The sequence below is a fragment of the Lactuca sativa genome, chromosome 5 (assembly GCF_002870075.4).
Source record: "Lactuca sativa cultivar Salinas chromosome 5, Lsat_Salinas_v11, whole genome shotgun sequence".
Lineage (NCBI taxonomy): Eukaryota > Viridiplantae > Streptophyta > Magnoliopsida > Asterales > Asteraceae > Lactuca > Lactuca sativa.
In genome coordinates, this window is record NC_056627.2 from 135,492,020 (window position 1) to 135,564,108 (window position 72,089).

A 72,089-nucleotide genomic window follows, 5' to 3' on the forward strand; every position below is an offset into this window, starting at 1 on the left:
TTGCATGTACACTTAGGAAGTGTTAGAATGCTCAAAACCCATCAGTGGTATCAGAGCCTAGGCTTGTTTGTTTGTTATTTGTGCTTAAAAGTTGAAGAAAGTCGAAAATCTTGCTGTCTGACTGATGGACTCGGCGAGTCCATGGGGAGGACTCGTCGAGTTCATGTGTATCTTCAACCTACTCGGCGAGTAGGGTCGACAGAGTGCAGAATTTCGACTTAAGTTGCTGGAAATGGATTAGAATCATTACCCTAAAATGTTTTGGTACTTGAAAACTTGTTTTAGAAGGTGTAATGTCTTTTCTAACTCATTTACAACAACTAGTTATCAAAATTACAAAGTTAAATGTGATTTTGATTCTTGAAAGTGTTCATATTCATATTCTTGTTCTTATGATGTTTAGATGATCATAGGAATTATTTGTAACCTATGTGGTAGATTAATTCATGATCATAATGTGTTTTAATGGAGTCCATAACTTGTCCTCAAGTTATGGAAAACCAAAAGTCTCTTGGGTTAAAAACCATTAAAAGAACACAAGAGTTAGGAAAAATGAAAAGACCTCATTTTATTACTCTATTAAACTCATAAGTTACAAGAAATGAAAAGTTTTGAAAGTTTACAAAACTTGCCCTCAAGTTTTGGAACAAGTAAAGTTAAGTTAAAATTTTAAAAGTTAAAACTTGCCCTCAAGTTTACAAAACTTGCCCTCATGTTTTTGAAAGTTCCAACCCCTAGAATTTTAAAAGTTAAAATTCAACCCTTATACTTATATTATTATGATTTAATAATTATATATATATATATATATATATATATATATATATATATATATATATATGTATAAGAACAAAGTCGTCTTACCGCTAGTACGCCTCATTCACGAAGCCGGTCTATAAGGTGGGTATAAGGTTGTTGCCTATAAAATGGTGACTTAATGGGTGTCCACTCTCACCCACCGCTTGCTTGATCGGTGGAGGGTCGTTAGCCGAACGGGTAAGACAAGGACTTATTAATTCTCATTCAAAGTATGATGAATATTATAAAGTAACTAAATGTTTTATTAAATTCCCAATCTTAGTTACTTTAGGAAAAATGTGAATAAGGTGCTATTCCATGAAATTACACTTTACACTTTGATTAACTCGTTGGTGGAGCGTGTGTGGTTAACCGGCACACTAACTTGGACTTAACAAGGTAGGTAAACGGTGACTTAGGGTTTATTATAGTATCGATGGAGCGTGTGTGGTTAACCGGCACATCGATTGAGTGATAAACTTTAAGGGTACCAAGTGATTTGCATGGTTACTTCACACCTCGTTTTGTGATCCTCGGTATCCCAGTCACAAAACTTGGAGGGCACACTCGAGATTGAAACATGCCTTTGAAAAGTTCATTGAATCTCAAAGAATCTAGGAATTTCTAAGAACCATTCAAAAACCTAATACTAAAATATTGCGGTTTTCGTGGTGGAAATTGGTGAATCGTCATTCACCTACCTTTCAAATATGATATAGCTTAGATTACGGCATACCTCTTCTAAGTTATATTATATTGTGATTGGATCCTAGCGTTAATACTACATTTGGGTGTTTTATTAAGGACTCTCTTATATCTAAACTAATCTTGTCCTCTTTCCTTCAGATGTCTTTCAACAATGCTTCTGGCTCTAATCCTAATGGCTCCTTTACCCTTATGAACTTGTGTGGGAAAGTCACCTTTGATGGATCCAACTTCAATGAGTGGATCAGAAACATCAGGATGATTACCCGCTACGAGGACAAAGAATATGTCCTTGACAAGGAGCTTAAGGAGATTAATGAGTCCACTGCAACTCCTCAGGAGATCGCTGAATTTCGGGCACATGAACGGGATGCTACGAAAGTGGCTTGCATCATGATGGCCACGATGACAGCGGAACTCCAAAAGTCTTATGAGGATTTCTACCCTTATGACATGCACCAAGATTTGATGGAAAGATACCATCAAAGTGCAAGACAAGAGAGGTATGAAATCATCTGCTCCATGATAACAACCATGATGAAGGACGGGGAATCCGTCACGAGCCACATGCAGAAAATGCAAAGGTATGTGGATCGTTTGCTGAAGCTTAATGTGAACTTCCTGGAGGATCTTGCAATAGATATTATTTTGCATTCCTTACCATCGTGCTATGATCAATTCCGCATGACATATCACATGAACAAGGAAGAAGTCACCCTCAGCAAACTTCAGGGACTTCTCAAGACCGCAGAATCAGGTCTTAAGGGGAAGTCGGTTGCTATCACTCCTACTCAAAACTCTACTCCGGTTTTGGCAATTGGGAAGAATCGATGGAGGAAGAGAAAGAGATCTTCGAAGGGTACCAAGGCTCGGACCCTTGATGGCTCTTCTTCAAGTGGAACCAAGAAAGGTTTCATTACTCCGTCTTCTGACCCAAAAGAGGCTGAATGCTTCTATTGCCATGAAAAAGCTCATTGGAAGTGGAACTGCCCAAAATACCAGCAAGATGTGAAGGATGGGAAAGTTAAACCCAACCATGCAGGTATTTACACTATCATTTCTAATAACTCACCCCATTCTAATTCTTGGGTCCTTGATACCGGGTGTGGTATTCACATTTGTTGTCACTTGCAGGGACTAAGAAGAAGTGAGGATGTGGAGCAAGGAAGGATAAACTTGATCATGTGGAATAGGAAAGCTATACCTGTTACCAAGATTGGAGTTTATACTTTATCGCTAAGTAGTGGGTTTAGTTTAGATTTGAATAAGTGTTGTTATTCGCCAGGAATGGCAAGAAATATTATTTCCTTTCATGCTTTGTACAAACAAGGGTTTACCTTTTCATTTAATAATGAAGTTGGTTCTATTGATGCTTTCTTTAATAATATTCTTTATTTTAAAGCATTACCTTGTGATGGTGTGTATGAAGCTGTATCTGTTGTTGATAACTTAGGAAATAATGTTTTGTGTATTGATTCTACTAATAATAACTTGGATAAAGCATCATTATGGCATTGTCGTCTTGGACATATAAGCAAGAAGCACATAGGCCAACTCCAAAAGGATGGAGTCTTGGAGTCGTTTGACCTAAAGTCAGATGATAATTGCGAATCATGCTTACTTGGAAAAATGACAAAGTCACCCTTCACAGGTTCGTGTGAGAGGGGTGAAGGTTTGTTGGACCTTATACACACGGATGTGTGTGGACCATTCAAACATGCCACAAGGGATGCTAATCGTTATTATTTGACTTTTACTGATGATTATAGTAGATATGGATATGTCTACTTGATCAAGCATAAGTCAGAGACTTTCGAGAGGTTTAAGGAATTTAAACAGGAAGTCGAGAATCAATTGGGCAGGAACATTAAGATGCTTCGATCCGATCGTGGTGGTGAGTATCTTAGTTCAGAGTTCCTCGACTATCTAAGGGAATGTGGGATAGTCTCACAATTGACACCTCCCAGGACACCACAGTTGAATGGTGTGGCTGAGAGGCGTAATCGAACCTTGCTAGATATGGTTCGTTCCATGATGAGTCGATCTACGCTACCAATTTCATTCTGGGGGTATGCCTTAGAGACTGCCGCCCATATTCTTAATCTAGTCCCTACAAAGAAAGTTGCCAAAACTCCTCACGAGATGTGGACTGGTAAAGTACCTAAACTAGACCACATCAAGATCTGGGGTTGCGAGGCTTTCATGAGACGCGAGACTCATGATAAGCTCGAACCTCAAAGCGAGAGGTGTATTTTTATTGGTTACCCACAGCGATCCTTTGGTTACCTCTTCTACAGACCTAGTGACAATGTGGTCTTTGTAGCAAGAAGAGGAGTCTTTCGAGAAAGAGAGTTTATAAGCCAAGGAGACAGTGGGAGGCAAATTGATCTTGAAGAAATTCAAGAATCAAGCGGTGAAGGAACTTCAAACTCTAGCCCTCAACTTGAGGAGGAAACTCCTGTTGAGCCAATTGACAAATCTGTACCTCTGAGACGTTCCACGAGAGTTAGGAGTGCACCTGAGCATTACTATGGATTCCATATTACTGCAGAAGGTGAGACACTTATTAGTGATGAAACACTAGTAAGTCAAGATGACCCTAACAGCTACGAGGAAGCCATGGCAGGCCCCGGGTCTGCTAAATGGAAGGAGGCTATGGATAGCGAGATACAATCCATGTATGACAATCAAGTTTGGAACTTGGTTGAAAATGTACCAGGTCGTAAGACAGTAGGGTGCAAATGGGTCTTCAAGAAGAAGACCGACATGGATGGTAAAGTACACACTTATAAGGCTAGACTGGTTGCAAAGGGCTTCTCTCAAATTCCTGGAGTGGATTATGATGAGACCTTTTCTCCGGTAGCCAAGATTAAGTCTATTCGGGTTCTGTTAGCCATAGCTGCATTTCATGACTATGAAATATGGCAGATGGATGTCAAAACCGCTTTCCTTAATGGAAAGTTGGCTGAAGATGTTTACATGAGTCAGCCAGAGGGTTTTGTCAGCAACGAGTACCCTAATAGAGTGTGTAAGCTTGAGAAATCCATTTATGGATTGAAGCAAGCACCTCGCAGATGGAATCTTTGCTTTGATGAAAAGGTCAAGGAATTTGGCTTTTCTAGGAGTGAAGATGAATCTTGTGTGTATGTCAAGGCTAGTGGGAGTATAGTTAGCTTTTTGGTATTGTATGTGGATGACATACTACTCATAGGAAACGACATTCCAACCCTGCAGGAAGTAAAGTCCTGGCTTGGGAAGTGTTTCGCTATGAAGGACCTTGGTGAAGCTGCCTATATTCTAGGGATAAGAATCTTGAGAGATCGGAGTAAAAGACTAATTGGACTTAGTCAGAGTACCTACTTGGATAAGGTGCTGAAGAGATTCAGCATGCAGGATTCCAAGAAAGGAGAGTTACCCATCCAGAGTAACACCAGATTGAGTAAGACACAAAGCCCTAGCACTGAGGCTGAGATAGCAGAAATGAGTCGAACACCTTACGCTTCGGCTGTAGGATCGATCATGTATGCTATGACGTGTACTCGACCCGATGTAGCTTTTGCCTTGAGCATGGTTAGCAGGTATCAGGCGAACCCTGGCAAGGCACACTGGACTACGGTAAAGAATATCCTCAAGTACCTACGAAGGAGTAAGGACTGGGTCCTTACCCTTGGTGGGAGTGATGACTTGAGAGTTGTTGGGTATAGTGATGCTAGCTTCCAGACTGATAGGGATAATTTCCGCTCTCAGTCGGGCTGGGTCTTTACCCTAAACGGAGGAGCAATTTCTTGGAAGAGTTCCAAGCAAGAGACAGTGGCAGATTCTACTTGTGAATCAGAGTATATTGCAGCTAGTGAAGCAGCAAAGGAGGCGATATGGCTGAAGAACTTCATTGGAGACCTTGGAGTTGTACCAGCTATTAAAGAGCCAATGGAAATTTTCTGTGATAGTGAAAGTGTTGTTGCCTTTGCCAAGGAACCAAGGGATCACGGGAGATCCAGACACATCGACAGAAAATACCATTTCATCAGACATCGGATCGAAGTAGGACTCCTCGTGGCAAAGAGGGTATCATCGGATGAGAACCCAGCAGATCCCCTCACGAAGGGACTGAGTAGGGTTAAGCATCTTCAGCATGCTCGGAGCATAGGGCTGAAGGATGATATAAGTTTTAGTAGTTAGATAACCCGGAAATTTGTAAAGTGTAATTGACATTTGATGATGAATAAAAGGTGTTTTATTTATGAGTAAAGTGTTGCTATCTCTTGTCAATCGTTTACTATATTTCCTTTGCATGTTTTGACTTCCAGAATAATTTTGTTTGGTATAACATATTATTCAAATCTCCACAGTCGGTCATATGTTGGAAGTAGATATGAATCAAGACTGTCATGTTTGGTTCTAGAGGTCTTGGACAAGGCTACAACAATCATGAGTGCTCATAAGTTCTGAGCATTGGACACAACCCACGCTCACTGGAATCACTTCATGGAATTTTATCTTGAGTGATCGTGAGACGGTAATATCATATAAGTCTTCAAACCTAGAGATATGATTTGTTACTTACAAGTTGGTTATGCATTGACTGTACGAAACCGCATTGGTAACTCGATGTTATAAAACGTACTTTTGTGTGTAATTCAATAAGTGGTAGAACAAACATATGAGTCGAAGTTTATCTGCTCCTTCTTGGATTAGAAGCTGGTATCTGGGCCCCTCGATGATTTTGTTTTGACCCATGTACCGGGCCCGGTCAGAACTAAGTTGATGTGTTCAATTATGTTCTATGTCAAACAAATCGGAAATCGGGAAACAAATGCTGGACAATAAGCAAGACATGTTACATGTATTTGTCCGGCTGATATCTAGAACATAGGATTATATGATCACTTATCTTAAATGGCGTATCATCATCTTCTCAATTCCGAGAGACCTTGAAAGAGCTACGATTGCCGCTCGGTTCCTGAAGTACTAGAGATATAGTTATTAGACTTATCCAAGTGGGAGACTGTTGGATAAGGTGTCTAAGTCCATAACTATTTCGGGCTTGTACTTGACCCGACCCGGCATGGTCCATTTGGGTTGCATGGCACCATGCAATTGGATAGACTAAATGAGAGAAATAACACTTGGAGATTATTAATATATTATAAGTTCTAATATATTAATAATATTATTTAATTAGTTGATCAAAGAATTAATTTGGAATTAATTAAGTGATCAAAGGATAACTAATTAAATATATGGGTTGGTTATGTAAATCATCCATATCTTGTATAGTGGGCTAAAAGTCTCCATGGATTATCAAGTTGGGTTCTACCCATAGGATGCTCCATGGATGCTCCATGGGAGTTACAAACCCATGGGTCATGGAAATGAAGAGTCATGACACATTAGGGTTTACATGGTGTAACCCTAGATGTGCCAACACTATATAAGAGTCCCATTCTCCACAAAATTGGCTACACAAGAGCAACACAAGTTGAACACTAAGAAACTAGAGGGCTTGGCCGATTTTTAGAAGTGTGTGTTATCTCAAGAGTCTTTCCAAGAGCATTTGGTGTTGTGTGAAGCATTTGAGGCATCACACTTGGGGTGCTAGGCTCACAAGGTTTCAAGGAACACAAGCAACAACAAGGTAAGTTATTCTATCTATGATTCAAGTTAAAATTGTTCCCCATGTATGCTAGATAGGAATATAACCTTGGAATTCAACTTTGCATGATAATTAGACAAACATAGATCCAAGGTTATTAGGGTTGCATGTACACTTAGGAAGTGTTAGAATGCTCAAAACCCATCAGAAAGATCTATACTTCTTTCTTTCAGATCTGAAACTTTTTCCTTAAGATCTGCACTTTCTCAGCTCACATCTAAAAATTTTCTTCAGATCTAAACTTTGTACTTTGAGATCTATGTTGGATGAAAGATCTGAACTTCTTTCCTTTAGATCTGAACTTTTTCTTCAGATCTAGACCGTATATGTATTTTATGCTTTGAAAGTCATGCTGGATAAAAGATGTAAACTTTGTTTTACAAATCTGGACCATGTATGTATTTTATATCTACAAATATGTTGGGTAGAACATGGGTAGATAAAATAGTTGGTGTGTGGTGAAATAAAATGATGAGAGGCCTCAATGTTGACGTTGTTCCATTCATCTAGCAGAGTATGGATGACGACCACAGAATTTTTTAGGAATTCTAGTGGAACTCTAGCAGGCTCGCAACCTGTACGTGTTTCTGAATGAAGTGTTCACCGGTGTACTCCATCCCACTGATGGTTCCCTTATGAGAGATGCTTTAGGGACGTAAGGTGAGGATAATAGGAACGGGTAATCGGGTTTAATGATTGTTGAGAATAACAAACTTATTTATTGTGGGTTGAAAACCCTATATGCTTACCAGACTCCCCAGCCTGACCCACTCAGTTTCTTTTATTACAAGTAGTGGTAAAAGCATAGTTGGGTGACTTGATGAGAAATTATGGATTTGAGGCCAATTTATGTTTTGTGGCCTAAGATGTTTATTTCTTTTTGGTTTATGCTTATGGTTTGTATCGATGATTAACATCCCGAGTTTTTGTAATGTAATGAAAATACATTTCTTTAAAAAATGCTTTGATAAATTTATATCATATTTTGTTTTGGGAACAAATTATGTAATACTTATGTTAATAAGTTACTCTTATCTTTATTAAAAAACATAAACGAAATCGGTCTTTTCTGGCCATAAAAATTGGGATGTCACAGTTGGTATAAGAGCATTAGTTTAAGCGAACTAGGAATTTGTAGAATTTCTAGACTTAAACTTAGAATCCTAAGAGATGATCGTGAGATGAGTGTCTTCCATATTTTAGACACGAGCACTAGTTTATTTTAGGAATGATGCCTAAAATGCTTTTATGTTCTAAATGCTTTATGCTTTCCTTATGTGCTATTATTGTTTGGATCTATGGTCTGTTGCCGACTGGATCTGGAAACCTTATGTGTTTAGGATTCTAAGCGTTTGATTATGATATTAGAACTAGCATGTAACATTTCAAAGTGATAAGGGGAATTTAAACGTCTATCATAAATAAAGACCTAAATTCACCTAATTTCTTGTATAAATCGATATGGAAAGAACTCGAAGTTGAGCTAGAAACGCAAATGGAAACAGTAATCAGCAGCCTCAACCCCAAGGGATTGAGCAAGTGCCAATCGTAGAAGCTACACCCGAGCAAGTCACAATGACTGGAGTTCAAGCCATGATTCGGGCTATGATGGCTGAACAGAGGGAAGAAATGAGACAACTCTTGAAGAATAACAGAAATGAACCTTCAATGCCTGTTGAACAACCAGAACTGAATGACGGAGACTTCGAAGAAGGGAATAATAGCCGCACTGTCAGTCAAATGGAACCCCCGGTGGTGAGAAGGAATGACCCGGAGAGGGAAATCGACTGAGATGGACGTATGTATAAGAACTTCTTAGGTGCCAAACCACCAAGTCTTTCCAAAAACCCAAATCTTGTGGAGATCATGGACTAGGTCCCAGAAATTGAGATAGTATTTGAAAGCTACAACTATAGTGATAAGGAGAAAACCGTCTTTGCGGTTCGACAACTGAAGACCGGAGTCTTGAGTTGGTGAAAATTGTTGGCGGATACGATGCCACGAGGAGAAGATTTGAAGATGTCTTGGGAAGCATTCCTGGAGTAGTTGAAGATGTAGTACTGCTCCGAGATAGATATGATCGATCTAAACAATGAGTTCCAAAACTTGAAGAAAGGTAAAATAAGCATTGACGACTATGCTACTGCGTTTATCGAGAAGATGAAGTTATTTCAATACCTGGTGCCGACTGAGCTCGCTAAGATAGAAAAATTTGCTAACGGATTGCCGTCAGACTTTGGCCCAACATTCAAAATGGCAAGCACGTTGAAGGCACCCGTTAGACCAGCCAAGAATGTTGAGACCCAGTTAAAGGAAAGGGGTATGGAAAGAAATGAGGTGTAGCACCTGGTTCCTGGTACGTAGGACCTATCTAAGTAATTTACATTCTTAGCCTTGGACTCGACGAGTTGTAGGCTTGGCTCGCCGAGTAGAGCCGGGATATTGAGCATGCTTAAGTTGGCGAATCGGTGAGTCCATATTCTGGACTCGACGAGTCCCCGCTATCTGGATGAATCTCTAATTTCAAGGGTTTGCACCCTATTTAAAGCAACATTATGCGCCCCAAGCCTGACTCCTTCACCCTCAGAGCTCCTTATATCGACCTAACCCCTCTTCTTGTGAGATTGAAGTGTTTTGGTGTGATTTCTTGAAGATTTTGAGAGAAGAAGGAGAGTAGATCAAGAGGAGAAGAAGGAGGCCCAATATCTTGGTGTCATTTCAGAGATTCATTGAGGTATAAGTCGGTTTCCTTCTGTTTTTTTATGCTTAAAGTCCCTTACGGCACCATTAAAGTCCTTCTTGAGCCATTTCCACGATTGATTAGGGATTGGGGTTTATAATGAGTTGATTAACCTCCAGAGCTAGGCATGTTTGAGCTCCAGAAGCTCAAATCCATGGCCTTTACGGAAGTAAATTGCTTGAATGACCTAGATCTACCATTTTAGCCTTTATTAAGCCTTAAATCCCTATCCTCTTCATGTGTACACTTAAAGTTGGAAACTTTACGTGTAAAACCTACCCTAAGAGCCCAGATCTATGTATGACATGAGATGGATTCAAGCAAAATCGGTATATAGTAATTACATGTGAAAGACTCGGCGAGTCGTTCATCGGACTCGGCGAGTCGAGTCGCGAGTCCCCGATTTTTCCCCTTTTTCATGTTTGCTGGGTGGAGTTGTGAGTCATGGGTGGACTCAGTGAGTCGGAAGTCCAAGGCAATCTTCCTACATCAAGAATAGACTCGGCGAGTTGTTCATACAACTCGGCGAGTCGAAGCATGGAGTGTTCGTCGGATGAAGATGAACTCGACGAGTTGTTCATACAACTCAACGAGTAGGATGAAGGACTTTTGACATCAGTTAGAAGGAGAACTCGTAGAGTCAATGCATAACTCGACAAGTAGAGACGGGATTAAGGACAATCGAATGGGTAGGGACTCGAAGAGTTGGCAAGCCAACTCGGCGAGTCGGGTCAATTGGAAGTTCACTTTGACTTGGACTTTGAACTGGTCAAGGGTAAAATGGTCATTTTACCCTATATACGGCTAGCATTGTTTGATTGAACGTTTTGTGGGAGCTATAGTGGGAGGACCCCCGGAACAGCAGCAGCAGCAGTAGACAGTCAGTTCCCGCTCAAATCAGCAGTTACTTCGAGGGGAGTTACCTTCCAGTAGCGGTGGGTCTATGGCCACAATGTTGGCTAACCAGTAGGAGTTGTATGTTAGATGATTGTCTCTGTGATATTCATCTAGGGTTGCTACTACCCGTGTTATGTTTATGTGGTAGTGACAGTAGGGGAGATAGTCCCCAGATTACCGGTCGATAGGGCCGAAGAGGCGGTCATGCCCAGCCATGCTAGATAGATTATGTGATATGTGTTATGTGCAAGTAGTAGGGGTGAAATAGTCCCAAGCATCCGGTCGAGAGGACCGAAGGGGGAGACCAACACCCAGATATGGTAGTCAGTATCCGGTAGAGAGGACCGAAGGGGTGACCAGCACCCAGATATGCTAGTCAGTATCCGGTCGAGAGGACCGAAGGGGAGACCAGCACCCATATATGCTAGTTGATATTTGGTCGAAGAGGACCGAAGGCGTAGGTCGGGCACCCATATATGCCTTACAATATAAGTATGTTATGTGGTTATATGGAATGTGGTATAGTGGGGGAACTCACTAAGCTTCGTGCTTATAGTTTACAGTTTTGGTTTCAGGTACCTCTTCGTCGAAGGGGGAGGAGCTGGCGCGGTAGCAGCACATCATACACACATACTGTTTTTCCGCATTCATGGGATTGTTCTGGGATTCATACTCTAACATTTTGATTGATCACATGTTTTGGTTTTCAAACATAGTATATGTTATGAAATGGTTTGATCAGACAATGTTTATTTGCAAATGATTTTACCGATTATTAATTGAAAAATGAAATTTTTGGACGTAAAAAATGGGTCGTTACAAGTTGGTATCAGAGCCCTGGTTTGAGGGATTCGGACACACCTTCAGGGGCGTCTGGACTCAAACCGATGGATTAAAAGATTTTATAAGAAAGCGGTTTTCTAAAGAGTAAAACAGAAGAGTTTTTGAGAAAGAACAAGTGTGTGATGTGCACGACCGGCCGAGCTCAAGTAAGTATTCCCCAAAGTACCCATACAATGTTATATTATGTTTATCAGATTCAGTAGAACATCATGCTGGAATAGGACTAAGGATCTAGAAATGATGCCTTATGTGCCTACTTTATGTGCTTCAGTTTATGAGAATTGCATGCTAGTATTGAGTAGACAGTAGTAGGATAGCCTATTTAGGTTATGTCTGGTAGTATGAGCTTAGAATTCTAAGCTAGTTTAGCTTCTCATTATGAGGACAGACTTGCTTGAGTAGTTTTCCTGCGTCCGAATGCTGCTTGCTCTGTGCTTTGTGGGACTCTGAGTGACGGGAGTTAACCATTAGGTGAATACGTCACATTACATGTGATCAGGGTTGAATAATCTCAGAGTGTTGGATTTGTTCCTATTGCGCAACTCTTGTTTGAGTCTAACCGTTGTGGGGACAAGTATGTTACTCGAAGGATTATCTGAGCCTCATCGCATGTGATGATATTCAGGTAATGGCTAACTGGCATTACAAGGAGGCCTTCAGCAGGTGAGGACTGGTTTGGGTGGAGTTAGAGATTTACCCTAAGCAAGCCTAGAATGCGAATAACAGAGGGTCAGCAGTAGTGAAAGGGATCTGGTGGAGTCGAGGCAGTCCTTGAAGAAGGTATGGATAGATGTGGAAGGTAGTATGGGATCGTACTACTTGAAGCAGAGGATCCATACCCGAACCGAGGAAGGCCAAGATAAGACTAGGGAACTTGTAGAAGATCTGATCCCTCAAGAAGTATCAGTATTGCTAACGGTTGTTATTTATGTATTTCGGAATGGTGGTACTGCGCTCGAGGCCAACAGTTGGTAGTTCAGGAGAGGGATCGGGTTCAGGATCAGGTTCCGAGCCAATAGATGAGGGGCTACGTGAGTTCATCGCGTCAGAGATCACCATGGGCATCCTTGAGTCGACCCCCATTATCTTCGGGTCGATCAAGGAAGGGATAGTCGAGTTGATGGAGGATCGCCTCAGGGCATTCAGGAGCGACATGGCATCTGCCCAGTTGGGATCCCACACATTGTCCTTTAAGGAATTCAGGGGAAGTGGTGCGCCGAATTTCCACGGGGCGAAGGACCCCATAGCTGCCAGGCTATGGATTGCAGACATTGAGTCTGCACAGTTGACTAGCTTCTGCCCTGAGGGGTCGAAGGTGAGGTTTGCAGCAGGGTGTTTACGAGATCGAGCTAGGGATTGGTGGGAGTCTGTTGATGACTCGTTGGGAGCCTCGGTTGTCGAGGCTATGACCTGGTCGGACTTCGTGACCAAGTTCAGGGCAGAGTTTGCGCCAGCTGTCGAGCTTCAGCAGCAGGCCAGAGAGTTCTTAGATATGAGGCAGACAACAGAGACTGTGGCAGAGATCACCGCCAAGTTCCGGGAGAGAGCATTGTTGGTGCCCCAGTATGCGGGTGATGAGGATATGAGGAGGACCCGTGACCATGACATGCTCCAAGCTGATATTCGGGAGCATGTCAGTTTTTCAGCTTGCCCCACCTTAGACTCTATGATTTCCAGGGCGAGGGAGAGGGAGTAAGATCTAGAGCACATCCAGAAGAGGAAGGCGGAAGAAGGGAATGTTATAGGGGCTTCGAGGAAGAAGCCCAAAGGACCAGATGCGAGGCCGAAAGGCCAATAGGGGCGGGGCCGCTGCAGGAAATGCGGCAAGACGCACGAGGGAGCGTGCATGCTGGGGTCATCAGGCTGCTATAAGTGCAGCAAGTCAGGGCACTTCAGCAGGGATTGTACCGCCCCTGCACCCGTGATGCAGATGTTTGAGTTGCTATGTTTCCAGTGCAACCAGAGGGACCACAAGAAGGCCAATTGCCCCCAGTTGACAGCAGCAACGCCAGTGAAGGTGCCAGCTCTAGCAACCCTGCGGATCACTAATGGTCGGCAGGGCAAGGAAGAGGTGTTGGATAAGGTGTCTAAGTCCATAACTATTTCGGGCTTGTACTTGACCCGACCCGGCATGGTCCATTTGGGTTGCATGGCACCATGCAAATTGGATAGACTAAATGAGAGAAATAACACTTGGAGATTATTAATATATTATAAGTTCTAATATATTAATAATATTATTTGATTAGTTTGATCAAGAATTAATTTGGAATTAATTAAGTGATCAAAGGATAACTAATTAAATATATGGGTTGATTATGTAAATCATCTATATCTTATATAGTAGGCTAAGAGGCTCCATGGATTATCAAGTTGGGTTCTACCCATAGGATGCTCCATGGATGCTCCATGGGAGTTACAAACCCATGGGTCATGGAAATGAAGAGTCATGACACATTAGGGTTTACATGGTGTAACCCTAGATGTGTCAACACTATATAAGAGTCCCATTCTCCACAAAATTGGCTACACAAGTGCAACACAAGTTGAACACTAAGAAACTAGAGGGCTTGGCCGATTTTGAGAAGTGTGTGTTATCTCAAGAGTCTTTCCAAGAGCATTTGGTGTTGTGTGAAGCATTTGAGACATCACACTTGGGGTGCTAGGCTCACAAGGTTTCAAGGAACACAAGCAACAACAAGGTAAGTTATTCTATCTATGATTCAAGTTAAAATTGTTCCCCATGTATGCTAGATTGGAATATAACCTTGGAATTCAACTTTGCATGATAATTAGACAAACATAGATCCAAGGTTATTAGGGTTGCATGTACACTTAGGAAGTGTTAGAATGCTCAAAACCCATCAGTGGTATCAGAGCCTAGGCTTGTTTGTTTGTTATTTGTGCTTAAAAGTTGAAGAAAGTCGAAAATCTTGTTGTCTGACTGATGGACTCGGCGAGTCCATGGGGAGGACTCGTCGAGTTCATGTGTATCTTCAACCTACTCGGCGAGTAGGTTTATGCACTCGGCGAGTAGGGTCGACAGAGTGCAGAATTTCAACTTAAGTTGCTGGAAATGGATTAGAATCATTACCCTAAAATGTTTTGGTACTTGAAAACTTGTTTTAGAAGGTGTAATGTCTTTTCTAACTCATTTACAACAACTAGTTATCAAAATTACAAAGATTAAATGTGATTTTGATTCTTGAAAGTGTTCATATTCATATTCTTGTTCTTATGATGTTTAGATGATCATAGGAATTATTTGTAACCTATGTGGTAGATTAATTCATGATCATAATGTGTTTTAATAGAGTCCATAACTTGTCCTCAAGTTATGGAAAACCAAAAGTCTCTTGGGTTAAAAACCATTAAAAGAACACAAGAGTTAGGAAAAATGAAAAGACCTCATTTTATTACTCTATTAAACTCATAAGTTACAAGAAATGAAAAGTTTTGAAAGTTTACAAAACTTGCCCTCAAGTTTTGGAATAAGTAAAGTTAAGTTAAAACTTTAGTTCCAACCCCTAGAATTTTAAAAGTTAAAATTCAACCCTTATACTTATATTATTATGATTTAATAATTATATATATATATATATATATATATATATATATATATATATATATATATATATATGTATAAGAACAAAGTCGTCTTACCGCTAGTACGCCTCATTCATGAAGCCGGTCTATAAGGTGGGTATAAGGTTGTTGCCTATAAAATGGTGACTTAATGGGTGTCCACTCTCACCCACCGCTTGCTTGATCGGTGGAGGGTCGTTAGCCGAACGGGTAAGACAAGGACTTATTAATTCTCATTCAATGTATGATGAATATTATAAAGTAACTAAATGTTTTATTAAATTCCCAATCTTAGTTACTTTAGGAAAAATGTGAATAAGGTGCTATTCCATGAAATTACACTTTACACTTTGATTAAGTCGTTGGTGGAGCGTGTGTGGTTAACCGGCACACTAACTTGGACTTAACAAGGTAGGTGAAGGGTGACTTAGGGTTTATTATAGTATCGATGGAGCGTGTGTGGTTAACCGGCACATCGATTGAGTGATAAACTTTAAGGGTACCAAGTGATTTGCATGGTTACTTCACACCTCGTTTTGTGATCCTCGGTATCCTAGTCACAAAACTTGGAGGGCACACTCGAGATTGAAACATGCCTTTGAAAAGTTCATTGAATCTCAAAGAATCTAGGAATTTCTAAGAACCATTCAAAAACCTAATACTAAAATATTGCGGTTTTCGTGGTGGAAATTGGTGAATCGTCATTCACCTACCTTTCAAATATGATATAGCTTAGATTACGGCATACCTCTTCTAATTTATATTATATTGTGATTGGATCCTAGCCTTAATACTACATTTGGGTGTTTTATTAAGGACTCTCTTATATCTAAACTAATCTTGTCCTCTTTCCTTCAGATGTCATTCAACAATGCTTCTGGCTCTAATCCTAATGGCTCCTTTACCCTTATGAACTTGTGTGGGAAAGTCACCTTTGATGGATCCAACTTCAATGAGTGGATCAGAAACATCAGAATGATTACCCGCTACGAGGACAAAGAATATGTCCTTGACAAGGAGCTTAAGGAGATTGATGAGACCACTGCAAATCCTCAGGAGATCGCTGACTTTCGGGCACATGAAAGGGATGCTACGAAAGTGGCTTGCATCATGATGGCCACGATGACAGCGGAACTCCAAAAGTCTTATGAGGATTTCTACCCTTATGAAATGCACCAAGATTTGATGGAAAGATACCATCAAAGTGCAAGACAAGAGAGGTATGAAATCATCTGCTCCATGATAACAACCATGATGAAGGACGGGGAATCCGTCACGAGCCACATGCAGAAAATGCAAAGGTATTTGGATCGTTTGCTGAAGCTTAATGTGAACTTCCCGGAGGATCTTGCAATAGATATTATTTTGCATTCCTTACCATCGTGCTATGATCAATTCCGCATGACATATCACATGAACAAGGAAGAAGTCACCCTCAACAAACTTCAGGGACTTCTCAAGACCGCAGAATCATGTCTTAAGGGGAAGTCGGTTGCTATCGCTCCTACTCAAAACTCTACTCCGGTTTTGGCAATTGGGAAGAATCGATGGAGGAAGAGAAAGAGATCTTCGAAGGGTACCAAGGCTCGGACCCTTGATGGCTCTTCTTCAAGTGGAACCAAGAAAGGTTTCATTACTCCTTCTTTGACCCAAAAGAGGCTGAATGCTTCTATTGCCATGAAAAAGCTCATTGGAAGCGGAACTGCCCAAAATACCAGCAAGATGTGAAGGATGGGAAAGTTAAACCCAACCATGCAGGTATTTACACTATCATTTCTAATAACTCACCCCATTCTAATTCTTGGGTCCTTGATACCGGGTGTGGTATTCACATTTGTTGTCACTTGCAGGGACAATGTGGTCTTTGTAGCAAGAAGAGGAGTCTTTCGAGAAAGAGAATTTATAAGCCAAGGAGACAGTGGGAGGCAAATTGATCTTGAAGAAATTCAAGAATCAAGCGGTGAAGGAACTTCAAACTCTAGCCCTCAACTTGAGAAGGAAACTCCTGTTGAGACAATTGACAAATCTGTACCTCTGAGACGTTCCACGAGAGTTAGGAGTGCACCTGAGCATTACTATGGATTCCATATTACTGCAGAAGGTGAGACACTTATTAGTGATGAAACACTAGTAAGTCAAGATGACCCTAACAGCTACGAGGAAGCCATGGCAGGCCCCGAGTCTGCTAAATGGAAAGAGGCTATGGATAGCGAGATACAATCCATGTATGACAATCAAGTTTGGAACTTGGTTGAAAATGTACCAGGTCGTAAGACAGTAGGGTGCAAATGGGTCTTCAAGAAGAAGACCGACATGGATGGTAAAGTACACACTTATAAGGCTAGACTGGTTGCAAAGGGCTTCTCTCAAATTCCTGGAGTGGATTATGATGAGACCTTTTCTCCGGTAGCCAAGATTAAGTCTATTCGGGTTCTGTTAGCCATAGCTGCATTTCATGACTATGAAATATGGCAGATGGATGTCAAAACCGCTTTCCTTAATGGAAAGTTGGCTGAAGATGATTACATGAGTCAGCCAGAGGGTTTTGTCAGCAACGAGTACCCTAATAGAGTGTGTAAGCTTGAGAAATCCATTTATGGATTGAAGCAAGCACCTCGCAGATGGAATCTTTGCTTTGATGAAAAGGTCAAGGAATTTGGCTTTTCTAGGAGTGAAGATGAATCTTGTGTGTATGTCAAGGCTAGTGGGAGTATAGTTAGCTTTTTGGTATTGTATGTGGATGACATACTACTCATAGGAAACGACATTCCAACCCTGCAGGAAGTAAAGTCCTGGCTTGGGAAGTGTTTCGCTATGAAGGACCTTGGTGAAGCTGCCTATATTCTAGGGATAAGAATCTTGAGAGATCGGAGTAAAAGACTAATTGGACTTAGTCAGAGTACCTACTTGGATAAGGTGCTGAAGAGATTCAGCATGCAGGATTCCAAGAAAGGAGAGTTACCCATCCAGAGTAACACCAGATTGAGTAAGACACAAAGCCCTAGCACTGAGGCTGAGATAGCAGAAATGAGTCGAACACCTTACGCTTCGGCTGTAGGATCGATCATGTATGCTATGACGTGTACTCGATCCGATGTAGCTTTTGCCTTGAGCATGGTTAGCAGGTATCAGGCGAACCCTGGCAAGGCACACTGGACTGCGGTGAAGAATATCCTCAAGTACCTACGGAGGACTAAGGACTGGGTCCTTACCCTCGGTGGGAGTGATGACTTGAGAGTTGTAGGGTATAGTGATGCTAGCTTCCAGACTGATAGGGATAATTTCCGCTCTCAGTCGGGCTGGGTCTTTACCCTAAACGGAGGAGCAATTTCTTGGAAGAGTTCCAAGCAAGAGACAGTGGCAGATTCTACTTGTGAATCAGAGTATATTGCAGCTAGTGAAGCAGCAAAGGAGGCGATATGGCTGAAGAACTTCATTGGAGACCTTGCGGTTGTACCAGCCATTAAAGAGCCAATGGAAATTTTCTGTGATAGTGAAAGTGCTGTTGCCTTAGCCAAGGAACCAAGGGATCACGGTAGATCCAGACACATCGACAGAAAATACCATTTCATCAGACATCGGATCGAAGAAGGACTCCTCGTGGCAAAGAGGGTATCATCGGATGAGAACCCAGCAGATCCCCTCACGAAGGGACTGAGTAGGGTTAAGCATCTTCAGCATGCTCAGAGCATAGGGCTGAAGGATGATATAAGTTTTAGTAGTTAGATAACCCGGAAATTTGTAAAGTGTAATTGACATTTGATGATGAATAAAAGGTGTTTTATTTATGAGTAAAGTGTTGCTATCTCTTGTCAATCGTTTACTATATTTCTTTTGCATGTTTTGACTTCCAGAATAATTTTATTTGGTATAACATATTATTCAAATCTCCACAGTCGGTCATATGTTGGAAGTAGATATGAATCAAGACTGTCATGTTTGGTTGTAGAGGTCTTGGACAAGGCTACAACAATCATGAGTGCTCATAAGTTCTGAGCATTGGACTCAACCCACGCTCACTGGAATCACTTCATGGAATTTTATCTCGAGTGATCGTGAGACGGTAATATCATATAAGTCTTCAAACCTAGAGATATGATTTGTTACTTACAAGTTGGTTATGCATTGACTGTACGAAACCGCATTGGTAACTCGATGTTATAAAACGTACTTTTGTGTGTAATTCAATGAGTGGTAGAACAAACATATGAGTCGAAGTTTATCTGTTCCTTCTTGGATTAGAAGCTGATATCTAAACCTCTCGATGATTTCGTTTTGACCCATGTACCGGGCCCGGTCAGAACTAAGTTGATGTGTTCAATTAAGTTTTATGTCAAACAAATCGGAAATCGGGAAACAAATGTTGGACAATAAGCAAGACATGTTCCATGTATTTGTCCGGCTGATATCTAGAACATAGGATTATATGATCACTTATCTTAAATGGCGTATCATCATCTTCTCAGTTCCGAGAGACCTTGAAAGAGCTACGATTTCCGGTCGGTTCCTGAAGTACTAGAGATATAGTTATTAGACTTATCCAAGTGGGAGATTGTTGGATAAGGTGTCTAAGTCCATAACTATTTCGGGCTTGTACTTGACCCGACCCGGCATGGTCCATTTGGGTTGCATGGCACCATGCAATTGGATAGACTAAATGAGAGAAATAACACTTGGAGATTATTAATATATTATAAGTTCTAATATATTAATAATATTATTTGATTAGTTTGATCAAGAATTAATTTGGATATAATTAAGTGATCAAAGGATAACTAATTAAATATATGGGTTGATTATGTAAATCATCTATATCTTATATAGTGGGCTAAGAGGCTCCATGGATTATCAAGTTGGGTTCTACCCATAGGATGCTCCATGGATGCTCCATGGGAGTTACAAACCCATGGGTCATGGAAATGAAGAGTCATGACACATTAGGGTTTACATGGTGTAACCCTAGATTTGTCAACACTATATAAGAGTCCCATTCTCCACAAAATTGGCTACACAAGTGCAACACAAGTTGAACACTAAGAAACTAGAGGGCTTGGCCGATTTTGAGAAGTGTGTGTTATCTCAAGAGTCTTTCCAAGAGCATTTGGTGTTGTGTGAAGCATTTGAGGCATCACACTTGGGGTGCTAGGCTCACAAGGTTTCAAGGAACACAAGCAACAACAAGGTAAGTTATTCTATCTATGATTCAAGTTAAAATTGTTCCCCATGTATGCTAGATAGGAATATAACCTTGGAATTCAACTTTGCATGATAATTAGACAAACATAGATCCAAGGTTATTAGGGTTGCATCTACACTTAGGAAGTGTTAGAATGCTCAAAACCCATCAAGAGGCTCCAGTGGTGAGGATTCGGGCATTTCAGCTGACTATTGAGGAGGCACACGCCGCACCCGATGTGGTGACGGGTATGATTCTTTCCCTCTATTTTATTTATAAGATGTTATGTTACAGATATGTGCTCTATGTATATGCGTTAGGATCGTTCCATGTGAGCGGTATCCCTGTTTAGGTGTTGTTTGAATCTGGTGCCACCCGTTCATTTGTTTCTCTTGCGCTTAGCAAGAAGTTCACTGAGTCTTTAGGCATGTTGGATTGCCCTTTAGAGGTAGATATTGCCGATGATCGATCGGTGCGGGCGTCAGCAGTGTTCAGAGATTGTGTTCTGAGGTTATTCGAGGAGCGCTACTTGGTGGATTTGGATTGGTTGAGTCCTAATGGGGCGGTGATAGATTGCGCACAACAACTAGTGTGGATCAGGACCCCAGGTGAGGGAGAGCTGGTGATCCACGGTGAGAGGCCACAACTACTACAAGAAAACAGCCCTTTAATGACGCACAAACAATGACACTCGCTGATAGACGACGCGCATTTGTAAGTGCCCTAAAAGATATTGTCAATTTTGCAAAATTTGAAGGATAGAGGGCACGCATTTGTGTGCGCCCTAAAATTAGTGTCAGAAACGAAAAAAAAAAGAAATGCGGAGGGTGCCTTTCATAATATGTGCGTCATGTAAGTGTGTCACTTTATAATTTTTAAGTGAAATACGCGTTTTAGGCGGGAAATGAAATCGACGAAAATTATCCCCGCCTATTGAATCCCAAAAATTTATCCCCCCGCCACTTCTACTTAGCAAGAAAAAGCCCTAGGTCCCTCATCTTCATCTTCGGTGTCATCAATCTCTACTCGATCTCCTTCTTATCAGTATCATCAAACATCTCATTCATCCTCTGCATTATTTCCATCGTTCTTCCCTCTCTTGACTGATCAATACCTAAAAAACCCTAATATCGTAACCACTCCTCTTTTCTCGCACAACAAAATCCCAAAACATCACCAAATACTAAATTCCACAAAATCATTGTGACCATTTTAGCTAGGGCTTTTTTCAAGAACGAAAACACTCTCACATCTCTCTTAGCTCTGAAACAATGGACGATTCACCTTGCTTCGCCTTTGGTCACGTCTCCTCCGGCGACGTGAGGCCTTCCTGATTACAAATCGACCAACGATAAGCTAATACTTATAACAGAATTGTTTCACTCTCAATTGGGTGTGCGACTCCTCCATCGCACTGATGACTACGAATGTGACTCTTCCACCACACCTGTGATTGCGTCCCGTCTCACCTCCCTGGCCGCTACCTTAATAGGTTTATCTATTCAATTAGATTTTTCTTTTCAGTTAGAAATCGATTTCTTCCCTTCCCCATCTTTTCATCTCTTCACTAAAATCGTTGTTCGTCTATCCACTAAAATCTTCACGGTTTCTTTAATTTCACTCCAAGGGTTTTTTGATAGCTCTTGTATGGTTTATTCCCTATACTGAATCGAGAGTGAAGGTTGCTGGTATGAATTCACAATTCCCCTTCAATCCTTCAACACGCATTTAACCCTAGATCTTCAGATTCTATAACAATTAGGGTTCAATTGATCGAGAAGCATCATTTAACTCTTCATTTTTCCTGATTTTGGGTTGATTTACGTTTGGAATTTTGTTAATTTTGGAACTAGGTGCAACTTTCCTATTGTCGAGACTTCTGCGTCCTTCCCTCCATCGTCGTCGCCACCCTCTAATTTGCACCGCCTCCATCGTCGGCTTCCCCTCTACCTCTGATAACTTCTCCATTCATGCTTCTGCGTCCTCCAGCTTCTGCATGTAAGGTTTCCATTTCCTTTTCATTTGAGAATCGCATTCTAGATGTGTAAATGTAGTTCTTGTAGAACTGTTTGAGGCTTAAATCGAGTTCCAGATGTATATATTTAGTTTTTTATGTCATTTCTTTTTCCTCTGAAAATCGAGTCCCTGGTCTATGGTAATTCATTGGTCTAAGTAAAATATTTCTTTAAGTTTGACCAAATAACATTCAAAATCCATATCAGATCACAAAGTTGTTTATTCCATTCATCATGTTTTTGTTTATTTTCTTTGAAGTCAAGATTCAAGATCTGGGGGTTATCAACCATCGGTGTTAGCTCTAGCTACAATGCTTCATATCATAGATAAAGTTGACTCTTTAAACTATGTGTGATTATCCGGATTAGATTCGTGATGTACTCAAAACCACCGGATATTAGGAAAGTTAGAAACAAGGCTTTCTTTAAGGGAAAAAAGGGAATTGTTGATGTTATGTTTGATCACGTAAGGATGAAGTAGCTTTTAATTAGATTAGTAGCAGGTGTAGTAAATATAAAACTGAGTGAAATGCTTGGTTAATTAGCTCTTCTGTGTAGAGCTCTAACTCCTTCATACGTAGTTTTGTGCCTAGCCAGCTTCTGGCTTGGTTATTTCAGTTTTCTAAAAAAAAAGGAATATCACATCATAATTGCAGGGCGTTCTAAACAATGGGATGGATGTGGTAGTAAACATACTATCAAAATCATATCGACAAGGTTCACAAGATAAAATGAATTAATATTATGTCGTCGTCATATCGGAGATGAGAAGCTTTAATGCTGTAAACATTATGGAATTCCTCACTTGGTTGTAATGGATTCTTGTCACACCCCAAAACCAAGAACGGCGGAAACGTTCTGGGTCGGAGGACGTCATGTAAAGTATCACAACATAGTATAACAGTAAATAAGCAAACAACATCATCCATTGCATTAAATATATAATCTTAATACAAGTGTGTTCCGTACAGTTATAGACACCAAAAAGTAAATCAAAATAATAAGATGAGTCTTGGATGCACTCCATCTTCTCAAAAGTTGGCCTCGGTACCTGTCTACTGTCGACCTGAGAATACAAGTTATTTTGAAAGAGTTTATCAGCATTAAGCTGGTGAGTTCATAAGTATTTTAGTGTCGGTGTTTGTATCAAAACGTTTGAACATGGTTTTAAGTATGAGTTTGTAAACATTGGTGATAAAAGTATGTGAATGTTTGTAAGTGTTTGTAAAAGTTTGAATCTCTCAGAAAAACCTGTATTTCTATTAAAAGTAGCCTTCTACCAAGGCGTAACTGTTTTGTATGTTCGTTTATTGTAAAAGTGTGTAATTTCCCAAGTGTAACTATCATTAACAAAATATAGTTTGTACATTAATGTTTAAGTGAAATAATCACTAAATATATGTAAAGGGTAAATTATTTTAGTACTGTGGTGTTGTATTATAGGAACTACTGCTATACTAACTACCTTAAACTAGATTTATATTAAGGTATCATGTGATTAATTGTACTATACTATCGACTAGGTAGGTCGTAAAAAGATATCATGTTTGGCACCCGCAAACCTGCAGGTTTGGCTGTAACTAGCAGCAAGGTGTAGGATAGTCAATCTAGTATAGATCTTTACGCAAACTCACGCTCTCCCTCCAAGAGACTCTGGCTACAACTTGGGCCATGACATTGAAGGCATGCTCCGATACAGTGGTTCACAATTTGTTAACGTATTCATGTATATGTAATGTATTGTTACTCGTTCTAGTATCGTTGTATACGTTCTCTTTCTAGTATAGTTGTATATGTTCTTCTAGTAATGTAATGTATATGTTCTCATAGTAGTGTAAAGTATAAGTTCTCATAGTAATAAGTATTAACTCATGAATGAACTGACTCATTTAACATCTCATTGATCTAGCAATTGTATAAGTATGAACCCGTGCTACCCATATGGTAACACACTAATGAAGTAACTAGTACGCATGAATATGGAAGAACTTTTATGACTATATATGTACACATGATATATAATTAATATTAAAACGACCTTCAGACGGCTACCCGATATCCCACCAGACCACATCCAAATCGAGGAAAAGGAAATAGGGCGTACGGCCTTCCTAAGCCTTTTAAACATTGCTTATATAACTATACATATACAGGCATGCAATTTATAATAAGTATAACAAAGTTTAAGAAAAAGTATTTGATAACTAAAAGAGTTTGTAAAGCAGTTCGAAGTAAAACAGTTTGATAAACAGTTTGAACAGTAATAAAATCATTGGTTTTGTAGTTATTAATCACATGTGATTGATGTAATAACTAAAAGTATTCAACTTGTATTCCCCCCCCCCATTAAAGCATTTAAAACATTTTAAAGTATTTCAAAGTTTAGTTAAGGGGTATGAACTCACATGTGGTGAGTGGATTGGATTGAAGTGTCGGATACTGTGCTAGGTGGCAAACGGAGACTTGTACACACTCACGAGCCTAGTTATCATATAATGAACATATATATAACTAATTATCCAAATCATAACTAATAAATTAAGTCAGGACACTCTAGAACATGATAACACTTTGTATAAGTGTTATAAGTCCTAAGGGTTGCATCTAAGCTGTTGTGGGACAAGGCTAAAGGGGTTTAGGGTTCCAAAAGACCCTAAGCTTGGTGTCATTTTGTGTTTTGAAGTTCTAAATGATCCCTAAAAGCATTCCTACTTGGATGATTAATTCTTGGAAGGGTTTAGGGCACTAATACACTCCTTTGACGAGTTTACGGCCCCAACGACAATTCCTTTTGAGTTTACTGCCGTAAACTCATATGGAATGGGTGTTTTTATGCTTTCAAGTCCCAAGCTCATGTATGATAGTTTCTAGATAATTATCTAAGGCTAATGAGGCCTTAGGCACACATTGGTACCCTTCGTTGATGTTCACCACCCAAGAACCATAAAAATTGAAGATTAGAGCCGTAATCTCTCTTTGGGAGGGGTTTTTGATGTTTTAAGGTCACCAAATTAACTAGGAATAATTAGAGGCTATTGTCCAAGGCTTTAGGAGTGATTAAGGCAATCTTTGGCCTTTGAGTTTGGAGTTCATGGTCCAAGAAGTTCTTGGGCCGTGAACACCTAAAACTTGGTGTTCTTGGATGATTTCTAGTCTTAAATACACCTACATACAAGCCTAAGGTCGTTACTTAACAAGTGGAAAGGGACTAGGCATCATTTAAGCCTTAAGATGTTCTTGGGTGGTAAACTCTCGAATCTTGCAGTTTTGCTATGTAATCTATGTTATTAAACACATTATAAGCCATATAATACAACTAGAGAGAGGTACTCACGATTTGGGATGAAAACCCGAAGATCCGTGAGAGAGAAAATGGCTTTTCTCTAGTTGGAAATGTAACTAATGAAATAATTTTGTTAAGAACTCTATATATAGTCCTGGGATTTTTGGTAGAAAATATTATTATTCCAGAAATGAACTCTAATATCATAAAGTTTTGAAATACCCGAGTTGCACAAACCCATGTGTATCCACTCTCCTGATATCTCCTTAAATGTAAACCCTGAAATACTCAAACTTATTTGGAAAATTCTGAAATTCACTGCAACTGGTCTAGCTTCTATTGACTTGATAATGTTCGTACAGAATGGAAATTTCGGGTTGTCACGTCATCCACTCCTTAGAAGGAATTTCGTCCCAAAATTAGAATTGAAGCAAATAAGTAGTTACAAATAACTAAGTAAAAAGGTGAGGATATTTCAGTTTCATCTGATCTTCATGCTCCCAAGTGAATTCCGGTCCTCGCTTGGCGTTCCATCGAACCTTTACAATCGGGATACGGATTTGCTTCATCTACTTGACCTCACGGTCCATGACCTCTACTGGTTCTTCCACGAAGTTGAGGCTCTCGTTGATCTCGATCTCGTCGAGTGGGATTACCAGAGTCTCGTCGGACAGACACTTTTTCAAGTTAGATACATGAAATGTAGAATGTACGTTACGAAGTTCATCGGGTAGATTGAGTTTGTAAGCTACAGGGCCGATTCTTGCGAGGATCTCGAAGGGCCCTATATATCTCAGATTAAGCTTTCCACGCTTACCAAAGCGTATCAAGCCCTTCCAGGGTGAGAGTTTAAGAAGGACTCGGTCTCCCACCTGGAATTCCAAAGGTTTCCTTCGCTTATCAGCGTAGCTCTTTTGTCGGTCTCTAGAGGCTTTCAATCGTTCACGGATCTGAACGATCTTCTCTGTCGTTTCCCGAATGATTTCCGGGACAGTGAGAGTACTATCAGAAACTTGCCCCCTAGCTAATTGGGTATCACCCACTTCAGCCCAGCACAGAGGGGATCTGCACTTTCGGCCATAGAGGGCTTCAAATGGAACAGCCTTCATGCTCGTGTGATAACTGTTATTGTAGGAAAATTCGGCAGGGGGTAGATGAGTATCCCATGCCTTTCCAAAGTCAATCACACAGGCTCTCAACATATCTTCTAGTGTTTGAATGGTCCTCTCACTTTGTTCGTCGGTCTGAGGATGGTAGGTTGTGCTCATATCCAGCCTTGTTCCCAGGGAATGTTGTAGCGATTGCCAGAATCTTGAGGTGAACCTACTATCTCTATCGGAGATAATGGATATAGGTACACCATGTAGCCCTACGATTTCCCTAATGTATGTTCTCGTAAGCTTCTCCATCTTGTCAGTTTCTTTGATAGGCAGGAAGTGTGCGGACTTGATCAATCTATCGAAGATGACCCATATGGTATCAAGTCCACCCGTTGTCTTGGGCAACTTGGTTATGAAATCCATAGTGATCCGCTCCCACTTCCATTCCGGAATCTCTGGTTTTTTTAGTAAACCAGAGGGCTTCTGGTACTTGACCTTAACCTTTGCACAAGTAAGGCATTTACTTACGAAGGTAGTAATCTATTCTTTCATATTAGGCTACCAATATAACTTTTTAACATCCATATACCTCTTATCTGAACCTGGGTGGACAGAATACCGAGTGTTGTACGCCTCGGTCATGGGCAAGTCTCGGAAACCACCGTGCTTCGGTGTCCAGATCCGGTTCATGAAATATAAGGCTCCGCCACCCTTGGCTTCTAAATTTTTATCCATTCCTCTAAGGGATTCACTCGTCATGTTTTCAGGTTTAATGGCTTCAAGCTGGGCCGTCTGAATTTGCTTAGACAAGTGTGAATGGATAGTCATTGTCAACGACTTGACGCTTCGACCAGAATATTCCTTCTGACTTAGGGCGTCTGCTACTACGTTGGCTTTACCCGGATGATAACAAATTTCACATTCGTAGTCACTGAGTAGCTCGACTCACCATCGTTGTCTAATGTTGAGCTCCTTCTGATCGAATATGTGTTGTAAACTCTGGTGGTCAGTAAAGATAGTGCTTTTCGTTCCGTAAAAGTAATGTCTCCAGATTTTCAGAGCAAACACAACTGCTCCTAGCTCAAGATCGTGGGTCATGTAGTTAACTTCGTGTGTCTTCAACTGTCTCGAGGCGTAGGCGATGACCTTACCTTGCTGCATCAGAATAGACTCGAGCCCTTGATTCGATGCATCGCAATAGACTACGAAGTCTTCTATTCCTTCGGGGAGGGATAGTATTGGTGCAGTGCACAAGGCTCGCTTGAGCGTTTGGAACACTCTTTCCTGTTTCTCTTCCCAGTCAAAGGTCGCGCCTTTCTGGGTCAGCATTGTAAGAGGTTTCGCAATTCGGGAGAAATTCTGTATGAACTTGCGGTAGTATCCAGCGAGACCTAGAAATTGATGAATTTTTGTAGGCGTATTCGGTGCTGACCAGTTCTCAATGGCCTTAATTTTGGATGGGTCCACGTGGATTCCCTCTTCACTTACCACGTGTCCTAAGAATTCCACTCTTTGGATCCAAAATTCACATTTAGAGAACTTCGCATAGAGCTTCTTCGTTTGTAAAGTTCCTAGAACTTGTTGCAGATGATCGCCATGCTCTTCCTTACTTCGGGAGTAGATCAGGATTTCATCAATGAATACAATGACAAACTGATCCAATTAAGGTCGGCATACTCTATTCATTAGATCCATGAAGACTGCGGGCACATTGGTCAATCCGAATGGCATCACCACGAACTTGTAGTGTCCGTAACGAGTTCCGAAGGTTGTCTTCGGAACATCCTCCTCCAGCACTCGTAATTGGTGATATCCGGATCTTAGATCAATTTTGGAAAAGTAGTTCGCCCCTTGAAGTTGGTCAAATAGATCGTCTATGCGAGGCAGAGGGTAACGATTCTTGACCGTCAGTTTGTTGAGTTCTTTGTAGTCAATACACATACGGAATGATCCGTCTTTCTTCTTAATGAATAAGACTGGTGCTCCCCAAGGCGAGAAACTTGGTCTTATAAAGCCCTTGCTGAGCAGTTCGTTAAGTTGACCAGATAGTTCCTGCATTCCCGCTGGTGCTAATCGGTAGAGCGACTTGGCTACTGGGGTAACTCCTGGGACTAAGTCGATTCTGAACTCGACCTGTCGTTGCGGAGGTAATCCTGTTAGCTCTTCTGGGAAGATGTTGGGAAAGTCGCTCACTACTGGAATGTTCTTTATTTATTTCGTTTCGAGGCTCGTATCGACAACGTGAGCAAGGAATGAATTGTATTCTTTACGTAGATACTTCTGTGCTTGAATACTTGATATAATACGAAGACTTGCACTGGGTTTGTCGCCATAGACGATAAGAGTTTCGTTAGACGGGAGGTTTTGACGGACTGCTTTCTCGTCGCACATGATGTCGGCGCGATGAAGGCTTAACCAATCCATCCCGATGATAACGTCGAAGCTTTTAATCGAGACTGGCATAAGGTCGATTGGGAGTGAATGGTTATCTAGAGTTAGGGTACAACCTAAGTATATGCTATTCGTGCTTTCAGTTTTTCCATTAGTCATTTCTACTTTGAATTTTTCTTTAAATGTGTGTGGTTGTTGTTTAAGCATGTGAGTAAATTTATGGTCCACTATCGAACAGAATGCATGCACAGGAGTTATCGAGGAGGAACGTACCAGTCACCACCGTCGGGTCAGCAACTGCTTCCCCATGGCCTATTGCTAGTACCCTCCCTGCTCCGCCAGCATTCTTTGCTTTGGGGAAGTCCCTCTTATAGTGGCCCGCCTCGCCACATCCATAGCAGGTCTAGCTCGCGCCAGAGCCGGGGACTTGGGTGATCGGCCTCGCTGGAGATTTACAGAAGCGGACTGTGTGTTCTTTCCTGTTGCAGTTAGAGCACTGCATTTCACGGCAGGGGTCGTTGTGGTGGTAATTGCATTTGCCGCACTTAGGCAAATTTCCAACATACTGCCCCACCTGAGCAGTAGTACCAGCAGGGGTTATTGCGGCATGCACTGCCACAATTTGTTTCTTTTTGCCAGCTCACTGTTTCTTCTTCTTCTTCTCCCAGAACTTCCGCTTAGTGTCAGTGGGTTTGGAGGGTTCCGAGATGGCTAGGGTTGTTGTTGTTGCAGGGGTTTTGACTCCATGGTCTATGAGTCACTGTGCCAGTCGCTTGGCACTGTCGAAGGTAGCAGGGTTTGATGATAGGACATTTCCCTGATACAGAGGCACTAGCCCCCATATGTACCTTTCGATCTTTTTTCCCTTCAATGGGAACCATATTGGGGCAGAGGGCCACCAGTTCGCTGAATCTGGCGGTATATGCGACTACGTTGGTGCCTTTCATGGTTAGGCTCCACAGCTCCTGCTCCAATTTCTGGATTTCGCCCCTCGGGCAGTATTCCTCAATCATGAGGTCCTTCATGGTTTCCCAACCCATGTCATTCGCCACAACGAGAGTTAGCGCTTTAACGTGGCCGTTCCACCACGTCAGGGCTTTTCCTTCAAAGATGCATGCGGTATATTTGACTTTGCTCGCAGCAGGGCATGAACAAATTTCGAAGACTGATTCAGTCTTCTCGAACCATTGCGAGAGGGCAATGACTTCGCCGGTTCCCTGAAAGGACTTCGTCATGCAGTTGGTGAAATCCTAGTAGGAGCACTCTGTCGAGCGCACCGGGATTTCAGCAGGAATAGAGTCAACAGGGGTTCCACCTCTATTAGCATCAGTAGAGTGATACTGAGCCATGGTAGTTGCCACTGCTGCAGCTACAGCAGCATTCAGGGTTGCAGTATCAATGACCGGAGGAGGAGGAGGTGGTGGAGGTGCAAGGTTATTACTGGGAGATTTGCGAGGAGGCATCTTTCAGCTATAAGTTTATAAAGATAAACAAAATGGTAAGAATCAATTATAAGTGGGGTGAGAGTGACACATGGACTAACTAACCATAGCCTAACAGTTGAATGAGTGTTTTGAGATCACAACTAGGAAGATTAATAGGAAAACACAAGCGTATAGATTTTTCCCACATATTAGGTAGTTGTCAATAATACCGGTATTACTAATGTAATATTTTCAGGGAAAATCGACCTAACAGTAGGTCTTACATCATACTATACGGAAAGTTTGATAGTTCCTAGATTCCTAGTTAGAGTACTGAAAGTTAGGAATATTTTACAGACAAGTCCTACTTAGAGCACAGTTACTAAAGGCTATTCCTTAACTAAAAGACAAAGATGTACTAGACATCTTTTAACGGCGATGGGAATTCCTCGGGCGAACCCTGACGTCTGCCACTTGACGAACAACTTCTTGAAGGTGTCGCTCATGAGCCCTCTGACGGGCTCGAAGTTCCATGACTTCAGCTTGGGAGGTAGCCAGTTGTGGTTGTAGTGTTTCATTGGTTCTCTTGGTCCGTTCCATTTCTTCTTCTAGAAGGCGGATGCGGACTGTGTTGACACCAGAGTTGGCATCGATCTCCATGAATCGGTCGACAGCTGCTCGACCTTGTTCACCATTATGAGCTATCCTACGGATAATGACGAGCAGAGCTCGATCCACAGAGCCACCTTCGCTGAGGTTGTAAAAGCTTCGGTCCCCAAAGTAAGGTAAGGGTTGACCTGTTCATCACTCCAGCGATTTAAGTTGGTTGCCCACAAGGGTGTAGGACCTGGAAAAGTTGGTCGGGGGTTGTTGTTTGGGGCTTAACCTACTGGCGGTAGGTTGTAGACTTCAGGCTCATAGTCGGATCCATCAGAAAAGCCTTCTGCGAGGTGATCATCCAAAGGGATTGGATGCTCATATTCGGGCTCTTCTTCGATCCACCTAGCATTGCCTTCATTTGGAAAGTACGGGTCGCCATGATGGAATCCAGCCATTTCAATCTACGCGAGAAGAGAGGTATAAGAATCTAGTGTATAAGTAGCTTGTAGTAGCACAAAATACCCCTATAGTATTTTATATTTAAGATCTATTGTTCTCCTTATGGTATTGTTGGTCAGTTTTTAGACTTGTTAACATATCACAACCATTCTAGGCCATATGCTAATCACTCCTCGGACCAGCATAGTTGATCGGGCTATGCCATTCCCAGGACTGACCATACATCCCCGGGCTCACTTGTGATATTTAACAATCGTAATACTTTTGTTCTTGTCATTGTGACACTGATTTTAGTATGAATGCAGACTAGTATACTTAATTAAATATTTTAATATTTAAAGTATAGACTCTTGGTCAGAGTTTTTTAATCCCGAATGGGTTTATAGTTAGTATATCTTTTATGGGTTAATATACTCAATTCACTATAAACAATGCTCTGATACCATTCTGTCACACCCCAAAACCAAGAACGGCGGAAACGTTCTTGGGCGGAGGACGTCATGTAAAGTATCACAACACAGTATAACAGTAAATAAGCAAACAACATCATCCATTGCATTAAATATATAATTTTAATACAAGTGTGTTCCGTATAGTTATACAGACCAAAAAGTAAATCAAAATAATAAGATGAGTCTTGGATGTGCTCCATCTTCTCAAAAGCTGGCCTCGGTACCTGTCTACTGTCGACCTGAGAATACAAGTTATTTTGAAAGAGTTTATCAACATTAAGCTGGTGAGTTCATAAGTATTTTAGTGTCGGTGTTTGTATCAAAACGTTTGAACATGGTTTTAAGTATGAGTTTGTAAACATTGGTGATAAAAGTATGTGAATGTTTGTAAGTGTTTGTAAAAGTTTGAATCTCTCAGAAAAACCTATATTTTCTATTAAAAGTAGCCTTCTACCAAGGCGTAACTGTTTTGTATATTCGTTTATTGTAAAAGTGTGTAATTTCCCAAGTGTAACTATCATTAACAAAATATAGTTTGTACATTAATGTTTAAGGGAAATAATCACTAAATATATGTAAAGGGTAAATTATTGTAGTACTGTAGTGTTGTATTATAGGAACTCCTGCTGTACTAACTACCTTAAACCGGATTTATATTAAGGTATCATGTGATTAATTGTACCATACTATCGACTAGGTAACAACGACAAATGTAGGTCGTAAAAAGGTATCATGTGATCTATACGCAAACAAACGCTCTGCCTCCAAGAGACTCTGGCTACAACTCGGGCCATGACATTGAAGGCATGCTCCGACACAGTGGATCACAATTTGTTAACGTATTCATGTATATGTAATGTATTGTTACTCGTTCTAGTATCGTTGTATATGTTCTCTTTCTAGTATAGTTGTTGTGACAACCCGAAATTTCCATTCTGTACAAACTATATCACTTCAATAGAAGTTATAGCAGTCACAGTTAATTTTCAGACTTTTTCGTGTAAGTTTGAGTAATTCAGGGTTTACACTTCAGGATATATCAGGAGAGTGGATGCACTAGGGTTTAGTGCAACACTGTTATTCCAACACTCTGTTATATTAGAAATCATTTCTGGAATAAAAATATTTTCTGCCAAAAATATCTCAAGATTATAAATAGAATTATGAACCAAATTCATTCATTATTCGCATTTCCAACTAGAGAAAAGCCATTTTCTCTTTCATGGATCTTTGGGTTTTTTATCCTAAATTGTGAGTACCTCTTTCTAGTAGTGTCAGAAAGCTTAATGTGTGTTTATAACATGATTTACATAGCTAAATCACTAGATTTAGGAGTTTACTCCCCAAGGTGTTCTTGGGTGGTAAACTCCCGAAACAATGCCTAGACCTTCCCTTGTGTTATGCTACTACCTTAGACTCATATATATGTGTGTTAGGGACAAGAAAACAACCAAGAGACACAAAAACATGGGTGTTCACGGCCCAAGATGATCTTGGACCGTGAACTCCAATAACTTGGATCAAAGGGTGCTTTTAAGGCACCTAAAGCCCTAGACAATTACTAGGAATTGTTCCCACTAAAATCAAGGACTAAAACACATCAAAAAGCCATCTTTTTGGGAGATTACGGCCCTAATAAGCTCTTGGGCTGTAAACATGAAAGAAGGGCAACAAAGTGTGCCTAAGGCCTTCAAATGCTTGGGATAAAAGTCTAAGACCTATAGCACATGTGTAAGGGACTTGAAAGCAACAAAAACACCATTCCAAGGGAGTTTACGGCCGTAAACTCCAAAGGAAATGGCCTTGGGGCCGTAAACTCCTCTAAGGAGTGTTTCTATGCCTTAAACCCTTCCAAGTATTTAACCACCAAGTTGGAATAATTCTAGGAATCATTTAGAACTTCAAAACACAAAATACCACCAAGTTGGAAGTTTACGGCCGTAAACTCAAGAGTTTACAACCGTAAACTCCATGTGTGATGTTATATGGAGAGTAAACTCATATATGGGGTCCTTTGGAACCTTAAACCCAAGTACCTTGTCCCACAATAGCTTAGATGCAATCCTTAGGGCTTAAAACACTTATATAAAGTGTTTATTATGTATAGGATGTCTTAACATTATCAATTAGTAATTTAAGACTAATTGAGTGCATATATGTGTGATTATATGTTCATTGGGATCGTAGTGTGTGTACAAGTCTTCACTTGACACCTAACAATCCTACACAGTACAGTTCATCCAAACCACTATATACAGGTGAGTTCATACCCCTAATCAATGTTTTAAATAATTTTAAATGCTTTAATGGGGGGAATACAAGTAGAAAACAGCATGTTATTAAATTATCTATATGTTTTTTATAACTGTGTTTTCATTCAACAAATTTCACATACTACAAAATGTGATGCATGAAATGGTTTTCTATCTTTAAAATACTTTGTTATCAAATGTATTACTTTTGAAATGATTATCAAAATGACATCAAGTCACTTTTATATTTGTTCAAAACCCCTTAGATGTCTTACAAAACCATTTTACATTCTTGAACTAAAACTATGCATATACACTTATATTCTTATATATGTATTGACGATATAGTTTACATCTTTCATTTAGTTTCCCACACCCTTGAGTAGTAAGAGTGTATAAACCTACTTGAACAACCAATTACCTTTCAGTAAATTATCATAGGGATAATTTGAAGATATCAAACATTATTCCTATTACAAGGAATCACACAAGAGTCAGTTCATTCATGAGTCTATACCAGTGCATTACATGATACATGAGTACATTTATCTAGGATTACATGACACATGAGTACATTTATCTGAATACGCTTACATGAATACCATACATGAGTACTGTTACATAGAGACATTATCTTGTATTCACTTTCCTGGATACTTGTACCTAGAGTTATGAGGAAGATTTATTTGTACCTTCTGTGTAAATTTTCCTGCCTGTCCCTGTTCGACGGGATGTCTTGACGGGACTAACCATTCTGGAACCCAGCTGTTAGCAACACTGGGTGATGAACATCTACGGATGTCTAAGGTTATCACTTATCATAGATAGATTGATATCAGAACTAACCATTCCTCCATCCTGCTGTTGCAACAGAGGATGAGATCAAAATCTTCGGATGATCATTAGGTTACCACTTATATTAGGAGTCGGCTACGAGACTAAACCTCCCTCCACCCTGCTGCCACTATAGAGGATGAGTGGACAATCTTCGGATGTTCATCAGGGTATACCTTCCGCTTTGGCGATGTCGTGTTAATCCTGGTCACCCAGGGATAACACTTACATGGTTATATTTTTCCTATTTACTTTATTTTGTGATATATTCACATAAACATTGATTTTAGACTAATTACTGTTAGTAGTAGTCAAAAAGAAAGAAAACCTATCATTTCACTTACAAAACATTCAAGTTTTGGTTGAAGACTACATTGTCATAAAAAAACATTCGGGTCTTGGTAGAAGACTACATTGTCATAACAAAACATTCGGGTCTTGGTAGAAGACTGCATTTTCATAACAAAACATTCGGGTCTTGGTACAAGACTGCATTGTCATAACAAAACATTCGGGTCTTGGTAGAAGACTACATTGTCATAACAGAACATTCGGGTCTTGGTAGAAGACTACATATCAAACTAATAGAAAATAAGGGATTTTCTAGGGCTTTTCATACTTACATCAACATTTTCATTTAAAGGTTTACATGACTTTTTAAATAGCTTTTAGTAATCAAGACAATGACACTTAAATACTTATGAATTCACTAGCTTTAAATCTGATACTCTCTTTCAAAATAACTTGTATTCTCAGGTCATCAGTAGACAGGTACGGTGGCCAGGTTTTGAGAAGACGGAGCAGACAAGTCTCGTCTTTTATTTTGATGGTATATTTTTGGTGTCTTATTACAATGAAAGAACACACATGTATTAAAACTTTAGTTATAATGCAATGGATGATGTTGTTGCTTGTTTACTATTTTACACTATTGTGATATTGTACATGACGTCCTCCACCCCTGAACGTTTCCGCCGTTCGTGTTTTTGGGGTGTGACAGTTGTATATGTTCTTCTAGTAATGTAATGTATATGTTCTCATAGTAGTGTAAAGTATAAGTTCTCATAGTAATAAGTATTGACTCATGAATGAACTAACTCATCGAACATCTCATTGATCTAGCAATTGTATAAGTATTAACCCGTGCTACCCATATGGTAACACACTAATGAAGTAACTAGTACGCATGAATATGGAAGAACTTTTATGACTATATATGTACACATGATATATAATTAATATTGAAACGACCTTCGGATGGCTACCCGATATCCTACCAGACCACATCCAAATCGAGGAAAAGGAAATAGGGCGGACGGCCTTCCTAAGCCTTTTAAACATTGCTTATATAACTATACATATACAGGCATGCAATTTATAATAAGTATAACAAAGTTTAAGTAAAAGTATTTGATAAGTAAAAGAGTTTGTAAATCAGTTCGAAGTAAAACAGTTTGATAAACAGTTTGAACAGTAATAAAATAATTGTTTTTGAAGTTATTAATCACATGTAATTGATGTAATAACTAAAATTATTCAACTTGTATTCCCCCCCCCCCCCCCCCCCCGTTAAAGCATTTAAAACATTTAAAAGTATTTGAAAGTTTACTTAAGGGGTATGAACTCACATGTGGTGAGTGGATTGGATTGAAGTGTCGGATACTGTGCTAGGTGGCAAACGGAGACTTGTAGGCACGCACGAGCCTAGTTATCATATAATGAACATATATATAACTAATTATCCAAATCATAACTAATAAATTAAGTCGGGACACTGTAGAACATGATAACACTTTGTATAAGTGTTATAAGTCCTAAGGGTTGCATCTAAGTTGTTGTGGGATAAGGCTAAAGGGGTTTAGGGTTCCAAAAGACCCTATACATGAGTTTACTCTTCAATAAACCCCACACAAGGAGTTTACGGTCATAAACTCTTGGGTTTACGACCGTGAACTCCTAAGCTTGGTGTCATTTTGTGTTTTGAAGCTCTAAATGATCCCTAAAAGCATTCCTACTTGGAGGATTAATTCTTGGAAGGCTTTAGGGCACTAATACACTCTTTTAAGGACTTTACGGCCCTAAGGCCAATTCCTTTTGAGTTTACTGCCGTAAACTCATATGGAATGGGTGTTTTTATGCTTTCAAGTCCCAAGCTCATGTAGGATAGTTTCTAGACAATTATCTAAGGCTAATGAAGGCCTTAGGGACACAATTGTACCCTTCCTTGATTTTCACGGCCCAAGAACCATAATAATTGGAGATTAGGTCTGTAATCTCTCTTTGGGAGGGGTTTTTGATGTTTTAAGGTCGCCAAATTAACTAGGAATAATTAGATGCTATTGTCCAAGGCTTTAGGCGTGATTAAGGCACTCTTTGGCCTTTGAGTTTGGAGTTCACGGTCCAAGAACTTCTTGGATCGTGAAAACCTAAAACTTGGTGTTCTTGGATGATTTCTAGTCTTAAATACACCTACATACAAGCCTAAGGTCGTTACTTAACAAGTGGAAGGGACTAGGCATCATTTAAGCCTTATATAAGAGTTTACTCCCCAAGATGTTCTTGGGCGGTAAACTCTCGAATCTTGCAGTTTTGCTATGTAATCTATGTTATTAAACACACTATAAGCCATATAATACAACTAGAGAGAGGTACTCATGATTTGGGATGAAAACCCGAAGATCCGTGAGAGAGAAAATGGCTTTTCTCTAGTTGGAAATGTAACTAATGAAATAATTTGGTTAAGAATTCTATATATAGTCCTGGGATTTTTGGCAGTAAATATTATTATTCCAGCAATGAACTCTAATATCATAAAGTTTTGAAATACCCGAGTTGCACAAACCCATTTACATCCACTCTCCTGATATGTCCTTAAATGTAAACCCTGAAATACTCAAACTTATTCAGAAAAGTCTGAAATTCACTACAACTGGTCTAGCTTCTATTGACTTGATAAAGTTCGTACATAATGGAAATTTCGGGTTGTCACAATTCTACACATCTAATTTGGGTTTTTATTTTTTATTTAATCATTCCTTGATTTTAGTCTAAACCATGTTTGAGTTTTGTTACCTAAGATTTGGTAGATCTCAATATCAATTCTGATGATCGAGAAATTGATTAATCTTTGTTTATGTTATAGGTGCAACTTGGTACACATTCCTTCACTTTTGATCATGTCTATGGAAGCTCTGGTTCCCCATCATCCTCCTTGCTTGAAGATTGTGTTTCTCCTCTTGTTGAGGGTCCGTTTCAAGGATATAATGCTATTTTTCTAGCTTACGGCCAGGTATAAATTTCTCACGACTCAAGTAACAAAAATGTATTCTATTGTTTATCATAGTTCTTTATGTGTTCTAATTTCACAGTCCGGTTTAGGGAAGACATACACCATGGGAACCAGATTCAAAGATGGTTACCAAATCGGAGTTATTCCTCAACCCATGGCTGCTTTATTCAACAAAATCGAAAGTTTACAGGATCAAATAGAGTTCCAGTTGCATGTTTCCTTCATCGAGGTGTGTTTTTTATACCTATAAGTAGAATTGTAAATAGCTTTGTTACTTTACACCTGACTGAAACATTTTTATATGAAGATTCTAAAAGAAGAAGTGTGAGACTTGTTGGATACTAAATCTGAGATATCATCAAATGGGCAGAATGAGAAAGTGAATATTCTAGGGAAACTTCTAATGGTGTCATAACGCTTGCTGGATCTACTGAATGTAGTGTTAAGACATTAAAAGAAATGAGCGATTGACTTGAGCATGGATCATTGAGCAGAGCAACACGAAGTACTAATATGAATAATCATTCAAGGTAATTAATCTTTGAGTTGTCTTTTAAGTAATATAATATATTATATATGACATATATTATATATATTTATGACATTTTCAACTTTTTGTGTAGTCGATCACATGTAGTTTTCACAATCACATTGGAACAAATGAACAAGACAATCTCGAATGATTCTATGTGTGATGAATGTTTGTGTGCCAAATTGCATTTAGTTGATCTTGCTGGTTCAGAAAGGGCTAAAAGAACAGGACTGAAACCAGGACTGGGTGGACAAAAGTTGCAGCTTTTGTCTCACAAAAAAGACATAAATGTCCTCATCCTCATTATTGGAAAAAGGAAATAACCTGCCTGATTACTAGATTTGTTAAACATATAATTTCTCCTAATTTCAGCTTGTGTTAGTCCTGCTGATATAAATGCTGAGGAGACTTTCAACACTTTAAAGTATGCAAAAAGGGCTCGAAATATATAGAATAAGTTTGTGGTAAGTTTGAGTTATATGCTAGAAATAGCAACCTGCTTTCATTTAGTTGCTTATTATAGAAAAAGTATAACAATGAGATGTTATATATAATATACAAAAAAATCATTACTTTTTTAAACAATTTAAGAGGTGAATAGGGATCCGGTGTCTAGTGGCATGTTAAAAATGCGTCAACAACTGGAATGCTTGCAAGCAGAACTTTGTGCTCGCGGTGGAGGTTCTACTGTTGAATTATAGGTATAAATTATAATATGAATTTCATATTTATTTTATATAATAAACCTTTATTCTTTAATTTCTTATAAATTTGTTGTATCGCATAAAAAAATTACTGAAAGTGGTATGTTTTTATTTTAATTTTTTTATACAAAGCTAAAATTATTTGTATTTCATCTTCTTTTTTAATGATAATGAATAGACGCGATTCTGGTGTGATAAGGAGGAAACAACAAAAGAATTGGAGCATACTCTTCTCCAAGACTTCATGGATAAAGAGGTACATGAATTAAATAAAAGTTTGGATACTTTTTGATAGAAATTTATAATTTTTAATGCATAAATGCATCATTATCAAAGGGTATTTAAGACATTTGGTGAATATTTAAAACAAGAAGTTATTGTTGCAGATGTTTTGTTCTGATCCTACTTATGACAAGTCACTTTAGCAGCTAAAATGATTCTTGAGGTTCATAGTGGACAAATGAGTTGCATTGGAATCACTAAATCCTCCAAATGTGATAGAAAATCCGGATCGGAATCAGCATCTTATGTTCTCAGAAACAGGAAACAACAAAACAGGCAACAGTTTTGTTCCCTAATATTTTGTTCCTTGTATAAATTTTGTCCCTGCAACAGTTCTGGTCACTACGGTTTTGTCCCATTTATACTTTTTTCCCTCTCTCTCTGTAGCTAGTTTGGTATTACGACTTCCTTCAATTATTTGATATCATAATTTCCATTCTTAACCATTTTCATCTTAAAATGTCATGCAATATGTTGTATTTGGAGATAGTTTTTTACTTTTTATTAATTTTGATGAATGTTTATTTTCAGATACACCCTGATATCAGATCCAAATTCTAACGGTTACTTTGATTTGATGATTAAGGTACGAAAAAATAAATTTTTTATTCTATTGTTGACAAAAATCATGTAGTTGCTAGTGCTGATTTAGTCAGTGGCATCCATTTGCTCCAGGTATAACCAATCATTAGCATTGTTATCTTTAATGATATTCTTTTAACAGAATTCCTAATTATATTGTATTATTTTTTTGTATCTTAGACAAATCCAGAGATTCTGAAAAGATGGAACAATGAGGTACAAGAAGTTGTTCAATCAAGGGATGCACTTGTACAGTTTCATGCACTTGTTCAGCTCCACCAGGTATAACTAAAGCCTTAAGGCTTAATCACAAAAATGACCAAAATGACCATGCACATTTAATGTGATAATTTTTGACATTTGTCACATTAATTTAATTATTTTTATATATTTTCAGATAAGACAAAAATGACCAATTGGATGTTAGCAAAATAGTTACCAGTTTAAAAAGGGGTACCGTTCGTTCGCCTTTAGCCCAATGCCTTTTAATTTGTTACACAAGTCAGGTACTCTTTAATTTAAGCAATGATTGCCACCTATTATCTTTGAAGCTGCAAGGGCAGTAACAGAATTAAACGTTGTTACCAGTAGAGAACTGACTCCTGCAATTAATTGGTATTGTACAACTGATATGATTATTGTGTAGGATTTTCGTGTTGTTCTTGATAAAGAGTTGAGATTGATATTAAAGCTAAGAGACCTGATGAAGGGTTTTAGAGCTTTTTCAGACAGCTTAATGACGAGTTACTGAAACAAGAAGGTGCCCCTTGATAGCAATGTAGTATTAGGTTATATTGTTAGGGAAAACCTCTTAATAACAATGTAAATTTAATTTATATATTGTAAGAAATAGAATTGTATGACATTCAATTTTATGCAATGAATTGTATTTTTTGTATATGGTATTTTATTTCTATTATGAGACATGAAATGCAAATTTAATTTGAAAAATAGTAAACCTATAAATAATTTTTTTTTAAAAAAAATAAAAATTATGATACGGAAAAATCTGTGTCATCTTCCTTTATGACATGGCCTTTCTTGACGTCGGATTAAATGATACGCATTGCGTGTCATAAATGCGCGTAGACGACGTGCCAAAGCGCGTCGTCTCTCTATATGACAGGGCCTTCTTTGACGCGCATTTACGCGTCGTCTGAGCGTTATACGACGCGCAATGAGCGTCGTAAAAGGCCTTTTTTCTAGTAGTGAGCGTGGACCCACAGTATGTTCAGCAACGAGGGCTAGGCGCTACCTTCAGCAGGGTTGCGCGGGATATGTCACGTATGTTATGGATACCCGAGAGGAAGGTAGAGCAACGTTGGGCGAGATGCCCGTAGTTCGAGAGTTCGCGGATGTATTCCCCGAGGAGCTGCCTGGGATACGTCCGAAACGTCTGGTGGAATTCAGGATCGACCTAGTCCCTGGTGCAGCTCCAATAGCCAAGGCACCCTATCGGTTGGCTCCTCCCAAGATGCAGGAGTTGTCAATGCAGTTGCAGGAGCTGCTAGACGAGGGATTCATTAGACCGAGCAGTTCACCCTAGGGAGCCCCGATTCTGTTTGTAAAGAAGAAGGACGGGTCGCATCGGATGTGCATAGATTATCGGGAGCTGAATAATGTAACGGTGAAGAACCGTTACCCACTCCCGAGGATTGTCAACCTCTTTGACCAGCTTCAGGGAGCATCTTGGTTCTCCAAGATTGATCTGCGTTCAGGATATCATCAGATGAGGGTCAGGGAGGACGATGTGCAGAAGACTGTGTTTCGATTGAATCGTGGAATACCATCTTCATGTGGAATGCTTGTTCCACGGGATTTGGGAAGACCATAGTTGTCGAACTTTGACATCTACAAAACGGGAGAAAAAACAAATTCAAGTTAGTTGATTGATTGAGTCCTTAGTAAATCACCCAAATGAAATACTAAGGCTAGGACCCAACACAATATTCTACAACTCGGGAGAGGGATGCCATAACCCAAATTGCAGAACATTTGAAGGTAAGTGAATGACGATTCACTAATTTCCACCATGAAAAACGAAAAGAAATTTAAGTTTTAAATCTATGAAAACTCCTAGATCCTTTGAGATTCATTGAACTTTCAATGGCATGTTTAAATCTCGATATGCCCCTCTAGTTTGTGACTGGGATGCCGAGGATCACAAAGTCGGTGTGAATAACCATGCAAACTTACATGGTGCCGTCACATGTTACAGTCACCTATTCGATGTGTCGGTAAACCACACACGCTCCACCGAACTATGACAAACATTGAGTCACCCTTTGCTACCATTGCTTAGAACCATTTAGTGTGCCGGTAAACCACACACACTCCACTAACGTCTTTGCAAGGGCACAAAGTGTAATTTCATGGAATTGCATCAATTCACTTTTTCCTAAGTAACTAAGATTGGGAATTTTATGAAACATTTAGTTACTTTAATAATTCATTATACTTATAATGGAAGGTTTCGTCCTATCCTACCCGTTCGGCTAACGACCCTCCACTAGTCAAGAGTGCGGTGGGTAAGAGTGGATACCCTTTCAATCGCCATTTTATAGGCAATTTCCTTAAACACCCCTTATAGACCAGCTTCGAGAATGAGGCCTACTAACGGTAAGACTGACTTTTACTCATACATATATATAATGTTAGACTTTTAATGTTATATATAGTATAGGGTGTATTTTATACTTTCAAAATACTAGGTGGTCTAATTTAACAATTATACTTTTAATTCAATTAAATTGTAAACCTAAAATTTTATGGATTTACTAAACCTCGTTTAATTATACACCTTAATTAATTAATAAAACCATAAGGGTGTGATGTGAACTTTTTCAAAACAATACTAGAGTTTTAGAATTTAACATTCCTAATTAAACTTTTAATCAACTTTTAAATTCCAAAACTTGAGGGCATGTTTTGAAACATTTCAACACATTAGGGTTTAGAATTTAAATATGCATCAAAATTAAACTATTTAATCAAAATTTAAATTCCAAAACTTGAGGGCAAGTTTTGAAACCTTTTTCAAAACATTAGGGTTTCAACTATTTAAATTTCAAAACAACAAAACTTTTGGGGTTCAAATTTAAACTATAAAACCTAAAGGGCCGAATATGAAACTTTTCACAACAACAAGGATCAAATAACAAATAATTCAAATTAACATTTAATCACATAATTATCCATATTTGATGATTTCTTGCAAAATAATTTATCAATTACTTAAAATAATTAATCAATTATCTTATAAGGAAACAATTATCTTATTAATTGATAAATATCTTCAATTAGATTAGAAATATAGTCAAATATATCATATAATCGGATTAATATTAATCTAACATGATAAGGTAATTATCCCAATGCAAAAACAGCAAGAAATCCGGAGATAAGCACTATCTGACGCACCGACTCGCCGAGTCACCCTCTGGAACTCACCGAGTAGGGCTGACTCGCCGAGTCCAAGAGTGACTCGCCAAGTCAGGTCGAACAGTGAGGCCAAAACACGATTTTCAGTTACATCAAGCATCAATACAATAGAAACCAATCATGGCTCTAATACCACTGATGGGTTTTGGTCATAAGACATCCTATGTGCTCATACAAACCCTAATGCTTGGATCTAGGTTTCTCTATTGTACATGCTTTGAATCCAAGACTATAAACCCTAATTCTAGCATATGGAAATCAATATTAACATATAATTAGGTTTAAGATATTACCTTGATTGTTATGTAGCAATAACAATCCCAATTCCTCCTTTGAATTGACTTTGGAAGGCTTAGAGTCACAAGTGTCACTCCTCTAATGGTTCACAAACACCATAAGCAAGAGGATGAAGAGGAGAGAGGATGGAGGCTGCCCAAAACATGTTCTAACCCTAGAAAAGAAGTTCCCCCACGTTTTTGAGCCTTAAGGGTTCTATATATATAGTGAGGCTATTAGGGTTATCTAACAAGGAAACCCTAATTTGGTTGCTTAAGCCCTAAGCAACCCATGAAGCCCTTTCTTAAAGCCTTGGACGACTTCATATGGGCTTCCCCATTAGAATTCGTCCACCTTTATAATAAAAGGCAATCCATGGCCCAAATTGCAATTATCTTATAATTACAATTCCAGTCCCTTAAATTTAATTAATCTCTTTTAGTCACAAAACTAATTACCAATTAATTATTGACTAATATTAATTAAACAATATGATTTCTCCTTTAATATATTATTCTCATAATATATTAATAAATCATATTTAATCCTTTCTCTCCATAATTCATCCTATCAAGTTGCTTCGGTGAAGGCAACCTAAAAGGACCATGCACCATCGGGTCAAGTACATACCAAAATAGTTATGGACTTAGACACTAATCCAACAGTCTCCCACTTGGATAAGTCTAATAACTATTCTGCGTATGACTTCAGATCCTAATCTGCAATCGTAGCTTTCCAAAGCCGCTGTCAACTCTGATCATATCAAATACACGTGTCCTTTAGATAAGGGATCATATATTCCTCCATTCTTGATATCGTATGAGATATGATTTCAAATCATTCTCTTTGTACTATATCTCGATTCCCGATTTATGACGACTGACTAATTGAACAAATCAAATTAGCCCTAACCCGGCCGAGCATTTACGTTTGTCATCACAAAATCCCCGAGTTTTCCCCTTTTTCGTGTTTGCTGGGTGGCATTGTGAGTCATGGGTGGACTCAGTGAGTCGGAAGTCCAAGGCAATCTTCCTACCTCAAGAATGGACTCGGCGAGTTGTTCATACAACTCGGCAAGTCGAAGCATGGAGTGTTCATCGGATGAAGATGAACTCGACGAGTTGTTCATACAACTCGGCGAGTAGTTAGAAGGACTTTTGACATCAGTTAGAAGGAGAAATCATCGATTCAATGCCTAACTCGACGAGTAGAGACGGGATTAAGGACAATCGGAAGGGTAGGGACTCGACGAGTTGGCAAGCTAACTTGGCGAGTCGGGTCAAGTGGAAGTTCACTTTGACATGGACTTTGACCTGGTCAAGGGTAAAATGGTTATTCTATCCTAAGTACGGTTAGCAGTGTTTGATTGAAAGTTTTGTGGGAATTATAGTCGGAGGACCCCCGGAACAGCAGCAGCAGCAGCAGTAGACAGTCAGTTCCCGCTCAAATCCGCAGCTACTTCGAGGTGAGTTACCTTCCAGTAGCGGTGGGTCTACGGGCACAATGCTGGCCTACCAATAGGAGTTGTATGTTAGATGATTGTCTATGTGATATTCATTTAGGGTTGCTACTACCTGTGCTATGTTTATGTGCTAGTGACAGTAGGGGAGATAGTCCCCATATTACCGGTTGATAGGGCCGAAGGGGCGGTCATGCCCAGCCATGCTAGATAGATTATGTGATATGTGTTATGTGGTAGTAGTAGGGGGTGAAATAGTCCCCAGTATGCGGTCGAGAGGACCGAAGGGGGAGAGCAGCACCTAGATATGCTAGTCACTATCCGGTCGAGAGGACCGAAGGGGAGACCAGCACCCAGATATGCTAGTCAGTATTTGGTCGGGAGGACCGAAGGGGAGACCATCACCTAGATATGCTAGTCGGTATCCGGTCGAAGAGGACCGAAGGGGTAGGTCGGGCACCCAGATATGCGTGACAATATATGTATGTTATGTGGTTATATAGAATGTAGTATAGTGGGGGAACTCAGTAAGCTTCGTGCTTATAGTTTACAGTTTTGATTTCAGGTACCTCTTCGTCGAAGGGGAAGGAGCTGGCGCGGTAGCGGCACATCATACACACATACTGTTTTTCGCATAAATGGGTCGTTACATGAGGTGGGTGAGAAGAGGAAGTTCGAGGGATCTTCGAGATCCAACAATAAATGTAAATCCTTGAAGTCTAGTTCGAGAGCAGGAGGAATGGTGCGAGAAGTGCAAAAAGAAACATCATGGGAAATGTGACGGGGAGGTCACTTGTTTTAAATGTGGGAAGCCTGGGAACTATGTCAACGAGTGTACGTTCAACAAGAAAGTTTGTTATGGTTGTAACGAGGAAGGGTACCTTTTGAAGGACTGCCCGAAGAAGAAGGAGGGAACAAGGCCTAATGTCCCACCGAAGCCAAAATCCAGAGCTTTCCATATGACACTGGAAGTCGTAAAGGAAGCAGCAGACGTCGCTTCCGGTACCTTTCTTGTAAATGGATTTCCTGACAATATATTTTTTATTCTGGAGAAAATACTCCTTTATATCACATAAATTTGGTGGAAGACTAGAATTGCCTATAGAAAAACTTGATGATGCTCTAGTTGTAGAAGTTGCCAGTGGAAAATTCATACCTGTTAGCGATTGCATTAGGAATATCGTCATCGAACTTAATAGAAACGAATTCCACAAGGAGTTGTTGCCTATTGAGCTAAATGGTTTCGACATCGTACTAGGAATAGATTGGCTTGGTGCCAATGATGCTGAGATATTGTGCAAGAAAAAGATAGTAAGACTGAACCTGCCTGGGAAGGAGTCATTTGTGGTCTACGGGGACAAGCCTAGAGTGAATTCTGGAATAATTTAAATAATGAAAGCCATAAAATGTTTGTTCAAAGGATGCACGTCATACTTGGCATTTGTGATTGATGCTAAGAAAGAGAAGAAGGAGATGCAAAATATACCAGTGGTGTGTGACTATCCGGAAGTCTTTCCCGAAGATCTTCCTCGATTGCCCCCTGATAGACAAGTGGAGTTACGAATAGACTTGTTACCAGGAAAAACACCAATAGCAAAAGCACCATACCGATTAGCAACGACGGAGATGACGGAACTTATGACGCAACTTTAGGAGTTGTTGGAAAACGGTTTCATTAGACCTAGTTCGTCACCCTGGGGAGCTCCGGTGTTATTCGTGAAGAAGAAAGATGGAAGCATGAGGATGTGCATAGATTACATAGAGCTGAATAGGGAACCAATGAAGAACAAATACCCATTGCCAAGGATTGATGACGTTTTCGATCAGCTGCAAGGTTCAAGTTATTTCTCCAAGATTGATCTTAGGTCAGGGTATCATCAAGTGAAGGTGCGATAACAAGATATTGAGAAAACCACGTTCAGAACAAGATACGGACACTATAAGTTCTTGGTTATGTCGTTTGGACTGACCAATGCTCTAGCAGCATTGATGGATTTAATGAACATGTTTTGTAAACCATTCCTTGATAAATCTGTGATAGTGTTCATAGATAACATACTGGTTTACTAAAAAAGTGAGCAGGAGCATGGCAAGCATCTATGAGAAGTGTTAGAAGTGTTGAAGAAGGAGAAGCTATATGCAAATTTCTCCAAATGTAATTTTTTGATTCGAGAAGTCCAATTCTTGGGTCATGTGGTTAACCAAGAAAGGATCACGATTGACCTAGCCAAGATTGAATCTGTAATGAAGTGGGAGCGATCGAAAAGTCCCACGGAGTTCCGAAGCTTTCTGGGATTAGTTGGATATTACCAAAGGTTTATACAAGGCTTTTCTTCGTTAGCTGATCCATTGACAACATTGACCCATAAAGGAGCAACATATACCTGGAGTGAGAAGCACGAAGAAATATTTGAGAAGTTGAAGAAGAAGTTGTGTGAAGCACCGATTCTTTCTCTACCCGATGGACTTGAAGACTTCGTAGTTTATAGCGATGCATCTGGAATTGGGTTAGGTTGTGTTCTGACCCAAAGGGATAATGTGATAGCATATGCATCGAGACAATTGAAAGAACACGAAAAGAACTACCCCACTCATGATCTTGAGTTGGCGGCAGTAGTATTTGCACTAAAGATATGGATACATTATCTTTACGGCATGAAGTACAAGCTATTCAATTATCATAAGAGTCTTCAATATCTCTTTCATCAAAAAGAGTTGAATATGAGGCAACGACGCTGGCTAGAGTTGCTTAAGGATTACAATTGCGAGATACTTTACCACCCTGGTAAAGAAAATATCTAATTGATGCTTTGAGTCGGAAGGTAAACCTTGAAAAGAAAAGGCCAAGAGCGTTGAGAATAGATGTTGTCTCGACGATTGTGGAAAGTATCAGGAAAGCTCAATAAGAAGCTTCAGAGAAAAATGACCGAAAAGAAGAGCGTTTGGGAAAAACGCTGGTGTTCGGTACGAACAATCAAGGATTAAAGTTATTCCAAGATAGGATTTGGATACCTAAGACGGGAGGAATAAGAGATCTACTGATGGAAGAAGCTCACAAGACCATGTACTCGATTCATCCTGGTAGCACAAAAATGTATAGGGATCTAAAACCCTACTACTGGTGGCCAACGATGAAGCTCGATGTTGTGAAGTATGTGGCCGAGTGTGTGACATGTGCGAGAGTTAAGGCACAACATCATAAACCATATGGGAGTTTAGAACCTTTACTTGTACCCATGGGTAAATGGGAAGACATCACCATGGATTTTTTCACTAAACTGCCCAAAACAAAGGATGTTCACGACATAATTTAGGTGGTCGTTGATCGGTTCACTAAGAGTGCACACTTCATAGCATCTAATGAAAGATGTTCGATAGATAAGATCGCAAATGCTTACGTGAAGGAGGTAGTAAGACTTCATGGTGTTCCTTTAACGATAGTATCAGATCGTGATATTCGTTTCACGTCAAGGATTTGGAGGAGTCTACAAGAGGAATTGTGTACGAAATTATGTTTAAGTGCAGCTTATCATCCACAAACCGATGGTCATAGCGAAAGAACAATCCAAACATTGGAGGTTATGCTAAGAGCATGTACCCTGGAATTTCAAGGTAACTGGGATCAACATTTTCCTGTGGTAGAGTTTTCCTACAACAATAGTTACCATTCGAGCATCAAGATGGCACCTTATGAAGCCGTATATGGACAAAAGTGTCGTACGCCGTCTTGTTGGGTTGAAGCCGGAGAAAAGCCGTTTATGGGCCCTGAGATAGTCCATTGGACAACTGAAAAGCTGAAAGTGATCAGGGAAAGGATGTTAGCAGCTTAGGATCCTCAAAAGAGCTATGCTGACAAGAAGAGGCGACCGGTGACATTCGAAGTTAGGGATTCAGTTTTGCTCAAAGTCTCACCATGGAAGGGACATATAAGATTTGGAAAACGAGGAAAGTTGAGTCCACGGTTTAATGGACCGTTCACATTTCTTCAAAGGATTGGGAACCAAGCTTACAAGTTCGAATTACCCGAAGAACTAGATTGTATACATAACACATTCCATGTGTGCTATTTGAGGAAGTTCACGGGAGAAGTTCCCGAAATAATTCCAATTTCAGAGTTAAGGATGGATGAGAATAAGAGGCTAATCGAAGAGCCCGAGGCGATTATTGACCGAAATACGAAGAGTGCGATGGAAACATTCGAATGGGCCAAATCTCACCTGGAAAATGAAGAGTGACATGATGAGTCGCTATCCGCATCTGTTTGTTGATGCATGGTTCTAGGATGGAATCATCCTAAGGGGAGAGAATTGTAACGCCAGTGTTTCGAGGCTAAGCATTGATGCGATAATGTAATAGTATAGGTCAACCATTGTGACCCGTTTTGAAGTAACACAGATGAATTATTTAAGTATTATGTGAATTATGTGATTTTATATGCTTATTACTTACTTATAAAGTTACAATTAATAAAGGATAAAAATAAGCGTCAAACTTTAAGGTTTGAATAAACCCGATATCTATGAAAAAAGTTTTAGAGGTCGTGACAAGGATTCCAAACATATAAAGAGTCCCGAAATCCAAGTTATAACGAAGAAGTTATGGCCTGCCGAAGTTTCACGACAGAACCGACATGACACTGTGTGACCTAAATGATGAATTGACGATAGAGGACTTTTTAACCTTGGTGATCTACACGAAAGTTGTAGTGTTCGTTAAACTGAGAGCGTGAATAGAATGAACTCCCAAATCTAACTTTGTATGGGGACGTTTTGATTTTTCTAAGTTTTGGATCAGCAGTGCACAGCCGAAGTTCGAATATTAGATCGAGCGGTTTTTTAGCCAACACAACCTATACGAGAATCGAAGATCTTGTTAATGGTAGCGTAACGATAAAAAGATAGACGAAAACGGACTTTGGATGAAAGAGTTATGAATTTTTTAACGGACCAATCTTGTCTCGGCCTATTAAAAATATAACTTTTTAAATAAAGTCAAAATTAGCCGACGGAATCTAAAAGAAAGTTATAGAGTACGTTCCCGCCTATGCGTGGATATAAAGAACGTCGAAAACAGAGGTCGGATGCGAACGATAAGAATTTTTGAAGTTGGAGTTGGAAATCACGAAGCTGTGCGAGGAGGGTACGCCTAGTGTAGCTTCGGAGGGGAGGCCAAGCGTACTGAAGTACGCCCTGCGTACAACGTAACTATGCGCAACGTACAACTGCCTTCTTCGGACCAAAAAGAGCCACGTACCACCATCTGAAGTTCGCTACGTATCGGTCTTATCCGAATTACGCCTCGCGTAGCCGAGGACTACGCCCAACGTACGTCCAAGGCCTCGCTGTATAAAAGGGCTGCGAAGGCTGCTGAAGAAAGCACTCATTTCTCCCATCTTTCCCTCACTAGTTTCTCTTTCTAAGATCCGTAAACCCCCCTTAAAGCCTTGGAAAACCCCATCACCCTCAAAGGAAGCCCCGAGGAGTCCGAAGACTCCAAGAAAAAGAGTTTTTCGGTTTGAAACTCTGACCGCGAGGAGCCCGATTCTCAAGCAAACTTCCTGGTATCGTCAAAGAAGGTTATTTTTAGAAGAGAGGTATTGTCCAAATCACTTCGTATCAGGTGAGTGTATAGTCACTTTCATCTTACACATAGATATGAAGTATTTTATATAAATCATGTGCTATGAGTATATATATGTTATCTGTTTACCTGAGATGTTTGTTGGCTGAAAGATCTATACTTCTTTCTTTTAGATCTGAATCTTTTTCCTCCAGATCTACACTTTCTCATCTCAGATCTAAACTTTTTCTTCATATCTAAACTATGTACTTTGTGATCTATGTTGGATGGAAGATCTGAACTTCTTTCCTTTAGATCTAAGCTTTTTCTTTAGATCTAGACCGTATATGTATTTTATGCTTTGAAATTTATGCTGGATAAAAGATGTAAGCTTTGTTTTACAGATCTGGACCATGTATGTATTTTATATCTACAAATATGTTGGGTAGAACATGGCTAGATAAAATAGATGATGTGTGGTGAAATAAAATGATGAGACACCTCAATGTTGATGTTGTTCCAGTCATCTAGAAAAGTATGGATGACGACCACGAACATTTCTAGGAAGCCCAGGGAAACGCTAGCCGGCTCGCAACCTGTAGGTGTTTGTGAACAATGTGTTCACCGATGTACTCCAACCCCACCATGGTTTCCTTACGGACATGTGTAGCTGAGGAATCCCCTTAGCAGTAGTGTCCATCCTGATGAAATTCCTTAGGATAGGTCCCTTATGAGAGATGCTTTAGGGATGTAAGGTGAGGATAATTGGAACGGGTAATCGGGTTTAATGATTTTTGAAAATAACAAACTTATTTATTGTGGGTTGAAAACCCTATATGCTCACCAGACTCCCCAGCCTGGCCCACTCATTTTCTTGTATTACAAGTAGTGGTAAAAGCATTGTTGGATGACTTGATGAGAGATTATGAATTTGAGGTCAGATTATGTTTTATGGCCTAGGATGTTTATTTCTTTTTCGTTTATGTTTATGGTTTGTATCGATGATTGACATCCCGAGTTTTTGTAATGTAGTGAAACGACATTTCATTAAGAAATGCTTTGATAAATTTGTATCATATTTTGTTTTGGGAACAAATTCTACAATACTTCTCTTAAGAAGTTACTTTAATCTTTATTAAAAAGCATAAACGAAATCGGTTTTTTCTGGCCTTAAAAATGGGGATGTCACAAGTGGTATCAGAGTCATGAGTGTTTTTTTATATAGATGCATTTGTTAATTGCTAAAAGTTGAAAATTTTGAAAAACTGTTGTCTGAACAGTGGAGTCGACAACTCCCATGGGTGGACTCAACGAGTTGGGTCATTTGGCGATGAATTCGGCGAGTCCAGTATCCAACTCGATGAGTTGGATCACATGTTTGCAGTTTTTCAAGGTTTTTTTGGCCGGAATTGGATTACGATCATTGCCTCAAACTGTTTTGTATCATAAAATCTTATTTATCTGATATGGTAGCATTTATCCTCATCCAATTAAATGATGATTGTGAAATTTTAAGATAATTCATTGAGTTCGTTAAAAAAAACTAATTATTTGTAGAATTTCAATCATTTTGCTATACGAGTTAAGACTAGGTCAAATTGGTAAACGATAAAGTTATGTGATTATTTTATTTGTTTAAATTTGATCTAACTATTTCATGAAGAGTTTCATAACTTCTCCTCAAGTTATGGAATATGAAAAGTCTCATTCATGAAACATTAACTCCTTAAGTTATGAAATTCAAGAGGTTTTGAAGAGCTTCGAAACTTGCCCTCAAGTTTTGGAGTTAGAAATGTTTAATTAAAAGATTTTAATTTTGAAATATTCAATTCTAAAACCCTAGTAATTTGAAAAGGTTCAAAAATGCACCTAGATCTTGGTTTTATAAATTAAAATTTAGTTAAAAAGCTTTAATTGTGAAATCTTAAATACAGAACCTTGATGTTTTGAATGGTTCAAGTTACACCCTTATGGAGTTTATTAAATTAATTAAGTGGTTAATTAAAAGAGACAAATAATAAATAAATAATGTCATGGTTTAAGTTCAATTAAATTAAAAGTCTTATTTATAGTTTAAACCACCTAATATTTTAAATGTATAAAATACACCCTTATGCTATATAACAGTAAAAGTATAATATATTATATATGTATAAGTTAAAAGTCAGTCTTACCGTTAGTAGCTTTCATTCACGAAGTTGGTCTATAATGGGTGTTTAAGGAAGCGGCTTGTAAAATGTCCGTCATTGGGTATCCATTCTTACCCACCGCACTCTTGACTATTGGAGGGTCGTTAGCCAAGTGGGTTTGATAGGAAATTTAAATCCTCATTAAAAGTATAATGAAATATAAAGTAACTAAACTTTTTATAAATTCTCAATCTTAGTTACTTAAGGAAAAATGTGAATTTGATGCTAACCCATGAAATTGCACATTGCATCTTATTAGTCGTTAATGGAGCGAGTGTGGTTAACAGTCACACTAATATGGGACTAATGAAGGATGGAAATGGGTAGCTCGTGAATTATCATTGATCAATGGAGCATGTGTGGCTAACCGACACATTCATTATGTGATTAATGACATCGAGAGTACCAAGCTAATTTGCATGGCTGTTCACACCTTGTTAATGATCCTCGGTATCCCAATCACAAAGTTAAAGGGCATAATCTAGATTAAACATGTCGTTGAAAAGTTCAATGAATCTCAAAGAATCCAGGAATTTCAATTCATTTAAAACCTAATGTTCTTTTTTGTTTTTCATGGTGGAAATTGGTAAATCGTCATTTACCTACCTTCAAATATTTTACAATCGGACTACGATATCCCTCTTCCGAATTGTAGAATATTGTGTTGGTTCCTAGCCTTAATATTTCATTTGGGTGTTATATTAAGGACTTAAATCAACTAATTTGAATTTCTCCCTTGTAGATGTCTCATTCTGACAACTATGGTCTTCCCAAACCTTTTGAAAATAACTTTCCTTATGAAGATGATGTTCCACGCTTCGATCATGAAAATGAAAATCATCGCTTCACTTCCTCCGCCTCCTCCAATTATTCTCACTGACCCACATGTTCGTCGACTTGAAAAGTTCAAGATCACTCAAGCTCTATTGGCAAGCAAACATGAAGATGGAAAGTCTGTATGTGTTCACGTCTTGGACATAAAGCTTTATATTGACAAGCTGGGAATGTTGGGTGTCGTGTTCCCAAGGAAGCTGGTTATTGACTTGGTTCTTCATTCACTTCCTAAGTCATATAGTGAGTTTGTTAAAGACTACTATGTGACAGACCACAAAATGACCCTTATCAATCTTACTTATTTGCTTATTGTTGTTGAATCAGCAATGATTTGGCTCACTAGTAAAGCAAACTTGATTGGAAGATCTACTTCCTAAATTTCCATGGACTTTGACAATAGCGACATTCGAAGTCTAGAAAAGCTTTCTCTTCCCAATGGAAAGGGATTGGCCAAGGTCAAACCGTTTGACCAAATGCTAAAGAGAAAGGCTAAGTTTGTGATTGTCACGTGTACCATTCCAGGAGAGTCTATTTGTTTCTATTGCCATGAGAAGGGATATTGCTTGCGAATCTGCCCTAACTACCTTTGAGATCTAACAGATGGTGAAATCAAATTGTATGGTTCTGCTTCAGGTAAGCTCACTATCTAACTCCATTAAGTTCCTACATATAGATTCTTAATAACATGATGTGATAAGATTGCATTTTGATATTTTCTAGGATCGAAGAAGATAGAGGAAGCCTAAAGGAAGAGTAAGCTGAGTCTGACAGTGAAGAGATGGATTTCGATCGCATGGTTCGATGATCAAATTTTTGAGTTGTTACCTAAGAGTTATGATAGATTACGTAGGAATAGATAACAACATAGTTTTCATTTGCAATTGCATTGTAAGGACACATTTTTCTGCACCTTTTATAAATAAATAATTTATTTTATTTTATCTTATTTATGGTTCCTTGCATTGACATTTGTGAAAATTGTTGTTTGTATGTTTCAAATAATAGCAATGTTGAAAATGGTTTGATTCCTAGCGATATCCATTATGCTAGTGTCCAAATTTTCTAAGTAAGAAAAGATTCTCATCACCCAAGTTTCAATTGGACGGAAACCTGGAATCATATGATTTGAATCATATGATGCATGAAAAACTTGATAGTTGAGAAATTATGACCAATTCCTTGTTTACATAAGTATGTAAGTCAAGTGAAAGATAAAAGGATCTAGTACACATTGATGTGCATTAGTCAGATGCATCACAAATAATGATAAAGGCTATTCGTCATGATTTACTAAAGTTTCAGTAAATATGGTTGTGCTTACAAGATTAAGTATAATTCTGATATATTGAAAAGTTTCAATTATAGCAAAACGAATAAGAACAATCAAATTAGGCAGAAAGATAAAAGATTTCTCCAATCTGGAAGGAAAGGAGAGTACTTATGTACCATGTTTTGTGATCATCTTAGTGATTAGGGAACCATATCACAAATGATCCTCTAAGTACACCTTTGTGTACTTGTATGGCTAAGAAGAGGAATCAGAAATTGTTGAAATGGTTAAGAAGATGAGTCATACTTCGTTCCAAAATCAAGTCTTAGAGTTATACTCCAAGATTATGTCTTGTGTGACATATCCTAAGTAGGTATATAACACATCATGAAATGTGGAGTAGAAAAGTTTTCTTACCCATGCACATTTGTAATTGGTAGTTGTAATGTCTTGGATAAGACAAAGACCAACTGAGACCAATTATATGAAGTGTCCTTCTTGATAAGAATCCGCACCAACTCTTAAATATTTGTTTGTCAAGGAACGTTTCTTGACAAGAGAATCTTATATGTCAAGAGGTCAGTGGGAGTCTTAAAGATCTTGAAAAGTTTCAAGAACTAATCAAGAGTAAACATATCATTAATCACTAGCACACGAACCGAGGTTCATAACCTATCGTTTTGACATATGCTTGTTTTTGTGCTCATTCCAGTTAAAGGTAACTATTAATATGAGTTCTATGAGTTCTCAAATGTTTTCATAAGGCAAAGCACCTGGATTGGTGAAAGTACATTGATCAATAACGGTGAATTGTTGATCAACTTGGAAGACATGTTAGTCCGTTGTGCTACCAGATGGGAAGAAATTAATTTTAAACAAGTTCAGTCTATATGAGTTTGAATTTTTTATAAACCTTGTCTTATGATAGTGGTAGAAAATGACAAATTTATATGGATAGGAACACATACACCATAAAATCTAAGTGGTATAAGGTTTCTCTCCACTTCATGAAAATAATTTTGAGGAAACACTTTCACTAAGTAGATTTAAAGAGATAGCAGTTGTGTTAATTGCATTCTCAAATTTGATTATGATTATGACATTCCTCTTCATAGTTCGAATTCAGGACTGACTGATGTATGTTCTGAAATAGTTTAGACACACATATGAGCCATCTAAGGAAAGGTGTATGAGTTTGAGAAGCCTAGATATAAGTCTTATCGAAGCATCTTGTATCAGAAATCTAAACTTTGGTAAGAAAGTCAGAGAGTATTGAATTCTTGAAGTCCAGCTGATGTCTAAGTACATGTCAAAACTAGTGGGAGCATAAGTGTTATGCTAGTAAAAATTTAATTATTATGCTAGTTGAATACTAGTTATTACGTTAAGTGTTCCGAGTTAGCAATGCTATTTATAGGAAACAGAGTTTTAAATTTGCAAGGTTGCAGAGGATGGAAAGTTGTTTCTCTATAGACAGTCTAAGGGAGAGGAACTCGTACTTCATTTCAAATCTAAAAGCTTATATTGAAATTTTAATGGAACTTCGTCATGATTATATGTGAATGTCGTGTTCAATTGTTTCAACATTTGAAATTCTATATATGGAAGTATTATAGCAAGAGACTGGTCTAGTATCATGTCTTTATGTGAGACATTGTGAATCGTATCCCCAATGCTTCGGGTATAGGATCGATTGCGTATTCTATAATATTCACCTGTTCTGATTTTTCCAAATGCCTAGGCCATTAAGAGGGAAAAAGGACCAGAACTGGTTATGACTGAAAGTCATTAAACAACTGTCAAGGAAAATCTAAGGTTCACCGAAGATTGGTTGCTTGTAAACAGTTGGAGGTATAGTAATTGATGGACCATATTGATATAATTTAGAATAGATAGGATTCTATTTAGAATAAATAGTCATATGGAAATTATGTTTCCATAATAGGAGTTAGATCACTACAAGAAAAATGCTATTTTGCTACGGAAGGAATCTGTTGCGAAAAGCTGAAATTCCGTTGCAAAAGATGATTTGCTATGGAATTTGCAACGGCCCATTACCTTCCTTAAAAACGTTGTAGCGAGGGTTTGCAACGGAAATGATACTTTCGTCACAAATGTGACAACGAAATGAAATACGTGGTAGATGGTATTCCGTTGTGTATTCCGTAGTAGGACTCCATCACACAATCTGTGGTAGTTATTCCATAACAAATTATGTGGTGGTGATTCCCTATCAACTTCCATGGTGATGAATCCCTAGTAAATTTCGTGGTGGTGATTCCCTAGCAAATTCCGTGGTGGTCATTCTCTAGCAAATTCCATGGTTGTCATTCTCTAGTAAATTCCATGGTGGTCATTCCGTAGCAAATTTCATGGTAGTGATTCTATAGCAAATTCTGTCGTGGTGAATCCCTAGCAAATTCCGTTTGATGACTTACTAACAAATTATGTGGTCATCAATCCCTAGTAATTTTCGTGGTGTATATTATATACCAGATTCCATATGGACCGATGGATAATTCATTTATAAATTATACCCAAATTATTTTGTAGTAATATATGAAAAACAAAAATAACAAAAAAATCAAAACCATTATATCATAAAATAATACAATAATTATTTATTACATGGAAAAAGGAAAGTTGCTAATCTAAAGTAAATACTCTACAATAAACATATATCAAGCTACTATTGTTTTTGTTTTGTAAAGACATTAATAAGATCCAATGTCGTTTGAAGTTGTTTTTCAAGATTCCCAACCCTTGCGTTGTTTTCTTCTTGTTAGGAGATCATCATTTCTTTAAGATCTTCCTTTTGCTGTTTTTGTTTAGCAACAAGCTCCGTCATTTCTTCAATTTCATCATTTTTTCTGGAATATAAGATACATCCATTTTACCATTCCTATTAAGAACCACCTTTGCAAAAGAGCCTAATCAATAAAGTCTTCTTTTTTTATCATGACCACCAACAACAGCATAAAATAGTTTGTCCTCCTCAAATTCAACTCCTTCAGCTTCCAACTCTTCCCGTTTTTCTGTATACGCCGGCTACAAAATAAAAATAATTTAAGTTAAAAGATATCAAATTGATGAATGATATTATGGACTAGCTACAATTTAAAAGTTCAACATTGAAATGAATATTACATGAATTTTTCTTTCTTTTTCATTTGTGAAAATGACTCCATCGTGATTCTTCATGTGTGTATACAAAAACAATTCACAATGGGGTAGATCACGTCCTAATTTCCCCTTCTGCATAAATACCATTTAAATGTAAAATATACAGATAAACATATATAAACATTGATACGATGTAGCATTTAAAAAATTACCAAATCATAAGCTATCTTCAAATGACTTGCGGATCCAGCGTTATGTGTAGGTTTTGCTACTCCATCAGCCACACCGTTACACATATTTTTCTTGTTCTGCTCTGATTTTAGCTTGTATTCTTCTGTATTTCATTTGAATTGTCCGGATTATTACACTTCCTGTGGAATATAAGCTAGTTTAAAGCCATGTTTGTTTCTTTTTGAGCTCCGGATGTTGAAGAGATATTGACCATAACTTTTTGCTACTTTCCTTGCCAAAACATACCTCACCAGCAAGTCTATTGATTCATCCCAACAACATATTTTCTACACATTAACAATATAAACATAAGTTTAAGTGTAAATGTTTACCAAACAACAATTTATCACATATATTTAATTGCCTGAAACTCCTCCCAATATAATTCGCGCTTTTCTTTGCTAACTTTTCCCCAAGCATACCCTTCTGGATCTACTCTTTCTTTAAAGGACTAACTAATAAAGTGTGCACAAGGGCCTGGTGGCATTAGCCTAAAAGTAATCATGTGATGTGTTATGTTATGAATTGATATGTACGTGTAAACCAAAATTTTATACATAGAAAAAGTTGTAATTAAGACTTGATTGGTAACTCACGTTTTTTTCCAAACATGAAAAGTTAAACGTCCATCTGGTCCACATTCCTCAAAGGAGTTGTTTTCACCTTCTACACTTTCCAGTACAGATCCATTCATGGTTAGTTGTGCTGGTGATGGGGTAGATTCTGGGATAGGTGTTGTTGATGGGGTATATTCTAGGGTAGGTGTTTGGATAGATGTATATGTTGAGGATGTGGTAGTTCCTTTATTTAAGGAGGGTGTGGTAGTTACTGTAGTTGTGGAGGATGGTAGTGTAGATGTAGGTTTTGAGGTTGTGGTAGTAGATATAGGTGTTGATTATGTCGTAGTGGGTGTCGGTGTTGAGGATGGTTTAGATTATGTAGGTGCAGAAGTTTTGGTTATTGATGTAAGTGTTGAGGATTGTATTGTTCCAGTTTCTGAAGTTTTAGATGTATTCTTTAAGGACGATGTGGATGTTGTAAGTGATGTCGAGGAAGTGGTAGTCATGGTTGATGTTAATGATTTAGGTAGTGGGGTTTTGTTGGTAGATGTTATAGGTGCTTTGGATGTGGTTGTTGGTATTGGGAAGTCAATTTCTTCATCTTGTAATTGTCTGTTTATGAATTTTGTAGCTGAAATCTTGATGCGTTTCATAACCTATGGTGCAATGAATTTAGTTGGCTTCAAACCGGATGCTCCTTTAGATTTCGAGTTCGACATCTTTCTTGCTTAAAAATTAACACAAAATTGTAGTCAATACCAATGTATTAAAGATAATAAACTACTGATGAGAAGAGAGAACCAAACAATAAAAATAAATTATATATGAAGGCATTACTACGCATGCAAACTATTAAATACAATTAAAACCAATTTATTTGTAATTTAAGATGAAAATATACATGAAGATGATCAGAGAACAAGAAACGATCATCGCGATAACAGTAACTTAATTAAAAATAAAATTTAGATGCGTTACAACCTATATCGCCAAAGTCAATGCACAAACGTATAATGAACAAAGATTTCGATCAATTACCCGCCGGAGATGATGATCACAGAAAATGTAAACCATATTTCTAATCATTAAACTTACCCGAATATGTAGCGTAATCGTGTGTAGGTTGGAGGGAAAGTAATTGTGAAATACTTTGAAGCTCCACTAACGAAAAATTCGAACTGTGCTAATTACCTCTAAATATTTAGTAATTTAAATTTATTAAAGAAGTTCCAGATCAATAGATAGCGTATATACATCTAGCTAACATCAAGAAAGAACATATACTAACGAGGTGTTCATAGTATAATTTTAATTTAAAATTATAAACGAGGATTAAACATTAATAAACTATACATCTTTATGCTTTTATGTTTAAACCAAAATTTATATATAAAAGACGTACGGGTCATGTCAATATATATGGTAGTTGCTTATCGTGTAATGGTATCGCCCATGGATGACATATGGGTCATTGGTCAATATGCCATTTTCTTATGGTGTCCATGGATGGCATACGTATCATTGGTCAACATGGCAGTTGCTTATGTTGTCCATGGATGACATACGGGTCATTGGTCAACATGGTAGTTTCTAATGGTGACCATGGATGACATACGGGTCATTGGTCAACATGGTAGTTGCTTTTGGTGTGATGGTATCACCCATGGATGACATATGGGTCACTGGTCAACATGGTAGTTGTTTATGGTGTCCATCGATGACATACAGTTCATTGGTCAACAAGGTAGTTTCTTATGGTGTGATGGTGTCACCCATAGATGACAAACGAGTCATTGGTCAACATGGTAGTTTCTTACGGTGTCCATGGATAACATACGGGTCATTGGTCAACATGGTAGTTGCTTATGGTGTGATGGTATCACCCATGAATGACATATGGGTCATTGGTCAACATGGTATTTGCTTATGGCGCCCATGGATGACATACGGGTCATTGGTCAACATGGTAGTTACTTATGGTGTGATGGTATCACCAATGGATGACATACATGTCATTTGTCAACATGGTAGTATCTTATAGTGTCCATGGATGACATACAGGTCATTGGTCATCATGGTAGTTGCTTATGTTGTGATAGTATCCCCCATGGATGACATATGGATCAATGTTCAACATGGTATTTGCTTATGGTGTCCATGGATGACATACGGGTCATTGGTCAACATGGTAGTTGCTTATGGTGTGATGGTATCACCCATGGATGACATATGGGTCATTGGTCAACATGGTAGTTGCTTATGGTGTCCATGGATGACATATGGGTGATTGGTCAACATGGTATTCGCTTATGGCTTTCATGGATGACATACTGGTCTGTAGCACCTGGTTCTTGGTACGTATTGAAGGTCCAACTCGCCGAGTATAAGCAAGAAGGGACACGGGACTAAAGCGATGGACTCGGCGAGTTGGGACCCGGACTCGGCGAGTAGACCCTGTTTGGACAAAAACCCTAATCTGAGGGTTTGCACCCTATTTAAACACCTTAACTCGGCCTCCTTCATCCCATTTGCTCCCAGAAGACCCCCATAGCAAACCCGAGCCGTTATTGAAGCAATCTAAGGCATTTGGAGTGACTTTAGTTCTTTTGTGATCCAAGGAGGGAAGGAAAAGCTTGAAGGAACAACAGGAGGCTAAAGGGATCCGTGTTTGTGCACCATTTTCAGCTCACTGAAGGTAAAAAGCCTGTACCTTGCTCTTCCATTTGCTAGATCCCATTTTGTGACATTTTAAGGCTTTTCTAAGCCATTTTGGTCACCAACCATGATTGCAAGCATAGTTTGGAGTTGAGGTTTCGGATCTAGGCCCTTAGAGGGGCTACAAGGCAGAAAGGAGTGGCGCTTGCACTAAAAGAAGGCCCATGCTTTGAGAGGGCTGGTTTAAGGACCTTTTAAGCTCAAAGTCCTATGCAAGCACGTAAAGGTTGTAACTTTACGTGCTAGATCGATTGTAGAAGCATAGATCTATCTTTTGATCAAAGGTTGTACGTCAGAAATCGAAGATTCAGTGAGTGGTTGTGACCAACTCGACGAGTCCGTTCTTCGAATCGGCGAGTCCAAGGTTTTGTCCCATATCAGTTAAGGATCATAAGGACCCAGTTGAGTGTGGAAAGGTTTTAAGGGGTCCCAGGGAGTGACCCAACGTTTTGGACTAAGCCATTGTTCTGGAAATTCATGGGACTCGGTGAGTGCATGAGCAGACTCGGCGAGTCCAAGGCAATCTTCTTCAGGATGAAGATGAACTCGACGAGTTGTTCAAATAACTCGGCAAGTCAAGGATAGGACCTGTGTATCAGTTGATGATGAACTCAACGATTTGTTCATACAACTCGATGAGTTGTATGAGGATTCAGTCGATATTCATTTAGATGGAAAACTCGATGAGTAGAGACAGGTAAAAGGACAAATGGAAGGATAGGGACTCGACGAGTTGGCGAGCCAACTCGGCGAGTCAGGTCAACTACAAGTTGACTTTGAATTTGACTTAGTCAGGGGTATAATGGTCGTTTTACCCTAAGAACAGTCAGTAGTGTATGACTAAGTGTTTTGTGGGAATTATAGCCGGAGGATTTTCGGAGCAGCAGCGGCAGCAGTTAGAGGATTCCCACACAGTTTAGCAGCTATTACGAGGTGAGTTACCTTCTAGTAGCGGTGGGTCTACGGCCAAAATGCCGGCCCACCAGTAGGAGTCGTATGTTAGATGATTGTCTTTGTGATAGCATCTAGGTTTGCTACTACCTGATATGTTATATGATGGCATGACATGTTATATGTGATAGTAGTAGAGTTCGGTTGTTAGGACTGAAGGTTAGGTCAGACACCCCAGATATGTCTGACAGTATGTGATGCTATGTTTATATGTTGGCATGATATGTTATATGTGATAGCGGTAGTAGGAGGGGAATAGTCCCCAAGTTCGGTTGTTAGGACCGAAGGGTATTTCGGACACCCCAGATATCCCTGATAATATGTTTATGTTATGATATATGTGATAGTAGCAGTAAGGGGTGGAATAGTCCCCGAGGGTCAGTTGTTAGGACCGACGGGCAGGTCAGCACCCCAAAATGGCTTGACATGGGTAGGTCGGCACCCCATAATGGCCATACAGGTAGGTTGGGCACCCTAGAATTACCCGGCAATATGTACGTTATGTGATTGTATGGTATGTGGTACGATGGGGGAACTTACAAAGGTTCGTGCTTATAGTTTATAGTTTTGGTTTCAGGTACCTCTTCAGCTAAGGGGAAGGAGATGGCACGGTAGCGGCACATCATACACACATATTGTTTTCAGCATTATGAGTTATTCTGGGATTTGTACTCTAACATTATTATGTTTTTACAATTAGGTTTTTAAACACGAGACACGTTTTTATGAAATGATATGATTGGTTGATATTATGTTATAAATATTTTACAAATCACTTAACCAAAAATGAAATTTTTGGACGTTCAAAGTTGGGGGATTAAAACCGAGGGATTAAAAGATTTTATAAGAAAGTGGTTTTCTAAAGAATAAGACAGAAGAGTTTTTGAGAAAGAACAAGTGTGTGATGTGCGCGACCATTCGAGCTCAAGTAAGTATTCCCCAAAGTACCTATACAATGTTATACTATGTTTATCAGATTCAGTAGAACAGCATGCTAGAATAGGACTAAGGATCTAGGAATGATGCCTTATGTGCCTGCTTTATGTGCTTCAGCTTATGAGAATTGCATGCTAGTATTGAGTAGACAGTAGTAGGATAGCCTGTTTAGGTTATGCCTGGTAGTATGAGCTTAGCATTATATGCTAGTTCAGCTTCTCATTATGAGGACAGATGTGCTTGAATAGTTTTCTTGCGTCCGAATGCCACTTGCTTTGTGCCTTATGTGACTCTGAGTAATGAGAGTTAGTCATTAGGTGAATACGTCACGTCACATGTGATCAAGGTTGAATAATCTCAAAGTGCTGAATTTGGCCCTATTGTGAAGCTCTTGTTTGAGTCTAACCGTTGTAGGGACGAGTATGTTCCTCGAAGGAGTATCTGAGCCTCATCACATGTGATGGTATTCAGGTAATGGCGAATTGGCATTACAAGGAGGCCTTCAGCAGCTGAGGACCGGTTTGGGTGGAGTCAGAGCAGTCCTTGTGGAAGTTACGGATAGATGTGGAAGGTAGTATGGGCCCATACTACTGAAAGCAGAGGATCTGTACCCGAATTAAGGAGGGCTGAGGCAAGACCAGGGAACTTTTAGTAGATGTGATCCCTTTAGAGGTATCAGTATCACTAATGGTTGCCTGTATGTATTGAAGAATGGTGGTACTACGTCTGAGGCCAGCAGTTGGCAGTTCAGGAGAGGGATCGGGTTCGTGATCAGGTTCTGAGCCAGTAGATGAGAGGCTATGCGAGTTCATCGCGTCAGAGATCACCAGAGGCATCCTTGAGTCGACCCTCATCATTTTCGGGTCGATCAAGGAAGGGATAGTTGAGCTGATGGAGGACCGCCTCAGGGTGTTCAGGAGTGACATGGCATCTGGTCAGTCATGATCTCACACACTGTCCTTTAAGGACTTCAGGGGCAGTGGTGCGCCGGATTTCCATGGGGAGAAGGACCCCATTGCTGCCAGATGATGGATTGTAGACATTGAGTCCGCACAGTTGACCAGCTTCTGCCCTGAGGAGTCAAAGGTGAAATACGCAACAGGGTATTTGAGAGACAAAGCTAGAGATTGGTGGGAGTCTGTTGGTGACTCTCTGGGAGCCTCGGCTGTTGAGGATATGACATGGTCGGATTTTGTGACCCGGTTCCGAGCAGAGTTTGCGCCAGCGGTAGAGCTTCAGCCGCTAGCCAGAGAGTTTTTGGACATGAGACAGACTACGGAGACTGTGGCGGAGATCACCGCCAAGTTCCGGGAGAGGGCATTGCTGGTGCCCCAGTATGCGGGAGATGAGGATATGAGGAGGACCCACTATCATGACATGTTGCGAGCCGACATTCGAGAGCATGTTAGTTTTTCAGCTTGCCCTACCCTGGTTTCCATGATTTCCAGAGCTAGGGAGAGGGAGATTGATCTGGAGCATGTCCGGAAGAGAAAGACTGAGGAGAGTCAGACGACTTGGGCTTCGGGGAAGAAGCCCAAGGGATCAGATGGTAGGCCGAAAGGCCAGTCAGGACCGGGCCTTTGCAAGAAATGCGGCAGGCCACATGAGGGGGCGTGTACATTGGGATCGTCGGGCTGCTATAAGTGCGGAAAGACGGGGCACTTCAACAGGGATTGTACTGCCATTGCACCGGTTATTCAGACGTCTGAGTTGCGGTGTTTCCACTGCAACTAGAGGGGCCACAAGAAGGCCAATTGCCACCAGTTAACAACACCATCAGCGCCATGCGGATCACTGATGGCCGGCAGGGCAAGGCAGAGGCTCTAGTGGTGAGGAGTCGGGCATTCCAGTTGACTACCGGGGAGGCACGCGCTGCACCCGATGTGGTGACAGGTATGATTCCTTATCATTGTGCTTTATGATGTGTTGCTGTGATTTTGATATGCTATGTATGTGCTCTTTTTAGGATCGTTCCATGTGAATGGTATCCTAGTTCAGGTACTATTTGATTCAGGGGCTACCCGATCATTTGTCTCTCTTGCGCTTAGCAAGAATTTTCCTGAGTCTTCGGGCATGTTGGATTGCCCTTTAGAGGTAGAGAATGCTGATGACTGATCGGTGCGACCATCAGCGGTATTCCGAGACTGTGTGCTGAGATTATTCGAGGAGCGTTATCTGGTGGACCTGGTTCCTATTTCGTTGAGAGGGAATAGGATGATTATAGGCATGCATTGGTTGAGCCCTAATGGGGCAGTGATAGATTGCGCACAACAGTTGGTTCGGATCAGGACCCCAAGTGGGGGAGACTTGGTAGTTCAGAGCGAGAGGCCACAGCAAGGACTAGCATTATGCTCAACAGCGAGTGCTAGGCGTTACTTACAATAGGGTTGCACAGTATATGTCGCTTATGTTATGGATACCCAGGAGGCGGGAAAGGCGACAGTGGTCGATGTGCCCATAGTGCGAGAGTTTACGGATGTATTCCCCGAGGAGTTGCCAGGGATACCTCCAGAGAGGCAGGTGGAGTTCAGGATCGACCTAGTCCTTGGTGCGGCTCCGATAGCCAAGGCACCATATCGGTTGGCTCCTCCTGAGATGCAGGAGTTGTCTATACAACTGTAGGAGCTGTTAGACAAGGGATTCATTAGACCGAGTAGTTCTCCCTTGGGAGCCCCGATTCTGTTTGTGAGGAAGAACGACGGGTCGCATCGGATGTGTATAGATTATCGGAGCTGAACAAGTTAACGGTGAAGAACCATTACCCACTCCCGAGGATTGATGACCTCTTTGACCAACTACAGGGAGCATCTTGGTTCTCCAAGATTGATCTGCGTTCAGGATATCATCAGATGAGGGTCAGAGAGGAGGATGTGCAGCAGACTGCGTTTCGGACACGGTATGGCCACTACGAGTTTGTGGTGATGCCCTTCGGGCTCAACAATGCTCCTGCCGCGTTCATGGACCTCATGAACCGCATGTGTAGACCGATGTTAGACCAGTCTGTGATAGTGTTTATTGATGATATCTTAGTTTACTACAAGACGCAGGAGGAGCACGAGGAGCATCTACGAGAGGTCCTAGAGACTTTGAGGAGGGAGAACTTGTATGCTAAGTTCTCCAAGTGTGAGTTCTGGTTACACGAGGTGCAGTTCCTTGGGCATCTCGTCAACCAGAATGGGATCTTAGTCGACCCGGCCAAAGTGGAGGCCGTGATGAGATGGGAGGTTCCGAAGTCTCCATCCAAGATTCGGAGTTTCCTAGGATTAGTTGGCTCCTATCGGAGATTCATCTAGGATTTCTCCAAGATAGTCGTACCTCTGACCAGGCTAACAAGGAAGACTATGGTCTTTCGTTGTGCGTGGCGCCAATCTTAGCCATGCCAGAGGGCATGGAGGATTTTGTTGTGTACCGCGATGCGTCCATCTCAGGTTTGCGTGCAGTATTGATGCAAAGAGGGCATGTCATCGCCTACGCATCAAGGCAGCTGAAGCCACACAAGGCGAACTACCCGACACACGATTTGGAGTTGGGGGATGTTTATTCGCCCTTAAGATTTGGCGTCATTCCCTCTATGGGGTTCGTTGTACCATCTACACAGACCATAAGAGTTTGAGGTACCTCATGGATCAGCCGAATCTAAACATGAGTCAACGCCAATCAGGGATATCTGTTTGAGGATGACAGTGGTAACTCCGCTGTTGGAGCGGATTCGAGAGGCCCAGCTGGAGGCCATGAAGGAGGAACATTGGAAGAGTGAGCGGATCGTGGGGCAGGTTTCCTCTTTCGACTATGACAGCCGAGGATTACTGACACTACACCGTAGGGTGTGGGTGCCATACCACAGGGGTTTGCGCCAGGTTCTGACGGACGAGGCACATAAATCTTGGTTTCCCATTCATCCCGGGGCGACGAAGATGTATAGGGATCTTCGTCTGGACTATTGGTGGCCCTGCATGAAGCAGGATGTGGCATGGTTGGTGGAGTGGTGCTTGACCTGCAGGAAGGTCAAGGATGAGCATCAGAGACCTCACGAAAAGATGCAGCCGTTGGACATTCCGATGTGGAAATGGGAAGACATCACGATGGATTTTATCACCAAGCTTTCCAAGACCGCACGGGGAGTGGATTCAATCTGGGTCATCGTCGATCGATTGACCAAGAGCACCCATTTTATCCCAATTCAGGAGAGCATATCGGTCGAGAAGTTGGCGGATGTCTATATCCGGGAGGTGGGGCGCGACACGATGTGCTAGTTTCTGTAATCTTAGACAGGGATGTGCGGTTCACCTCTAGGTTTTGGAGGAGGTTTCATGATGAGTTGGGTACTCGTCTGCATTTTGGCACCGTCTTTCACCCGTAGACGGATGGTCAGAGCGAGCGGACCATCCAGACCCTAGAGGATATGTTGCGAGCATGCGTATTAGACTTCGGAGGTAATTGAGATACCTACCTTCCATTGGCAGAGTTCTCCTATAACAATAGTTATCATGCGAGCATTGATCGTCCTCCCTTCAAGATGCTATCTAGGAGGAAGGGCAGGACCCTGATATGTTGGGGCAAGGTTGGCTAGAGGGTAATGGGGAGCACTGAGGTAATGCTCAAGATGACAGAGAAGATCCAGCAGGTCTGGAGCAGGCTTTAGACTACTCAGAGTCGGCAGAAAAGCTATGCTAATACGCGCCGATCAGACCTGTAGTTCCAGGTTGGGGATATAGTTCTCCTGAAGGTGTCGCCATGGTAAGGCATTATCCGATTCAGGAAATGGGGAAAGACGGGGCCTAGGTACATTGGATCGTTTAGGGTTATAGCCCGGGTGGGCAAGGTGGCATATAGGTTGGATTTTCCAGCCGAACTCAGTCAGATACACAGCACTTTCCATGTTTCTCAGCTGCGAAAGTGCCTGGTGGACGACTCAGCAATGGTACCCTTGGAGGACATTCAGGTTGATGGCAGCCTGAATTACATCGAGCGGCCTGTAGCGATCCTTGACCAGAAGTCGAAGGATCTGAGGAACAAAAGAGTGGAACTCGTGAAGGTGCAATGGCAGCACCGAAAGGGGTCAGAGTGGACTTGGGAGCCGGTGGATGAGATGATGGAACATTACCCCCGAGCTGTTTCAGGATCGAGTAGCAGACTTCGAGGATGAAGTTTGAAATAAGTGGGGAAGATTTGTAGCACCTAGTTCTTGGTACGTATTCTTTTGTTACATACTTTGCATTTTGGCCTTGGACTCGGCGAGTTGAAGGTCCAACTCGCCGAGTAGAAGCGAGAAGGGACACGAGACTTAAGCGATGGAATCGATGAGTCGGGTCCCGAACTCGGCGAGTAGACCCCGTTTGTACAAAAACCCTAATCTGAGGGTTGGCACCCTATTTAAACACCTTAACTCGACCTCCTTCTTCCCATTTGCTAACAGAAGACCCCCATAGCAAACCCTAGCCGCTATTGAAGTAATCTAAGGCATTTAGAGTGACTTTGGTGCTTTTGTGATCAAAGGAGGGAAGGAAAAGCTCTAAGGAACAAGAGGAGGCTAAAGGGATCCGAGTTTGTGCACCATTTTAAGCTCATTGAAGGTAAAAAGCTTGTACCTTGCTCTTCCATTTGCTAGATCCCATTTTGTGAAGTTTTAGGGCTTTTCTAAGCTATTTTGGTCACCAACCATGATTGTAAGCATGGTTTGGAGTTGAGGTTTTGGATCTAGGCCCTTAGAGCGGTTACAAGGCAGAAAGGAGTGGCTCTTGCACTCAAAGAAGGCCCCATGCTTTGAGAGGGATTGTTTAAGGACCTTTTAAGCTCAAAGTCCCATACAAGCATGTAAAGGTTGTAACTTTACGTGCTAGATCGATTTTAGAAGCACAGATCTATCATTTAATCAAAGGTTGTACGTCATAAATAAAAGATTCAGTGAATGGTTGTGACCAACTCGACTAGTCCGTTCTTGGAATCGGCGAGTCCAAGGTTCTGACCCATATCTGTTGAGGGTCATAAGGACCCAGTTGAGTGTGGAAAGGTTTTAAGGGGGTCCCAGGGAGTGACCCAACGTTCTGGACTAAGCCATTGTTTTGGAAATTCATGGGACTCGGCAAGTGCATGAACAGAATCGGCAAGTACAAGGCAATCTTCTTAAGGATGAAGATGAACTCGACAAGTTGTTCATACAACTCGGCGAGTCAAGGACGAGACCTATGTATCAATTGATGATGAACTCGACGAGTTATTCATACAACTCGATGAGTCGGATGAGGACTTAGTCGATGTTCATTTAGAAGGAAAACTCGTCGAGTCATCGCCTAACTCGACGAGTAGAGACGGGTAAAAGGACAAATAGAAGGATAGGGACTCAACGAGTTGGCAAGCCAACTCGACGAGTCAGGTCAACTGGAAGTTGACTTTGACATTGACTTGGTCAGGGGTAAAATGTTCATTTTACCCTAAGAACTGTTAGAAGTGTATGACTAAGTGTTTTGTGGGAATTATTGTCGGAGGATTTCCAGAGCAGCAGCGGCAGCAGTCAAAGGATTCCTGCACAGTTCAGCAGCTATTACGAGGTGAGTTACCTTCCAGTAGCGGTGGGTATACGGCACAATGCCGACCCACCAGTAGGAGTCATATATTAGATGATTGTCTTTGTGATATCATCTATGTTTGCTACTACCTGATATGTTATATGCTGGCATGACATGTTATATGTGATAGTAGTAGAGTTCGGATGTTAGGACCGAAGGGTAGCTCAGACACCACAGATATGTCTTACAATATGTGATGCTATGTTGATATACTGGCATGATATGTTATATGTGATAGTGGTAGTAGGAGGGGAATAGTCCCCAAGTTTAGTTGTTAGGACCGAAGTGTAGTTCGGACACCCCAGATATGTCTGATAATATGTTTATGTTATGATATATGTGATAGTAGCAGTAGGGGGTGGAATAGTCCCCGAGGGTCGGTTGTTAGGACCGACGGGCACGTCAGCACCCCAGAATGGCTTGACATGGGTAGGAAGGCACCCTAGAATGGCCGCGTGGGTAGGTCGGCACCCCAGAATGGTCGTACGGGTAGGTCGGCACCCTAGGATTTCCCGGTAATATATATGTTATGTGATTGTATGGTATGTGGTACGATGGGGGAACTCACTAAGCTTCGTGCTTATAGTTTATAGTTTTGGTTTCAGGTACCTCTTCAACCAAGGGGGAGGAGCTGGCGCGGTAGCGGCACATCATACACACACATTGTTTTTCGCATTATGAGTTATTTTGGGATTTGTACTATAACATTATTATCTTTTTACGATTCAATTTTAAGACACGAGACATGTTTTTATGAAATGATATGATCGGTTGATAATATGTTATAAATATTTTGCAAATCACTTAATCAAAAATGAAATTTTTGGACGTTGAAAATTAGGTCGTTACATGGTCATTGGTCAAAATGCTAGTTGCTTATGGTGTCCATGGATGACATAAGGGTCATTGGTCAACATGGTAGTTACTTATGGTGTGATGGTATCACACATGGATGACATATGGGTCATTGGTCAAAATGGTAGTTGCTTATGGTGACCATGGATGACATACGGGTCATTGGTCAACATGGTAGTTGCTTATGGTGTGATGGTATCAACCATGGATGACATATGGGTCATTGGTCAACATGGTATTTGCTTATGGTGTCCATGGATGACATACGAGTCATTGGTCAACATGGTAGTTGCTTATGGTGTCCATGGATGACATACAGGTCATTGGTCAACATGGTAGTTGCTTATGGTGTGATGGTATCACTCATGGATGACATATGTGTCATTAGTCAACATGGTATTTGCGTATGCTATCCATGGATGACATACGGGTCATCGGTCAACATGGTAGTCGCTTATGGTGTGATGGTATCACCTATGGATGACATATGGGTCATTAGTCAACATGGTATTTGCTTATGGTGTCCAT

At 40.0% G+C, this 72,089-nt stretch overlaps 1 pseudogene; it reads left to right on the top strand.

The window, feature by feature from the left end:
• The first annotated feature begins 8,731 nt into the window (after positions 1-8,731).
• On the top strand, positions 8,732-39,729 carry LOC111907777 (kinesin-like protein KIN-4A; annotated as a pseudogene).
• The last annotated feature ends 32,360 nt before the right edge of the window (positions 39,730-72,089 follow it).